Source organism: Alosa alosa, chromosome 24 (assembly GCF_017589495.1).
Source record: "Alosa alosa isolate M-15738 ecotype Scorff River chromosome 24, AALO_Geno_1.1, whole genome shotgun sequence".
In the NCBI taxonomy this organism is placed as follows: Eukaryota; Metazoa; Chordata; class Actinopteri; order Clupeiformes; family Clupeidae; genus Alosa; species Alosa alosa.
This window is the reverse complement of record NC_063212.1, coordinates 7702797-7763744: the sequence shown is the minus strand read 5'-3', so window position 1 is coordinate 7763744 and position 60948 is coordinate 7702797. Positions and strand designations below refer to the sequence as shown.

The 60948-nt window shown below is 40.8% G+C and overlaps 8 protein-coding genes across 8 annotated transcripts; 3 read left to right on the top strand and 5 right to left on the bottom strand.

Annotated features, from left to right (window-relative positions):
• Positions 1 to 3587: 3587 nt before the first annotated feature.
• On the bottom strand, positions 3588 to 6854 carry LOC125289750 (RING-H2 finger protein ATL81-like). Its single transcript, XM_048236726.1, has 3 exons — positions 6824 to 6854; positions 4608 to 4693; positions 3588 to 4445 (listed from the first exon to the last, which is right to left on the bottom strand). The coding sequence occupies exon 3, from the start codon at positions 4422 to 4424 to the stop codon at positions 3621 to 3623; it is 804 nt and encodes a 267-aa protein (XP_048092683.1). The 5' UTR covers positions 4425 to 4445; positions 4608 to 4693; positions 6824 to 6854; the 3' UTR covers positions 3588 to 3620.
• A 129-nt stretch (positions 6855 to 6983) lies between these two features.
• LOC125289554 (kelch repeat-containing protein) lies at positions 6984 to 12763 on the top strand. Its single transcript, XM_048236470.1, is given in 14 exon segments — positions 6984 to 7225; positions 7661 to 7822; positions 7911 to 7992; positions 8082 to 8135; positions 8257 to 8330; positions 8332 to 8531; positions 8942 to 9073; positions 9426 to 9613; positions 10050 to 10246; positions 10502 to 10593; positions 10917 to 10971; positions 11367 to 11464; positions 11827 to 11921; positions 12168 to 12763. Coding segments are annotated over 14 exon segments (1626 nt in total). The 5' UTR covers positions 6984 to 7163; the 3' UTR covers positions 12303 to 12763.
• A 3940-nt stretch (positions 12764 to 16703) lies between these two features.
• dhrs4 (dehydrogenase/reductase (SDR family) member 4) lies at positions 16704 to 20384 on the top strand. The gene is made up of 9 exons (XM_048236244.1): positions 16704 to 16836; positions 17227 to 17345; positions 17635 to 17812; positions 17903 to 18004; positions 18223 to 18293; positions 18460 to 18511; positions 18727 to 18861; positions 19666 to 19721; positions 19818 to 20384. The coding sequence occupies exons 2-9, from the start codon at positions 17230 to 17232 to the stop codon at positions 19930 to 19932; spliced, it is 825 nt and encodes a 274-aa protein (XP_048092201.1). The 5' UTR covers positions 16704 to 16836; positions 17227 to 17229; the 3' UTR covers positions 19933 to 20384.
• A 456-nt stretch (positions 20385 to 20840) lies between these two features.
• Positions 20841 to 23282, bottom strand: LOC125289499. Its single transcript, XM_048236389.1, has 4 exons — positions 22855 to 23282; positions 22148 to 22194; positions 21361 to 21437; positions 20841 to 21185 (listed from the first exon to the last, which is right to left on the bottom strand). Exons 1-4 carry the CDS (start codon positions 23271 to 23273, stop codon positions 21072 to 21074), a joined length of 657 nt encoding a protein of 218 aa, XP_048092346.1. The 5' UTR covers positions 23274 to 23282; the 3' UTR covers positions 20841 to 21071.
• A 40-nt stretch (positions 23283 to 23322) lies between these two features.
• On the bottom strand, positions 23323 to 27530 carry tinf2 (TERF1 (TRF1)-interacting nuclear factor 2). Its single transcript, XM_048237067.1, has 7 exons — positions 27321 to 27530; positions 25861 to 26063; positions 25573 to 25677; positions 25282 to 25377; positions 25075 to 25185; positions 24032 to 24155; positions 23323 to 23774 (listed from the first exon to the last, which is right to left on the bottom strand). Exons 1-7 carry the CDS (start codon positions 27334 to 27336, stop codon positions 23323 to 23325), a joined length of 1107 nt encoding a protein of 368 aa, XP_048093024.1. The 5' UTR covers positions 27337 to 27530.
• A 2600-nt stretch (positions 27531 to 30130) lies between these two features.
• Positions 30131 to 38161, bottom strand: LOC125289645 (cation channel sperm-associated protein 4-like). The gene is made up of 12 exons (XM_048236600.1): positions 38062 to 38161; positions 37472 to 37549; positions 37209 to 37301; positions 35553 to 35702; positions 35348 to 35449; positions 35065 to 35159; positions 34792 to 34921; positions 34416 to 34552; positions 34046 to 34205; positions 32197 to 32408; positions 31191 to 31353; positions 30131 to 30383 (listed from the first exon to the last, which is right to left on the bottom strand). The coding sequence occupies exons 2-12, from the start codon at positions 37502 to 37504 to the stop codon at positions 30201 to 30203; spliced, it is 1458 nt and encodes a 485-aa protein (XP_048092557.1). The 5' UTR covers positions 37505 to 37549; positions 38062 to 38161; the 3' UTR covers positions 30131 to 30200.
• A 2754-nt stretch (positions 38162 to 40915) lies between these two features.
• On the top strand, positions 40916 to 43949 carry cideb (cell death inducing DFFA like effector b). The gene is made up of 5 exons (XM_048236638.1): positions 40916 to 41132; positions 42034 to 42148; positions 42717 to 42866; positions 43343 to 43539; positions 43788 to 43949. Exons 1-5 carry the CDS (start codon positions 41107 to 41109, stop codon positions 43933 to 43935), a joined length of 636 nt encoding a protein of 211 aa, XP_048092595.1. The 5' UTR covers positions 40916 to 41106; the 3' UTR covers positions 43936 to 43949.
• A 3364-nt stretch (positions 43950 to 47313) lies between these two features.
• On the bottom strand, positions 47314 to 50873 carry LOC125289676 (zinc fingers and homeoboxes protein 3-like). Its single transcript, XM_048236637.1, is given in 4 exon segments — positions 47314 to 49266; positions 49268 to 49591; positions 49863 to 50217; positions 50613 to 50873. Coding segments are annotated over 3 exon segments (2196 nt in total). The 5' UTR covers positions 50169 to 50217; positions 50613 to 50873; the 3' UTR covers positions 47314 to 47700.
• Between the last annotated feature and the right edge of the window lie 10075 nt (positions 50874 to 60948).

Here is a 60948-nt window from a genome sequence, read left to right as displayed (position 1 = left end):
TCACATATCACCATGAAAATTACTGAGTTGATTACTTACATCAAGACAAACAAAAAATGTATTATACGTTTTTTTTGAAATTGTTTGTTAAAATGGTCAAACAGGGCATAATGTAATTACATATAGTTAATTTGTATAAATACCACAACGGAGCTAATAGTCCAGGCAAAGGTCTGACCCAAAACTAATTGCAACAGAATTTATTTTCACATTTTTATATTTCAATTGGTGATCTTTACACCATAGTAAAAGACTATGAAAATCCAGTTGGTGGAAATATGTTAAAATGAGGGTTGTTTTATGCATTATTCTTCAGCAAATACTGACAAAACTGTAATTAGAATGTTGTAGAATACACATTCTAAAGAATATCTGACCCCATCTAACTTAACATGGAATTTTAGAATCTTGCATTGTTGAGGAACATTCTTTTATTTTCAAAGAGTGAATTCCTTTGGCTTATTTCAGACTGGTTTGTTGCAAAATTGGTGTCTATTTTTACATTGTGGCCCTTTGAATCAATGGAAATGGTTGTGGAATCTTTAAATAGAGCCAAGTGGGTTTTTGCATGTAAGTGTTCCACAATGTGTAATCTGTACAAACACATAGTTAGGCATTATTCAGCCTAGGAAAGTGGTTTTGGTGTTTACGTAATCTGATTTAGAGGTCATTGAAACATACAGTATATCACACTAAAGTATCAGTCCATCATTTTGCAAGTCTTATAGTAATTGACCTCTTGCCCAGGGGTTGACTGATATACTGTCTGTCCAATCAGAGGGGCCTGTATGATGCCCCTTTACTTTGCACAATTTTTGTCTAAAACAATAATCGGACAGCACAGTATGTTTATGTTAGTGAATGCAGGAAAATTGTGAAGGCAAAGTTGAAGATGGACATGATCATGTCCTAATTCGACAGAAGGGTGCAGATGGGATAACTGCAGTTAGCCTCCAAGTGACTCTTGTTGTGACATCTGGCAAAAATGCTATACTAATAAATATAGTTTAAGATTAATAATTAACAATGCATGCCTATGCATGGGTCATGGTTTTACAAGTCATAGAACAGTCAAAACTATACATATTCTAAAAGTATATGCACTGTACATGAAATATAGCATCAATTAACTTATGTCCCATCTTCCTCCATACCATGCATAGTCAAGTGAACAGCTGATACATTTTGGCCTGCACTATTAAGGGAAACAAATTAAACACCCTGAACTGTATATTTTCTGAAAGCATATACCCTCCGGAGGAGATATAACACCATTTAAGACATTTCCCATCTTCCTCTATGCCATGAACAATACATTGCCCTCTATTCTGTAAAGACGAATCTAGTGTAAAGTGGATACATTTTGGCCTATACTGTCCAGGGAAAACAAATTAAACACCATAAACTATATATTTTCTATAAGCATATACCCTCTAGAGGAGATATAACACCATTTAAGACATTTCCCATCTTCCTCTATGCCATGCACCATACATTGCCCTCTATCTAGTGTAAAGTGGATACATTTTGGCCTATACTGTCCAGGGAAAACAAATTAAACACCATAAACTATATATTTTCTATAAGCATATACCCTCTAGATGATATATAATACCAGTTAAGACATGTATTATCTTCCTCCATGCCTTGGACAATTTGTTTGTCAAATGTTGCAATTAGTTTTGGTCACTAGCTATACATAATTACATTATGCCCTGTTTGCCCATGTTAACAAACAATTTAAAAAAACTTCTAATACATTTTTTGTTTGTCTTGATGTAAGTAATCAACTCAGTAATTTTCATGGTGATATGTGAAGGTTAATTTTTATATTTAGGTCTTTTTCTAAACTTTCCCCTATTGGGATTCTTCGGGGCTTTTTTCCCTTACTCAGGACATACTGAGGATACAAAATCAGTTAAGTTTGCTTGTGTTGCAATTTGTTCAACCCTTTCTCCTAAAATGACTGGACTATTTTAGGGTGATGCACATTGCCATTTCTCCTCCAAGTATGGTGTGTAGTATGACATCCGAAAAGTTACATTTTGCTCTTGCCTGACCAGAATACATTCTCTCAGTATTTCATAGGATTGTCCAAATGTTGTGTAGCAAACTTACAACAAGCTTTGACATGTTTTTCTTCAGCAATAGAGTCATGTGGGATGAGTGCGCATAGAGACCATGTGGAGTGCATTACCTATGATTTTCTCTGTAACAATTGTACCTGCTCCCTCCAAGTCTTTCTGGAGCTTTCTCCGAGTGGTCCTTGGATCTTGGGCAACTTTTTTGACAATCCTTCTGACTTCCTGGTCAGAAATTTTGCAAGGAGATCCTGTGCATGGCCAGTTGATGATGCAGTGATGTTCCTTCCATTTGAGGATAATGGCTCCAATACTGCTTGCTGGATGATTCTGAAGTTTTGAAGTGCATCTGTAACCAGTTCCATTGATATGTTTTGCAACAATAAGGTTACAAAGGACTTGGGAGAGCTCTTTGCTTTTACCCATCATGAAATGTTTCTTGTGTGACACCTTGGTAACAAAAAAACTTTTTATAGCCCACCAGTACGTACTAACCCAGGTTATATCAATTTGCACAGATAGGAGGGATAATTTCTCTAACTACTTATAGATTCCAGTTTGTTCATTGCCATTCCTTGCCTTTGTGTACTGCTTTTTCCTAGTGTGATAAATACTTTTTTTCCCTGTGCAATTCCACTTTTTTACTCATAACTCTACTTTTAGACATTAATGTTTGGATTTTTATATATGTGTGGATTACCTAAGTTAACACTAATGCCCAGTGCAAAAGTTCATGCGAATAGCCTCACTGGAACCATACTTACTGAAACAAATGTTGACATACGGATACTTATTTTCCCTGCTGTATCACATAAAGCATACAAGGAGGTTGTGCTGCCACCATGTGGCCACTGTGAATCTTGCAGTACCTACATTTCTTCTTTTTTTAAATCGAAAATAAAAACAATCATAGGCCTAGATGTGCCTCAAAAATATTTTACTGCTTTGGCTTTGAGAAACAGCTCAAAACTACTGTGGAAACTTTCTTGTTTTCTTCAGGCATTCATGAGTCTCTAAATGTCACGCTCATCCAATCAGCCACAATCCATAATTGCTTCTCTTTAGCCCACTGTAACCAAATGTAAATTAAAAATATAAAGATGACTGCCTGGAGAAAACAAGAAAGTTTGTGAAGAAAGTCACTGATGATATGGGGTTGCATGTCAGTTATTCCCACCAGCTACCCAGGCCAAGCTCTGCTTTACTGTAGGTGTTCCAGGTCCAAAAACCCCACACAAAATGTAAGAACAAGAGGAACATTGATGAATGTGATACTCATCGTGTAGGGTTAGCACAATACTATCATTATATGATACTCATCGTGTAGGGTTAGCACAATACTATCATTATATGATACTCATCGTGTAGGGTTAGCACAATACTATCATTATATGATACCAGCCAAGCTATCAGAATAACTAGGTATAGCTTACTAGTTTACATGAAATTAGACATTACTTACATGAATAAAAAAAGAACAGCAGTGATCTATGTGAGATATTTTATTAAAATAGAAGTAGTCCCTCAGTTTACGGTGCTCTAATTCATTTGTGTTCTGCACATGGGGCAGGTGGGGCTCTGCAGAAGCCATTGATTCACACAGTTGCTGTGGAAATTGTGGCTGCAGGGCAGAATCGTGAGCTCCTCTCCTTCCACATAGTTGCTCAGACAGATCCTACAATCACTTTGTTCATTTGCGTTCTCGGGGTTGAAGATCATGGTGGGAAGGTCATAAGGGACATTCAAAGGGAGGTGGTTGTGGATCTCCCAAAGGGTCACGACTTCGTCCACCAGGTTGAATTCCATCTCAATATAAGGAGTGCCAAGCATGCCAACAAAAAAGATGTCCGGAAGTTCATCTTGATCATCAGAGATATCAGTAATGAAGATCGGTGTGTCTGCCCTTGTCATAGATGGCAATGCAGGATCTTCACTATCACTAATAGTGGCAATGGGTATGTCTGGTGAAGATGGTGACCATGCTCTCTGTTGCAATTCTGAGGGGGCATAGAGGTCTCGTGAGGTCCCTGGTTGTGGGGACCTTCTGCCATTGGTTGGCATGGAGGACCCAACTGGTCTAGACCTCTTGGACCGTCTTGAGTCCTCATCATCCAGAATAAGAACATCACTCCTCAGAAGAAAGAGGGAGTCAGCTCTCAGCTGCTGCTCTAGATCAGTGTGGTAACTGATAGAGGTTGCTGTGGATGTGCCTGGCAGTGAGGGGTCTCCTTCCCGGCTAGAAAGAATGTAGTAGCTGCTGTTTGGCTGAACAGCTCGGCGAGACTGTCGAGAGGACCGTTTCCTCTTCCTGCTCCTGCCATGGTTTCGCATTTCCTCACTCATTTTTAAGAGAGATGTTGGACACTGGAGGGCAACATGTAAAAAAATATATATTTATTCTCAAGTAAAACTGGAGTAATTATATTAAATACATTAGACTAAATCAGCATTGTGTGTGGATAGGTCTAATATTTCACAATATGATTATAATAAGCATGTAATCATAAAATTTAATCATTAAATTACCTTGCTTAACAGAAGTCCTTAGTTCACCAAGAAGGTGTTGTAGTGAAGGTTAAAACCAATATCAAGTACGGTATTTGGATAGGGAACTTGTATCCAGTTGTAGATCACAGTGAATAAGAGACAATTGTTTGAAAATGAGATAACCATAATTTTAGAACCTTGCATGACATGATTACATCACAAAGCTTTTTGTGTTCTAAACCAGTGTCCAGTCCTTATGACCTCTGTGATGTAAGCATGATTGTTGAGAACCAAAATAGGGCTTCTTGGTTCACCTATTTTGTGTAGCCTACCACTTTAAAACACAATAATTGTTATTATCTTTAACCATTACTCACATTATTAACAATGTCATCGCACATTTTAAAGTTCACACAACATATAGTACCTGTATTGTACTGAAGATAATTACAAACTGAAATTGCAAAAGAGGTGCCCTCATGGTTTGCACACAATGCAACACAATGCCAAGTTATGATGTACAATAACATCATACATGATAGGCCTATTCAGATACATTTAGGGGGAGAGAGTTCACTGATACATTTACTTTACACAGAGAGAGAGAGAGAGAGAGCCAGTTGAAACCCTGTCTACATTACCCTGTTAGCTGTTAGGGCTTTGGGCTTGAAACCGAAGGCTTGCAGGTTCAATCCCTGATCAGTAGGAAAAATGTGGTCAGCGGAAGTGGTTGAGCACTGCTCTTCCATGCCCACATCCCCTTACTGCTCCCCGAGGCTACTGTAGCAAGGCAGCTTACTGCTCCGGGTTAGTGTGTGCTTCACCTCAATGTGTGTTCACTGGGTGCTCTGTGTGTTTCACTAATTCATGGAAAAATGCAGAGACCATATTCCTTGCAAGTACACTTTCTTCATAATAGATTCTTCATAAGCAGCATCTAAACAGCAGTCTGTGCCTTATCACTATTTGTGTATAGCTCGTGGGTCTCATTGCCACCTCATTGCCTGTCTCACTGTCCATCTAAGAGCAGGCCACTGGGATGCCTGGAGGCAGGGGGTGAACCCGCTTTAACACTGGACGCATCGCCCAGTGCAACGACTCAGACATTATCCTGAAACCCACCTCCCCTCTGGTGCAGGGAAGAAAAAGACATCAATGCATTGAGCATTGATTTGCATTGAGCTCAAAGAGCATCAAACCAGCTAATAGGCTAACTGAAATACACACCATGCCAATCTCTATGTATGGTGAAGGGTATGTGATGATGTGGGGCTATTTTAATTCCAAAGGCCAAGGGAACTTTATCAGGATGCATATAACTGGCCTTTAAAAATAAAAATCTGCCTGCCTTTATGGGAATTTAACATAGGGGGGTATACATATGCACCCTGTACTTTAATGAAGAACATTTATTTATTTACAATACATTATTCATTCATTCACACAAGAAATTGGTGTCCTTAAAGGTTGTATTTTTCCTCATTTGTTTGATTAGGCATTAAGATCAATATCCAAAAGATGATTGTTTATTCAACTGGATATTTCTTAGCAAAAAGTTGTAGGCTAATATGTTACATATTTTGTACACTCACCTTAAGTGTGAAGGATTAAGTTAATAAGTTTTTTTTTTTACATAAGAATTGGCTGCTATGAGGATTCCCAGTTACATGTCCAATTGCCTGACTTTCCCTATCTAAAAAGCTGAATTTCCTTTGACTACTGCCTGTTCTGAGCAGACAACCAGCCACAACATCTAAACACATCATTTTGTGAACTGCTTTCACTATAATTCTGGCATTTTCAGTCTTTAACTGAAAAGTTTGCACTGCTTAAATTATGATTATTTAGGCCTAATAATGGCCTAATGTTTTGCTATCTTGCCTGAAGTTATTGCAAGTTGTTGACAGATGTATCAGATCAAATGTCTCATGCTTACAGCTACAGTAGCCACCATTACTATACACCAACTGGCCTGTACATGAAATAGTCATTACATTTCAGGTGATACTGAATGCATGCCAAGTTTTGTGTACTTTCGTTCACACCAATCACGACAACGAAATGAAAGCAACAGTTGCTGTCTAATTACTAGTTTTGCGCCATTACTGACTGAAACATTTTTTTTGATTTCTTAAAAGATTGAGCTTGGTCTGATGAAAGCCAGACTAGCCATGGACCTCAGTTAAACTAGTTTTGCGTTATGCAAACTTAGCCTTTGAGGAGCCTTTGAGGAGTTTAATTATGCCTAATCATACCTGGAAGGATCTCACAGACAGTAGGCTAAAAGATGATGTAAGGATCAGGGAGCTTTCGGAGTTTCGAAAGTTCCGCCTAGTTCAGTATACGCTTCCCTGGTTGGCTAAGCCAGCTACGAGTTTTGATTCGTCAAACCAACACCCCTCCTTCCTTGTTAGTGTTGGTCGTGGCGCGCAATTTGTATTTGTGCAGTAAGGTAGTAGACAGACTACTTCAACTGCGTACAGCTTCTTATAAAATAGCAATATTAGCGAGAGTTGACGTACATATAAAAGATTAGCCTGTCAGTCTGGGTTCAATTGGGTTAACACTGCAGATATTTATCGCAGATTACACAACATGGAGGAACTGAGTATCTACGCGGTTTTTGGAGTGGATGAACCACCCCGTGAAATGCTGGGGTAAGATCACTTCGCAACCCGTGTATAAATGTATGGTATTAATCTATGAACATTCTAACGATACTCTAAGGTTGTGTATGCATTCATTTACATTTGCATGTCTGTTTTTACTGAAATAAGCACACTGACTAACCTATTATTGCCAGGCGTCGAGGTCTGTGCAATCTACGCAATAACAATCTATCTACGCGGCATCTCCATACGCTTGCAATGTGAACGTAGACCAAATTATTTTATTATCTAGGGCAGGCGCGAATCTTATTCCTAATTTGTTTAGCGTTGAATAGCCTACATCAAATGTATGGATTGCACTTGTGCCTACGCGAAAAGTATATAATGTAGGCTTTAATTCTTCTATCGCACTTAAAGGTTAACACTGACATAATACGCAGCAATAACTTATCTTTTTTTAAGTAATCTTTTTTGTCTTTTTAGTCCCACAGAACCCGGGCATAAACCTATTGCAATACCCGCATTTGTACAACAGGTGGTGCTGTTCACTAAGGGGCTCTGGGGTAAACACACTAGTGTCACTGTTGAATTAAGTGACACAAAGTCGAATCCCATCATATCTGGCAAACTGACCCCAAAGAATAAGTGAGTTTGTAATGGTTTTTAATTTATATATTTTTCATATAACGACTTTTCATCTGTGAAGGCTAATCAGGGGTTGTTTCTTTGAAAGGTCCCTTTGCTGGGAGTACTGGGAAGATTGCATTTGGTCCAGTGGGGCAACGCTCTCTGTTAAACTTGACAGTGAAATGATGGTGAGTGTGATTAAAGCATACTTTTTGACATAAATTTTTTTTTACGCTGTTTGTGAAACACTGACATCTCCTATTCGTTATTTGTGTAGGCTGTAGGCGATCTGCTGATACCAGACCTGACAAAGAAAGAGTTCACACCAGAGGTAATGTACCTATAGGTGGCACACGTTATTGCGTTAATCTCTGCATTGATTAGTTTAAGCTATGAAGAGATTTTCAAAGAATGGCCCAGATGTTTAATGTGTTTTTAACTTGCCCCCAAAGTGCCCGGTTGCGCCTCCAGTGATGAGAGAGGGCCCTGGGAAGAGGAAAAGAAGTGGGCCAGAGCCAGGAAACGGCCAACCAGGAGAACGCGTGCCCCAACAGCCAGGCCTCGGAGAAGACCACTCCGCACCGGAAGGGCCGGAACGCCCCCCGCAACAACCAGACACGTCTCTTCCCCCAGAAGGACGAGCAGCCGGCTACCACCCAGGCCAGCACCCGCACACCCCCTATCGCCAAGCCCAGGGGTAGACAGGCCAAAACTCTCACCCAATCAGGTGTGCTTTCAGCTTCTCTCTCACATGCATACAGTACACCAACCATGTAAGCTGATTTAATTATTACTTTTTAAGCGTCTGATATTTAAAGCAACATGATACATTTGATATCTGATGTTACTTGTTGTCAATATTCAATGGCATTTAGCACTAAGGCCATACCCAGTTAGTAAAAAAAAGGACTAAAAAGGTCATGATCCTACCTGATCAACAGCGTTGCATAGTGGGTACCTACTGGCAATGGACATCGTTGTCTGTATTATACGTCAGTGCAGCATCAGAATTAGTTTGAAGCCATTATTTTAAGGCAAAGGATCTGCTTTGTGTTTCTGTAATATACTAATGCTTTGGTGCTCAATATTAAAGCAGTATTGTTGCTCAATGTGATGCCATTTTGTGTCTCTGTGCAGCCCCCCTGGACTGTCCTTCAGGTCGCTGGGGTCAGAGTCTCTGCCCCATCGATCCTCAGACAGCCATTCTGATTGGGGGACAAGGTGCAAAGATGCAGTTCTGCAAAGATCCTATGTGGAAGCTATGCACAGGTCAGCTACCCTCTTATTATTGCACTTTGCATGTTTCTATCTCCACTTGTGTTATTTTTCAACATTTGAAGTCTGAACTAGATGTATATTTTTAAGATGATCTTTCGCGATGGTCCTGAGTATGTACACTGCTTGTATTTCGCATCATGTTGGGTAATGTTAAATAGGCTTGGCTGTTGATTGGACACTGTGGGAAACCTCCTACCTGTAGCACAAGGAGTTTTAACACCTGTCCTGTGTTTTTCTGACATTGTTCCTGATGCATAAACTGTGATTTTGAAACAGCACTGCTGGGCAGTGCAGTGCAAGCTAAGCCATCTGACCTAACGCTGGTGTGATCATCTTTCTCCAGAGGACCAGTCCTGGGTGCCCGCTGAGACTCTAGCCGAAGGGCCCACGCCCGAAGCCAGGATCGGCCACACAGCCACATACGACCCCGAGTCCAAGCGCATCTTTGTTTTCGGTGGCTCCAAGAGCAAAAAGTGGTTCAACGACATGCACATCCTGGACACCCAGAGTTGGCGCTGGACTATGGTGGAGGTGAGAGCAAGCAGACTTACCACCACAATGCTCCAGGTTTTAGCGTAGCTGAAGGCACTACAAGTGGAGTGATCTCCAATTTCTTGTTGTTTTACCATTACTTAGGAAAGTAACATAATTCCCTGCATACTTTACTTCAAAATGTTGAATGTCTATAATATTTATAGGAAATATTTTTTCAACACGAAGAGGTAATGAAAAATGTTTATATCCATGTATTTGTTGATGGATGGTGTTATTCTGTATAATTGTATTTAGTCCATTGTTGGTCATTTTATTTAGGCTATAGGACTTTACTGTTAATTTTAATGTTATGTTAACTGTTAATTTTAATGTTAATGTGATATTCATTGATGTCCTTCTAAGTAGCTTTGGACAAAAGCGTCTCCTAAAAACTCTAAACATAAACATGATGAGCTCCATGTCCTTCTCCCAGGCTCAGGGTAAGGTGCCCCCACTAGCCTACCACAGCTGTAGCCTGTTCCGAGGGGAGCTGTTTGTGTTCGGTGGGGTGTTCCCTCGCCCCCACCCTCAGCCAGATGGCTGCAGCGACTCCATCTACATCTTCAACCCCGAGATGGCCATCTGGTACCAGCCCATTGTCAACGGAGACAAGCCCGCGCCTCGATCAGGGTAAGCTGCCACAGGAGGTGATGCCAACACAGGCCCAGTAATTCATGAGTATTTCTATAAGCCAAAAGGATTGATTTAATATAGACAATTCCCTTGAGAAATATCAGTTGTGAGAGGTTGGTTGTAAAGCACAATGCCTAGAAGTTATGATGACTTCATTTGGCCTATGTGTTTAGAAGAACAAAAGATGAAAAAGGGATTGTTACATAAGGAGTATTAGTGATTGGAGTCTCATCTTATGTAATTTCTCTACAGACACTCTGCATGTGTTGTTGAAGGAAAAATCTTCATCTTTGGTGGATGGGACACTCCTGTGTGTTTCAATGACATGTACATGTTGGACCTGGGTAAGATTTCATCATGGTTCTAATATCAGTGAAGAGAAAACAAGGGAAACACTTTGCATTCCTATTCACTTTGGAAAGTTTTCAACTACGCCTTTACATAACTTGTTTCATGGCACTGAAGCTTATTTTCAATTAAATATTCCAGTGGGAAATCGGTTGTAAAGTGCCTCACTTGTAGATTGCTTTGAAAGCAGCCATCTGTCGAATGAATGAATGAATAAATAATCATAAACGTACCATCTTCTCAGCAGAGCATGTTGTGTTTTTGGTGGCCTGGTGATGCATAACATCAAATGTAAAACCTCTGTTTTGCCCAATATCAGGCTTGATGGAGTTTTCTGCTGTGAAAACAAGTGGAACGCCCCCTTCTCCAAGAAGGTAAAAGGCTTTTCTTTCTTTCTTTCTTTCTTTCTTTCTTTCTTTTAATTGCCTATTACCTTAACCAGCAGGTGTGACATCTGCCCAGTCATCAAGTGTACCACTCAAAATAGAGTACCTGCCAATAATATAATACATATTACAAAAAAAGTTGTAAAAAAATTACTGAAAGCGTTCTGTTTTAGCAGGACGTTCTTAATATGATTAGGTCAAAGTATTTGGGTACGGTTTTGTACAGATAACAAAATCAGTAAGTGTGGAGCAAAGGAAGAGCAGCTTGGTCAGGCACCCTTTCTATGCACACAGGCATCTCTTCAAGTAAACTAGAAAAAAAAAGTTAGTTCCACTTGTTTGACCATGTGGCCTGACCTTGCCTGACCCCTGCTGTGTTCCAGCTGGCACGGCTGCGCTCTTCTCTCTGACTCGCGGTTCCTGGTGCACGGAGGCTACAACGGCAACAATGCCCTGAGCGACACCTTCATCTTCAATACAGGTACGGAGCTGTCAAGGCAAACTGAGTACTGATAAAAAAAAAATTAAAAGCGGGTGGCAAGTTGATTAGAACTTACAACTCTTGAAGTTTGTGGGCTGCATCCAAATTGATGATGATGATGATGATGTCTTGGCTTCTACTTCCTACCAAGCATAAACTAGCAACCTAACTGTTGGGCAATATTTGTTGTACAACACTAGCTTAGTGGGGCTAACTGAATAAGTACTGTGTAGTGGCAACTTGAATATTTGTATCCAGTCTATGGATGTCCAAGTGACCAGTGCGGTCATACATCCAACCTTTTGGAAGTGTTTGTGTGTTTCAGTGACATGTCCTAAGTTGGGGTGGTGTTTGTTTTGCAGAGACTAGCAGCTGGACCACTGTAGTTCACCCCCAGCTCACTTCAGTCCCACGGGCTGGACATTCCATCATCAACATGACCACAGCAGGCTCACAGGTATATATATTTCTTTTTCTGGTCTGTTTCGACCATTTGGTAACAGTCTAATTTCCATTGATGTCTTCTTACAGTTGTTAAATAATACCAGAAAATTCTTTGGATGATATTATTAATTCAATAATAATATTAGCAATATTGAAGAGGTCCTTCAAATTCATATCAGGAATTGCCTAATTTATTTGAGTGCTTGATTCTTTCCTGGCAATGTATTAAGGTGTGTGTGTGTGTGTGTGTTTTTTACAGGACTCAATGGATGAGGAACCAATTAAAGATACAGATGAGTCTCCAAAACAGTTGTTCATTTTTGGAGGGGGAGACAATGAGGGGAGTTTCTTTTCTGACATGATAACCCTTTCAATGGAGGATCTGGAAGATTAAACTGGTGGTTTGGGGAATGGTGAACAAAATTGGGTGGATTTCATTGAGGCCTATTGTATCATAATTATGAATTGGATATAATGCCTGTTATCGGAGTATCTTCTCTAATTTTAAATATCTGATTTTCTAAATTACACAGAATTATGAGGCAAGTCATCTGTGGCTAATGGTGTGACTGGTGTATTACTCTTTTCTGGTTATAAGTTTTTAATATATATGATAAGAGGGAAAGGACATTTGTTTTTGCAATGGAAGAAAATCTAGATCTCAGGTCAAGAGTCACATGTGTTTGTAAATGCTTTATTTTGTACAACATTGTTTCTGTTTTTTCCCCCTTTACATAATGATCTTTGACAATTATACAATGTAATTGGTTTCTGTAATCCTGTGTGTGGAATGTATATATTTTGTACTATGATTTTTAAAAAGGTATTTTAATTAAATGCAGCGTGTAACTTTAACTGTGTCGTCAGTTTCCTGTATACATGCCAGTCTGTGTCTGCTAGAGCAGTGTTTCTCAAAGTGTGGTCCAGGCACCACCGGTGGTCCGCAAGCTATCCGCGGGTATGTGGTAAAATATAAATTAGATGAGTTGTTTGCAAAGTTCTGCAACACTGCCTATGTAAGCTATGCCAGGTTAAATGCTATGAATTCTCTGACACAATAAACAATGTGGCTTATTGTATAATATTCTACTGAAGTAGGTCTACTCTTCTTTTCTTGTGGTCCGTGAGTTTTTGTTTTATTGGGGGCCAAGCAGCGAAGGCACCCATTGTGTTTCTAGCTTTTCCTATTATTATTTAACATCTTTCCTCTGCCATTGAAGTCTATGGCAGCCCATAGAACTGTCTGGTAAAAAGTTGTGAAATTTGGCACATTGAATGGGGACAGGCTCATGATTAATTTCACCAAGTTTCATGATGGAGCCTCGAGTGCTCTAGTGCCACCAACAGGCCAAAGTTGGACATGCGTTGACGCACGTAACTTGACCCGATTGTCAAAAATGAGGTATTGTTGGACCAAGCCCAGTTCAACACACCCTATGACGTCATTTTCAGCCATGATGGATTTTCCGCCATTTCATCAAAAACACTTAAGTTTTTGATGGTCGTAAGTTTTGTCCGATCGACACCAAACTTCACAGACATCATCTACAGACCATGCTTCATTAATGCGTTACTTTTTGTCTTCGGAAATATAACCGTTCGCCCGTAACAGGCAATCGAAATTTGCGGCAAAGCCGCCAAACAGGAAGTGAGCTCATATCTCAGCAACCCTTTCATGTATCATAACCAAACGTAGTATATAGACTACGGACCCAATCAGGAGGAAGCTCAAAATGTTGACCTTTGACCTCTAGGAGGCGCTGCAATTAAGAAATATGCTTTTTGGCCTGTAGCTGCTGTTGTGCTTAGAATTAAAATGCACTAGTGGTATCTATACTGTTGGAGTTCTTTAGGCCGACCCAAGCTAACTTGTGATGTCATTGTAATTGATTCGGCCGTCATATTGGATTTAATCAAAAACACTAAAAGTTTTCACAGGTCACAAATTTCATCTGATTTTGACCAAAATTGGCACAGACCATCTTTAGACCATGCCTTATCAGGGCTTAAATTTTCTGGAACGATTGACAAAAGCATTCACCCATAACAACCAATCGAATTTGGTGGCAAAGCCACCAAACAGGAAATGACCTTGTAACTCAAGGCCAATCTTGGGTTGTTTGGCATGGAACTTGCTGTGACTGCTTAATGTTATATATCTGATGCAACCCCATTGTAGCCTGATGAGCCAGACCCACATTAAAATGTAGGGTCTGGGCACTCACCGTTCGCAGTGCTCAGTCCGAGGGGCGGGATAATAAGTTGTCTTTCAAATTCCCTCTGCACGCAATAGGACAGTGGCAGCGCTATGAGTCCCATGCATTTCCCACCAGCGGAGCTAGTTGGCTAGTTCAAACGTTTGCCAACTTAATAAAAGCTTAACTCGTGTCACACTGTTCGCCAGCAGCAACATCCATCTTCTTTGTTTTCAAGTAGCAGGGAATTCAAACCAAACCATTGCAACTCTGCCATCAATCATTATGTTAAGCCCACCTAAGGACTCTATACACGATTTCATTGGCCGTTTCGATTTCTGGAGCTCACAAGCCAACGGAGAGTGGCTAGACTAGCCCTGGCAGCAAATGGGGGGGGTGCTAGATTTCTAGGCTAACCACATTGAGTTACTGGCAAATCTTGCCTGCTGAACTTACTGCTTGGCCCCCTCATTGCTGCTTACAGCTATATTTGGTTAAACACTTTGCTAGGGGACATAGGCAAACTCATTAATCAAAATCATTCAAATAATTTATACAATGACCCTCATCTTATAACGTCTTAAAAAGATTCACTACATCAGTAGGTTGACAAACTATATGTACCGCATAGCGGTACAAAATATGACCGCCGCTCAGTCCTGTACATCCGTTCCGCGAAAATAAATCACACTTCAATTTGTCTCCATCTTTTACTCCATCCCCCACTCTTGAAACTTTTGTGTATGATTGTTTGGCATGCCTGAGTGTGTGTGTGCGGCTACACAGAAAGTAGCCTACTGGTGCTGAAAAGGTGAATAGATTGTAGAATAGCCAAAGAAGATGTAGCATTATGCAGCAAATAACTTCTTTGTATGTCTGGAACATGTGAAGAAATCGACAATAAAGCTGACTTTGAGCATTGTTATGAAACCTTTAAAATCTCTAAACAATCACAAGTAGGGCAGTACATCACATTTCATCCATTGCAACTGGATTGATGAAAGGTCACTTACACCTGTAGGCTACATTGTATTTGGGAAAAGCAAAAGGTATCAGCATAATGTTATTTATTTATTTATTTATTTATTTATAAATAAACAAAATAACATCTGTCAGTTCCATGCCGTTTTCAACAGCTATCAAAAACAAAGGTCATTTTTGGATGGATGGATTTTTTGTGAATGTTTCTTTCTTCTACATAACATTTTAGTCATCTTTAGTTCATGTGATACTTTATTGTATCTAACCTGTGGTGCAAATAACTGACATGTCCAAATGGGCCTTGATGAAATGCGTCGCTAGACTGTTCACATTTTAACGGGCCAAAGTTGAAGAGCTGTTGTCCGTTATTGTTCGTGCAAATATAGACTGATTCATGTTCCCTTGCATTGTGTAAGGTCCATGGCTAGTCTGGCTTTCACCAGACCAAGCTCAATCTTTTAAGAAATCAAAAAATAAATAGCGGGCAGATGCAGTTCACCCAGCCTAGTCCATAGGCACTAGAGATGCGCGGATGGGCTATTATTATGACCGCCGCGCAGCGAAGCTTCTTTGCTTCTTTTTCGCTGGCTCTGTCATGACGAATGTCTGAGAAACTCCATCGCTACCTTTTTCTATCCGGTGCTTGGCATGTGTATTTGAATGCAGTAAAGCAATTCCTTATACTCGTTATACTTCCTGACACTGAGGCCGTCGGCCCGCGTGCCCACAGTTGCAAGGGTGGTTTTTCCGCTCACAGGCGCTAGGTGGAAGCGAGACGGCCACCATTCAACCCGAAAAAAGTCATATAACCATTCCAATGACTCTGAAGCTGTTAAATGAAGATAAATTAAGCTAAAATTGCACATTAAGCTAAAAATCCTACTGAATTTGTAATTATGTATCTATACCTAATGTATAGAATTATGTTCTAATACCGATAGTATGTGGGTGCCTGTGTTTGTGTGCATGTGTATATGTGTGCACCGCCATCTACAGGCCAATGAGTGTACAGTCACTAAATGTAGGCTACACATAACCTAATTTTTTTTAGACCCCCATGGATGAAATTCTACGAAACTTGGCATATTCCCAGAGAATGCTAGGTCAATCATACACATACAATTTGGTGCAGTTCTGAACATCTTACGGGGGTATGAGTGATTATATGGGCCAGGTTGATGCGGGCCCTTGAGACCAACATACCATAAAAGATTCTTCATCCTCGGTGCCACGGTTCAGGTAGTTATTTAGGAAAAACTGCTTTTTTTGCGGTTCGGGGGGCCCAGCACGGGGGAGTGGCCCCCGGGGACGAAACGAAAATTTTCCGTAAAAGTCTAGTGGGGCTACATACCCACCAAATTTCATGTGCACCGGTGTTTCGGTGTCCCGGGTATCGTTGAACAAAAATTCAGGAAGTAGATGACGGGGAAAAAAAAACCTTTGACAATCGTTATATGACCGCTTTGCGGTCATAATAAAGCAATGTGCAGTTGGCCAAAGCAAATGTCCATATTTTACTTGTTCCGATCTTGAATGGTTACGCTGCAGACAGGCATTGCAGATATTTAGTGACTTTTATTCTGACGATATCAAAAAAAAAGGCTGGCTTGTGTCTCGCTTTCAATGTCCGGAGAGTTCGTGTTGTGTACTTGTGTTCAATCAATGCGCTAGTGGCTTGCACCTTGAAAGTTAAGGGTGCACAACCGAATCCCGAGACTGTACGGTACCCGGGCATTGACCGTTTAGAAAGAGGTGAATTTGCAATCTTCCATTTTTCTAAACAGGCTATCATGATTTAGGGACTCAGGATTTAGGGGGCTAGGTGAAAAGTCGCCTGGGTAACGTGTTTAATGAAAACTGGTTGATGCCTGGTAATAACTATAGTCTCTCATTCATAACTAATGTCCACAAGCTAAGGCTATCTAGAATTTCTCTAATAGTTTTGGGGTTTGCAGTTAGCAAGTAAATGTTAAGTGGCTGCAGTGTTAACCTAGGCTTTAACATTTCGCGCATTGTAGTCACCTTTGCCCCAGTAAGTGCTCATACCATTATTCTGTCACTAAGAAACTTGTACTTGGCCAATCATATCTCACGTAGGTAAACTCGATGTATTCGCGTCACTTTGTGTTTGCTTGTCTGCAGGGTATGCTAAGGTCTTTGACCAAGTGCCTGCTGACGAACCCTGTCAGTGTCTGTCGAAGAACCATGTCACACAGCAGCTTAGCAGGAAAAACAGCCATAGTAACTGCATCCACAGATGGGTATACATGTGACCTTGTTTATTAATACTGTTTACTCTGCACATGTACTGTAATCAATCACATACATGCATATACTGTAAATTGATGTCCTATACATGATACATAGTAATATTAGCCTCTACATCGTTTTTTTTTTAAAATTATTATTCTGATTAGTGATAGATATGCTAAATCCATTAAAATGTGGACATTCTGCCCAAGTTGCTATTTGGCAACAAATAATTGCTATTTGTTCAAATAATGTTTTACAGAATCCCTCTCCAACACACCTCTTGTCTTCCCCCATCAGAATCGGTCTGGCTGCAGCAGAGGCCTTGGGTCAAAGGGGAGTGCATGTCGTTGTGAGCAGCCGTCGCCAGGAAAACGTGGACAAGGCAGTGTCCTTACTGCGCAGCAAGAACATCCAGGTCACTGGCACCACATGCAATGCTGGCAAGAGCGAGGAGAGAGAGAAGCTGGTGCAACTGGTAAGGCTTCTCCACTGTCTCAACTAGCATAAGAACAGAGAACTCATACCTAGTGGAAAATATAATGCAAGATGTGCTTTTCTTGACAAGACAGTGGAGCAATGTGGGGGTGTGGACATCTTGGTCAATAACGCAGCCGTCAATCCATTTTTTGGAAATATCATGGACTCAACAGATGCTGTCTGGGATAAGGTATGGATGATGACCCTGACTGATCTCCAGGTTCTGAGTATTTTATTCAAACACACCCTCTACAGTGTACACCGATATACATTGGCTACCACATAAACGGCTGTTCAAGTTTTACCATGAAATGTCTTGAAAAGAAAACCTGGATTTACCTGCAGTTGTGGAATAAAGGGGATAGTGCTGTAAAGACTAATGTATGTCTTTTAATATCTATATAATAGATCCTGGATATAAATGTGAAAGCTGCTTTCCTGATGACCAAACTAGTGGCACCCCACATGGAGAAAAGAGGGTGAGATTGTAGGAAAATATGCAGAGCACAAGCACATATCTATACATAGATAGATAGATAGATACATACATACATACATACTGTACATCTACATACATAGTTGAGTGCTGTACTTTTATATTGTTACCATTTTCATCGCTTTCTGTTATTGGCTCAACACTCATAGGGGAGGATCTGTTGTGTTTGTGTCATCAGTCGCCGGGTACCAGCCAATGCAGGTTAGTGTATTCTGGAAATTATTTTAGGAACAAAGTGCTCAATGCTGTCATTCTACCTGGATTTGAATACCGCTTACATTATTTCTCCACCATGTTGAATCATCCATTAACACCAAGGGGCAAAGAAATGCATGACGATGTGGTTCTCCATAACTACATTCTCAGGGGAAATGGAAAATGAAAGTGAATAATATTTAAAATTTTATTTTGATCAGGGTTTGGGCCCATACAGTGTGAGTAAGACGGCCTTGCTGGGTTTAACACGGGCTTTGGCACCTGAACTGGCACACAGCAACATCCGGGTCAACTGTGTGGCACCAGGCATCATTAAGACACGCTTTAGTTCTGCGGTAAGGATTCCAGTAGCGTTTACCAGCCTTACTCCCTCACATAGTCATTCTTGTTATATCCCGTGTGTCTGCCTACACAATATACCGGTATATATTTTCAGTCACCTAAAAAAACTATTTGCAGGGTTCCCACTCTTAGTCAAATGTAAAATTCCATGACTTTTCCCTGACAAAAAAAAAAAAAAATTCATGACTTACTATACTTACTAATGTATAGCGTTCAAGAATATTGTACTTTTTAAAGTGGGAGATGAATAAATGTGCATTGAATAAACAAAGTTGGAATACTCAAGGAAGCAGTAAAGCAAATAACCAGATGTACACCAATTCTCCATGGAAATATTTGTATTAATGTATTTTGGCTAGTAAATTTCAAACTGCTACAACAAAATTCCCTGATATTCCATGACTTTGCCCCAAAAATGATAAAATTCAGTGACTTTCCATGTCTGGAATAGACTTTCCAAAATTCCATGATATTCCAGAAATTTCATGACCAGTGGGAACCCTGACTTTATAGTCTAGGCGACAAGTGTCACTCAACAAAATATGACGTAAAAAGCTGCTGGGGTGTCGCGAAGCTTGTCGCATACATCAAAAAAATTGAAATGGCGCAGACGCCGTCGCATTCTCTTATCGGCTATCAAGTTCTAATGGAGTTTGAGTTTGTTCTATTGTGTGTTGCTATGGCCATGGTGTGTGTCTGTTTACTTTCGGATCGTGGTAACATTAATGTCCAGAACTGGACTATAAACTGGCCTTAAAGATTCATAACCCATCATACCCTTTTTCAATATGTTCTAGCTGTGGCAGAGTGAAGACCTCGTGGATGAATTCAAAAAGCAACTGGCCATTAAAAGGTGAATTATCAAAATGGCACAGCCATCGGTCATTCTTCAGGTCAAAGTGGTGTTTTGATTGTACTGTGTGACTGTTCGCCTGTTTTGTACCTACAGACTAGGGGAGCCAAAAGACATTGGTGGAGTCATCGCCTTCCTCTGTTCCGATGACGCTGCCTATATCACTGGGGAAACCATAACAGTCACTGGAGGAATGGGCTGTAGACTCTAAAAGTGTGTGTGTGTGTGTGTGTGCATGTGTGATGAAAAACAGCGCAAATTATTTCTGATCAGATTAATCTAGTACAGTCCCCAAGTGTAGCTTTGTGTTACCAAGGGGGTGGTCTACAGATTTGGGATACTGCATACTGCCTTATTAGTGGTGACCACTCCACCAGGTGGACGTGGAGCCACTGGAGACAAGATTACGATGGCTATCTAGAGCATTTCAGGGAAATGTTTTTCCACACACTGGGTCTATGTGGTTGATCACTTTTCACTCGAATTGATTTTTGAATTCAAAACATTTCTGAAAGTTAACAAATCAACCTGAGTATGATTCTGCCTGTGATATTATCAATAATCGTACTGTTTGTAACAGTCTGTTCAAAAAACAAATCTGTCCTCTGCACAGAAAATGACAAACTAATAAACTGCTCCACTTGTTTTGTTGACTTGAAATAATGTAAATGCTTAACGAGGAAGTAAGATTCATGTGGACCAAATTCCACAATGTAGCACAAGGTATTCCTGTACTTCAACGCAGTTGAATGTGTTAAAAATTAGATTAATTAGATTAAAATTAGATTAATCTGAACAATGAACAATGCAAATCAAAAAAATAAATAAATAAGGAAAGACTTTATTTACTCATTATTATATTAAAGTAATTTAGGTAGTTTAGGAATTCAAAAGTAGGGATTTGTAGGAAGTCAAATACATAGTATGTAGATGCAAGAAGATAGTCGTATCAGTAAAAAAATACAAGTTAGGTAGGAGGTAACATAGCTAAAGAAGTGCGGAAGTGACGAGGTTTGAAAGCTACGGAGCCGTCAAAGGACCATGGTGGAAATAGATATATTTTTTTAATGGGGTGGGTATTTATTCTTTCGAGCTTCTATTGTGTTCCCTCGCAATCAGCAAAAGGAGCTCTAAAAATAAACTTTAACCTCTAATATATAATTCCCACCATGGTCCTTCAAGGGCTCCGTAAAAAGCATAATAGCATAATGCATATATAAAAAACAGCCAGCCATCAGTTCTTAGCCATGAGAGCCCTGAGATTCAGCTCTCCAGATTAATGCTGATAAGTGAGAGAGCTTAATCATCGGAGTCCATCTGCAGAGGAAATTGTTACCCTTTCAGTATGGGTCACTGCCTTTGTCCTGTGCCAGGAGACAGATCACGTCGACGCGGCATCACAAACTCCTCTAGCGTTGGTACAAAGGTGTTGTGCTTTGTCCTGTAGTAACGTTTCAGGAACAGCTGAAAACAAGACACATGAAAACAAACTTAGGAAGTAACAATTATCAGGTTGATGGACTAGTTGTCAGGTAATACGCGGTAAACCTGTACTGTGTGTAGCACTGTATCTGAGTCACTGAGGTAATGTTCACCATTGCACTTATGGTAGGTCACATCTGCTTTGTTTTGCCATTACCCTGAAACTGTTTGGGGATTCATCCTCTGAATCGGCGACCATTTCCTCTCCAGATTCAGCAGCTGCCAGTGCCCTAACTAGGAAAAGGGAGGGAGGGATTCAGTTGAGGTTGGTGGGCCAGTGTAAGGCATTACTTAGATCTGGATTGATTGTCCTTCTACAGAAGACATATTTGCCTCTGTATGTAGCTGCATTGGCTACTTAGCTTAGCTAAACAACAGTTCTAAATAACCTTACAAACAATCTTGCAAAAACACCTGCTGAGCAGATCCCCAACAGATGACCTGGGGAACCCTGAGAGTATTACATGCTACTAAAAAAACAACTACAAAAGCAACCTGAGGAAAGAGGAACCCTGAGAGTATTACATGAAACCAAAAAAACAACTACAAAAACAACCTGAAGAAAGAGGAAGCTTTACTTAAAAAAAACTGAAGCCCAAATGGTGGTGAACCCACCAGGGCCTTGAGTACTCATACTGAAATGACACCTTACTTATGCAGCAAGATGCTTCAAATACAGAGGTGCATTCAAATTTGGCAAACAGTGGCGAACATGGCAAACATGTTTTCTTAGAACAGTTACATCTGAACGATTTCATGAAACATTCCATTGGAAGAGTAGCACTTCGCCCAGCTCCACTGTGTGTTTGCAGAGAGCTACCTCCTCAGACTGTTAGCAAGTGTTCGTCAGAAACCTGCTTGCAAACCTTCGCCCTATGTTTGCGATCTGAAACGCACACCAGATGTCAGAAAGGAACAAATGTAACTGCAGAGTGAATGGTCACCTGGGCTATTTGTCCTTTGGGAAATGATTTGGAGTCCTTCAATGTTCCTGAGGATTACAAAATAACCCATTTATTGGCATATTTTAAATCACTTCAAGCAAGTTATATAAATTACATTAAAAGGCTTTTAGAACATGAAGATATTAAAACATATACGTTTAAAACATTGGTGTCTACCTAACTATATATGTAAAAAATCAATAACATCTCCGAAACAGTTGGTTCAGTGGTTCCACATCACATGGATTTAGTATTATACTGTATGTCTTCATCCTACACCTGGTAACCCACAGCAATGCCCGTTTTTGGTCAAAACATGTACAAATACAGCATTTATACCCTACCATGATTAATTTACTGTAATAGATTAGTCTGTATGTGATTAGTCTGATTTTTAACACAGAAACCATAATTTCTCTAATATATTTTATAATCATTTTCACTATTGGTGTCCTGGTAAACCTCATGATCTGTTTGTTTACATATGTGTATTGACTTAAAGGCATTTTCTGAAGTGTAATTTGGAAACTTCGTTACAAAACATTAGAAATGATTTTGGATTTACTCTCCTCAATGTAAATCTTAGTTATTTAGGTCATAAATAAGCCAAACCCTAGTGTCATCTAACAAGACAAGCAGGAGCAGGATTTGAAAATACTACGTGCTCACTGCCAAAGCCTTATGTTAAGACACAACTTCAGCCTTACTCTTTATTTTCTGAGCCCAGCAATGTCTTTTCGGGAGATGACCGGCGGCCCACTCTCTTCATCTTTCTCTTGCTCTTGTTCACAGTCACATGTCCTTTTGTTTTTGTGGAAGGACTCTGCGTTTGGCATTCAGGCACGGCTACTAGAGGTCGTTTTAAGAGTGCCTGAATGGCAGGAGACGACATGTCTAGCCGCCGGATGACCACCCTCAGCTGGCGTCTCGTGCAGGAGGTCAACATCGAGATGTCCCTTTTCTGTGTGATGTCTGCGATCCCACCATCTCTCTGCTTCGTGACCTTTGTCTCGTCCACTCGCCGGAGGACCACTCTCGGCTGACGTTTCAAACAGGAGGGCAGTAGAGACGTCCTGTCCTCTTCTTGGGTCATCGCGCTAGTGACCATTTTCTCAGCCTGGTCCATCAGTGCCCTGTCAGCCTGGTCTATCAGCTTCATTCCGACCACTCTACAGTCATCCCCTCTTCTGATGGACCACTCTACAGTCATGGACTCTGATGCGGTCATTCTCGCTCCGGACATGGTCATTCTCGCTCCGGACATGTCCCTCCTCTTCCCCAGCAGCCTCGGCAGGTCTTGAATGAGTTCTCTGTCTGATGTTGGTGAAGCCTTGGGCTGGTGCGTCAGGTTCCACATCACAATGTGAGGTGAGCTCAGGGTGACAACCCTTCTCTCTGAGCCCGGCACATGCTACAGCTGACTGGATGTCCATCAACGATATGGAGCCAATCACAGGGTCGATGGGTGAACTGGTTTGCCTCTGTTGTTGTTGATAGGACTTTGGTGGCGATGGAACTGAGCGGCCGGCAGTTTGGTCAGATCCTGGCTGATGAGTTTCTTGGATATGGCCAGAGGGAGGGAGGGACGTTGAGTAGACATCATCTCCTGAGCGGGGAGGTATGGATACTAACAACAACAACAACAACAAGTTTGTCATTTACAGAAAAGGTGAGGCAAACCCAAAAGCTAATAAGTAAGACAAGTTGAAAACAAATCATAAACCATTTCATAGTTTTTCAAGTTACTCATTTAATACCGTAATTATCACATACTGTATAATATTATTTCTCAACACAGCCATATCCACAGACTAAACATCCTAGATAATGGTGAAGCACTGGTGCATAGTGGTGTTGTGCTGACACAGGCATAGCTGCACCTACCCCCTGGGCCAGTATGACCGAGGACAAGCTCATGCTGCAGGAGGTTTCTGAGGAGCTGAGGCGGAGTAGCGGACTTGGCACACTCGTCGAGGACCGCCGGGGCATTCGCCAGCCACGACACCGTCTGAGACACACAACACAGAGCAGCCTCTGAGGCAGGCAGTTTCCTAAAGCTTATAGGGTGAGCTGACACAAAGGCCCTTTAATGGAAGAATTTTAAAGCGACAACAAAGCGAAACACACTACACAATGCTTCAAATACAGAGGTGCATTCAAATTTGAAACTTTAGATCATTTTTGCACAGGGATGCATGATATTATCAGTAGGACATAAGTATCGGCAGATAACTGCTTAAAATTTGTATTATCAGCATCAGCAGATATGAGAACTTCTGCCGATATTCCTTATATATTGGCACAACCTATTAGGGTTTCAGATGAAGCATCATACAAATCTGAAATGAGATCTACATTTCTATTTGAAAATGTCATATATATATATATTTTTTTAAAGTATATTTTTTGGGGGCTTCTATGCCCCTATTGCGGATAGGACAGTGGGGAACGACAGGAAGCGAATGGGAGAGAGCCGGGGTGGGATCTGGACCACAGGGCGGGAACCGAACCCGGGTCGCCGGCGCACGGTGCAGGCGCCACGGCTGTCGCATATTTTACAAGGATACAAGGAAGTTTATGGTCACATGCATATAGTTACTGGATGTAAGAAATGCAGTGAAATTATGTTTGGTGTCAGCCTATTTGCATTTATGGGGGGGAATATTTATGCCCATATCTGTGACTACTAGTCCATCAAAATAAGAGTATAAGGCTAATTATAGTACACGAAAGACCCTTAAAGGTTTTTTACAAATTAAATTAAAGGATTATTTTGTTTAATTTGTATCGGCCAAAATAAGTTTGAAAATATCGGCGTATGGAATATTTTCAGAAATCCAATAATATGCATCTTTGTTTTGTGAGCTGCTCTTTGAATGACAGATGACAAAAGCTCCTTATAAACCTCTGCTGAGTATGCATCATACCTGTGCCAAATCTGGAACTGGTAATAGTTGGTCCAGTCTGCTCAAGAACTCCCACATAAGTTTCTCCAGGGCTCGGTCATATTGTGCGCCATACTGTTTGGGAAACTCTTCCTACAGTTGCAAGAATTGATGCAAAAAAAAAAAAAACTGTTGGCATGTCACAGTGGGAAGTCAATTATTTTCACTGGTAGAGATTCCTTGTCTCACCTGGTAAAATAGCTCTCTCTCTTCAGGGTCATCAAGGAGGGTCTGGACTAAATTCTCGAAGTTGCTTAATGTCATTTCAACTTTCAAATCCCTTTTCTAAAAGGAGGCACAAACAAATCTCTTTCAGAATATTTACATGAACATAAATGTTTTGGCCTCAGTGTATTGATTTAAAAACTGATAGGAAAATAAACACTTGTTAAATTAACCTGGTTAAATTAACAATCAAAGCTGTATGTATAGTCCCAAAGCATGCAACCAGCAATGCTACCAGCCAAGCATACAACTCACCGGCCTGTTAGGGGCAGACTGGACTAGCGCTGGTAGCCTTTCTAGATGTGTGAGGATGGCTGTTGTGGCAAGCGCTTCAGGGTCCCGGCACAACTCTAAAATCAACTAGAGACAGAAAGAAAATATTTTAGAGACCGACTCTGCTACCTATTGCACCCTGACGAGAGATGCATTGGTCATTATGACAGATGATATTCCTACAATAAAACAATACTACAGCACTGCATTATAAACTCACATCCTTGCCACTAGCCAAAACCACACACCCACACACACAAAGTGCCTTACCCGAGACCTCAGGCCCAGTACTAGCTTGACATAGTGTCTATAGTCCAGCAGCCCGGGAACACTGTGACAGATAGAGGTTATACACTCCTCCAGCCTCCCATACTGGCTCACGTCCTGCTGTAACATCGCCTTCCACATCGCAGCCGACATCAGGCGTAGAGGCGGGGCCAGAAGACAAAGGGAGAAGACGGGGACAGATGAACCTATGAGGAGGTACATCCATCAGGGAACTGGGCCGGTAAAAGGAAAAGTGATCGGTCCAGTGGACTGTAGCCACCACAACACTGAGGATTTGGACAATGGGACGATCGATGTACAGCTGACAACATATCATAGTCAAAACTGCAATGGATGATTAGAGTTAGGCTACCACTAACAAGTTGCAGACCTACCATTCAATTAGGGATGTAACGATTACCGGTATAATGGTAAACCCAGAGCCATATAAAGGTACCGACTCCGAATTTCCTCAAAGTTTGCCTACACAATGTTTAAGTTCCATAACTAAAAACCTGCAAAATATTTTTGTTCAATTCTATTGTTTTCAGTCTTTTTGCCTTTGATTGTAAACACTCTCTAAAAGGCCTTATCTTGGAGGCCATGTTTTGACATTCATATCTTAAATGGTATTATTCCTAGCCTGACCAAACTTTGTAGAATGGAAAACAAACATGTTCTCCGTACTATTCAATCGTTAAAAGTTTGTACCACAGTCTCAATGGTTTTATAGAAGTCCCTAGTTTCAGAAAAAATCGAGGGTCTCAAAACCCCTTTATTGTGACACGCCTGCCATCAATCAGTATTTTCTTTAGAAATATAATAATTTGTTAATGTAAAGTCTCCACATCAAATGACCATGACAATAATAATGATAAAACAAGGCGTGTTTGTATTTGTGTGTCATTTTCAAGCAACTGAAATGGTATGTGGGGTAGCTAGTAGGACCATAAAAATCTATGTGGAACTAGAATAGATGCTATGGATAGTTAAGCTTAATGTGTAAAGTACCAATATTGTACCAAGTCCCATTCACAGAATAAATGCATGTAGTTGCAGGTGTTTTGAGAACAACAAAATAAGGGAAAACATTAATAAACTGATGTATTTTAAGAGGAAATACTGACTGATACCAAATGGATTTTTTTTTTAATACCCTTAATATCACAATTAATGCAGATTTTTCCGAAATCTAGGGCCTTTCGAAAGTCAGGAGACATTTAGTACAGACTTTAAATTGTTTAACGTTATCGTACACGTTGTTGATTTAGTTGGGTCTCAACTGAGACAGTGGCAAACAAACGTAGGCTACAGTATGCTAGCTAGTCAGTGCTAAGTTTAAGTCATTGCATGAACGTCACGTCAATTTAATGTTATCCTATCACGCGTAACAAAGAATCCTAGCAAAGCTGTTTGCTTATTTACAACAAAATATGGAAATGTTGATAGTGTAGGCTAATTACCCTCGATATCCATCATCGGTCCTGGGTTGTTCTCGTCTGGATACTCCAAAACAAATAACCTTTTATATAGCTATCTATACCAAGCTATCATGAGCCAAAAATAGAATAACATTAGCTCGGTCGTTTACAGTTGCTGGTTTTGGAACTTGTACTTTTGTTTATCAACAACTTTTTCAGGGGAACCTAAAGAGTTCCTGCTACCTTTGCGCGCTTAGTCCAAATTTACCGGGAAACATCAGTTCCGGTCATTTAGACTTCCGGCAAATCTTTTGAACATTTCAAGATAAAAGTCCTGTCGGTGACAGTCAGGTGTCCTGGTAAAAAAGTGAAATCCACAATATTGTCTTCATGGCCATACTATCATTTCAGTTCTGTATCCATCCATTAATTCATAGTTAACTGATTTTCACTGTAAAATATGGCATGCTTATCTCAATTAATTTTCTCCAACAGAGTGAAATTGACGTGTCTTGATCCCATGATTCCTCACTAGAAAACACCATCAGTCATCAAAAGGTAGTGTCAGTGGATCATGTTTTTAAAACATTTCCAAATTGCTAGGAGAATAATAATAATAATAATAATAATAATAATAATAATAATTAGATAGTTAGAAGTTAATAATATAATTAGATAGTTAGGTTAGAGTGGGGGGTCTGACATCTGACTCATCTAACCATCAGCACTGGTGCTCCCCAAGGCTGTGTTTTGAGTCCACTGCTGTACAACATCTACACACATGACTGCAAAGCCAACAGTAGTCATACCTCCATCATCAAGTTTGCAGATGACACAGTAATCTTGGGCCTGATTAGTAACAACAATGAACAGCTCTACATGGATCAGGTTGATGAGGTGGCACAGTGGTGTCAATCTAACAGCTTGACACTGAATATCAATAAAACCAAAATGGTAGTGGATTACAGAAGGCAGCAGCAGAACTACAGTTACACCCACTAATGATCAGCGGGCAACCTGTAGAGAGTCACAAGTTTTAAATACCTTGGTGTCCACATTACTGAAGACTTAACATGGACTGTTAACACTCATGTTCTGAAGAAGTCCAGATAACGACTCTACTTCAGCTAAGAAATTCAAAGTTTCTACATCCATCATGAAGGCCTTCTACACTTCAGCGGTTGAGAGTGTTCTAACTGGTAGCACCTGGAATGGGAACTCCACAGTTAGAGATTGTAGTACTCTGCAGAGAGTGATGCGCTCAGCTGAGCGATACTATAAGAACTCAACTCCCTGCTCTACAAGATATCTATTCCAGAAGAGTACTCCTAAGAGCCCAAAAGATTCTGAAGGACTCTTCTCATCCTAACAATGGATTATTCCCTGCGCTGAAATCAAGAAGGCGTCTATGTAGTCACAAAGCCAGAACTGAGAGACTCAGGAGGGTTTTATCCCAAAAGGCCATCGAACTCTGAACTCACACTATACTGACTTTGCACACATTCACTCCTCAGCACTCTCAAACATTTCCCAACTCTGAACTCACACTATACTGACTTTTCACTCATTTCACTCCCTCAGCACTCATGACCCCCACACACACACACACACCACAACACTTTACTTTTACATCCCTCTCCATATGCTACAGACCTTTTATTTTATTTTTCTTATTTCATCCTGCGTCAAAACACACACACACACACACACACATATCTGACTTTCTCCAGCGTTTGCACATCTCCATAGAACTTTTTATTTATTATTTCTCCTCCATCTACCCATGTCCTTGATTGCCTAGCCTTTCACCCACCCCATCCCCAACACACACACAAAAACACACACACCCCCATCATCACTGTCATCACCTCACATACATACAGCACACTGCTTGCTACAGTATGCCTCCTCTACATACTTGCACACTGCCCTCCCCCCTTCCCTACATACACAGCACATTGTCTTCAGGATCTTCTCCAACACACATCCTCTACATGCTTTTACAGCACACTGCCCCACCTACCCCACACACACACTACACACACACAGTCACTGCTCCACTCCCACTCCCCTCCTGCCCACACACACATCTTCACTGTCATCACTCACATACATCATACATACAGTACTCTGCTTGCAATAGTAAGTCCCTGCACCATACTTGCAGTACACTGCCCCCCCAATACACAGCACACTGTCTCATGAGGAAGCTTCTCCAACACACATATTGCACACTGCCCTCTCCCTACATACACAGCAGATTGCACATATACACACAGATTACATATTGCACACTATCCCATCTCCCCTGTCATCCCCCAACACACACACCAAGACCCCTGGCAGTTGGGTTAGCCCCTTGAGCTGTGGATCTGCCCAAGGTTTCTACCTTGGTAAGGGAGTTTTTCTTTGCCCCTGTTGCTCTTGGGTGCTCCTTGTTGGTGCCCCCCGCCCAATCCCAATCCTCCCCCACCTTTCTTATGTGGCAGCCCTTGCCACTTAATCTACTAAACCCCTCTTCTACTGCACTTAAATGCACAAATAGGCTGACACCAGACATAATTTCACTGCATTCTTCTACATTCACTGCAAACTTCCTTGTATCCTTGTAATAATATAATAATAATAATAATAATAATTTGGCTATTATTATTATTATTTGGAAACCATGATAAGGCCCTGACACAGTGTTTGACAAGGCCAACAGAGACAGATTGTAATGTTAGTTTAGTTTGGCCCCTCAACCCTGATCAATCAATTATGACAATCAAACAATATAACATTACATTTACATTAACATCTTCGAGGATTGTATTTAGTTTCTCACCATTTAATGTAATTACAGATGTGTCTTGTTAACCCTAGTAGATATATCTAGCTACAGTATTTATTTAGTGAAGAAGTACATATTGCAGCAATGCCTTATTTGTGCTTGGTGCTGCTTTCAGCTGTTTCTTCTTTTGGTTGAGGGGTTTTTGAGGAGGCATCACTTTTAGCTTGTGGTGGCTTGTTATCTTGGGCTACAGACATTCTCCGCATAGCTTCATGGCGCAGACCTTTCTGGAACATAGCCGGGGAGTCCGTGCCAGAGTTAATAACGTGAGCCTGTGAATACAGAGCACACAAAACCAGATCATGTGGACATTGGAAAGCAACATCAGGAATAAGAATAGTGGAGAGTGTAGTATATTTGTTGTTATGTTTTGTCCAGATAGATAAACACCAAAACTGTGATTTCCTAATGTAATAGTCACACACACTTGATATTAATTAATCTTTTTTCATTCAAATATTTAATTGGATCCATGTGTTTAATATACACCAGGTAATCTCAGGCCTGCCTGCACACAGAAAGTTGCTAGGTCGGTAATCGCCTATAAAGGGCCACTTATACTTATACCAAGTATAAGTATATATACTCTTTTGATCCCGTGAGGGAACTTTGGTCTCTGCATTTATCCCAATCTGTGAATTAGTGAAACACACTCAGCACACAGTGAACAACACACAGTGAGGTGAAGCACACACTAATCCCGGCACAGTGAGCTGCTTGCAACAACAGCGGCGCTCGGGGAGCAGTGAGGGGTTACAGTAGTTGCCTTGCTCAAGGGCACTCCAGCCGCGCCTACTGGTCGGGGCTCGAACCGGCAACCCTCCAGTTACAAGTCCGAAGCGCTAACCAGTAGGCCACGGCTGCCCCTAAATGTTATGAGGTTATGTGCCATCAAAATGATTTTGGAAATGTTCTGTTAAGGTAAATAAAAAAAGTGTCAAGGGTGTCTTTAACAGATGAATCAGTTATGAAAATAATCGTTGGTTGCAGCCCTGTTATACACTGTACAAATGATTCCCACAGTCTCTCCAAAAGATTCTAGAGCGGAGCTCTGTTCTAGAATCTTTGGTCTCTCCTACCTTCTCCAGGGTCATCAGTGTGGACAGCATGTCTCCAGTGCGTCCCATGGCAATGTCATCCTTCAGGATGGTGTTTTTCAGTACTGCAGCTCTTTGGTCACGCATGATCACAGCGTTTTCCTGTTCCCTGTTGAAGGGGAGGCTGTGCACCTCCTCCACAATCCTACAGCCAGTGGCCAGGAATTAGTCATTCAAATAGTATAAGTAGTAATAAATAGTATAAATAGTCATGACTAGGCTGTGCAAACATAGCCTTCAGACATATAGTACAGTACTGTGAAAAAGTATTTGCCCCTTTTCCAAATTTCTTCTATTTTTGTCTATATTTGTCACACTTAAATGTTTCAGATCATCCAAATATTTGAGTAAACACAAAATGCAGCTTTTAAATTATCATTTCATTTATGGAACATAGCAAGTTATTAAAAAACTATATATCCTGATATGCTTGCCATATCTATGCGTTCACGGGTTCGCAAGTAATTCAAACGAGAGTAATGGGTGCGCAGGTGAACGCAGAGAAGTATAGACTGTAAATATGATGCAATTTGATTTAATTTCATGATTTTTTTTTTATTTTCATACTTTAACGTACAGACAAGTGCGTGGTCTCGTTGGAAAACCCCACTTTTGCTCTGTCACGCAATAAAGGTTTAATCTCGCTGCGATGAACAGTTGTGGAACAATGTAACAGAGAAGAAAGGGTGTGTTTTTTGTCGCACTTTGCGTCAATCGGGTTCTAAGGGTTAAGGTCATACCACCAGAGCATTTCAATCAGATCTAATTGATTCGAATTTTCCAAACCAAGAAACAGATCACTACATTCAACACACATGAGACTGCATTAATTTTGAATAATTTTGAATAATTTTAATTAATAATTTATTTTTATTTTTTTAATTTTGATGTGGAAACTATCCTACCTACAGTATACCACAAGGTTGTAACACTTTTCCTTTGTATGTCTGAAAATAAAAATGCTAAATCACATGCAGGATCAACCTACTTATCCAGCTTCTGGCGAATCGACTTGTACTCCATCATGTTGGTCTGCATGGTGGACAAGACAAGGAGAAGCTCCTCGAATGTCTCCATCCTCAGGCTCTCCACAAAGGTGCCTTTCCACGGCTTCTGCCTCTTGGTCATTTTGGTCTTGGTCACCACCTTCTCCACATGGACCATGGTGTCCATCTGTAGGGTATTCTCCTCAGGCAAGATCTGTTTTAGAAGTGGCATGGGTGAAATAGGTTAAGGCAGAAAGAGAACAAAACATAATGGATCTTTTTCCATCCATGGATTAAGTCCTGTCCTAGACTAAAGGAAAACATCAGTGAAAATATCTGCAGAATTTATATATATATATTAGGGATGTAACGGTATGAAAATTTAACCTCACGGTTATAGTGACCAAAATTATCACAGTTTTCGGTATTATCACGGTATTTCTAAAAGTGTGTTCAACATGTTCAGAAAGAACTGATAGGCCTACACAAGCTGAAATAGTTTCTAAAAGTGTCCCATTCACTTTTTCTTAATGTTTAATTGGCTATGTGCTTATAGCTTAACTTGCCCTACCATAACTTGGAGTTTGCTATTTCTGTTATTTGGATGCAATGAGTGAGACCAATAAGCGTTCAAAATAAAACTTTAGGCTACTGTATTCTCCTGATAACGTGAGTGGAATGGATTTAATGTGGACGTGAACATAAAAAGACGCAGAGTGGCAACATGATACAGTGCACGTTTTGCGGTGAAAAAGTTCCGCCTTTTAAAATCAGGTGTAGCCTAATCAAAATCGTAGTTAAAACCATCAATTAGACAACAGAATCAGTAGGGTACCAGTTTTGTTCCATTGTACCAGGCCTACTGTATGTCAAAAGCAGGCTCTGATGAAGCTGGGAAGGATTAAACACACGGTTTCCACACCGCGGTAATCAACAGTGATAATCATGATGTTTGAAATGAAAACGGTACTTATTATCGTCAACATTTTTATCGCGGTTTACCATTATACCGGTAATCGTTACATTCCTAATATATATATAATGTTTCTTCTAAATGTTTTTGTAACATCTCAATTTACATTCAGACCTCACGGTTTGTTTGTTAATTTGAAAAACAATAAACAGAAGTCATATGGCCTTATACTGCCCTAACTTTGCAGTCAGCTTTGTAGACACACTTCATCCAGGCCTGTGCAAAATTCCGAATTTTAGAATTGGCCTTCATTCAATTCATGAGTTGGAATTTGAATTGAATTGGCTCTGCTCCACAGGAAGTTGAATTTGAATTGGAATTGGAATGACAGGATGTGGAATTAAATTCACGGCAATACCACAGTCACACAACAGAAAGAATGTGTTGAATCTCACATACATTCAGTTTTGGGAAGACTACTTTGGAAATGTAATTGGTTACTGTTTTAATTTATAAGTTGTATGTTTGATGCAATCATATCTGACATATACTGTGAAGCTTCATTGTTAAGCACTACCCTTAAATTATGTTTATGAATTTCTTTGAATTTCATTGAATTTCAATTCTACTTCCTTTAATTCAAATTCAAATTGTAATTATACATCCTATTTTGGACCTCAATTCAAATTCAATTCAAATTCAAGAATTGAATTGGAATTTAGGAGTCATTCTCAATTCAATTCTGAATTTTGCACAAGCCTGACTTCATCCATGTACAGGAACCTAGCTAAAAATATGATATCTCTCAGAGCTAATTTTTTTAATTTGTTGCATTACAATGCACTGTATTACATGTAATATGGTCTTGTTGTCATGTTAAATCCTGATCCAGATATCAAATATAAGGCCTGATGTTGGGCTCGGGATGTGTGACTCACCATCAATGGGTTCTCGCCACTTTTTTCATCCATGTCAGTCATGGACATCTCTAAGTTGATGGTTACCACGGCACCAAAGAGGTTGCCAAAGATGAAGGCGCCGATGGTGAGGAAGATGAAGAAGTACACTGAAGCGCCGTACAGCTGTGATTGTCCAACCCTGGAAATGCAATCAAAGGTAAATACAGAATTCCAACACATTCAAATCAGTGGTCAAAAATAATGAATGGCCGCTGTCATAAAACAACTTTTTTTTTTGTGGAAATTCGTACGTAATGGTGTGTTTTTAAAGGTTTACACATAAATGCCTCTGATTAATGCTATCAGTATCTTGTGAAAACACAAATGCTTTTGTTTTGCTGATACTCACTCTTTGAATCTGTTATAAATGTCCATCCATCCGTCTTGAGTGATGCAGACAAATAGGGTGTAGAGGGATGACGTGAGGTCGCCAAACGCCGACGGCACAGCAGTGCTGAACAAAGTGACTCCAAACACAGCAAAGACCTGCACCACAGGCCAACACAGCAAAGGCAAGTACATAACACCGCACCAAACACACTACAGCCTAAAACGTCAAAGGCAAGTACATAACAACGCACCAAACACACCACAGCCTAAAACAGCAAAGGCAAGTACATAACACCGCACCAAACATAGAAATAATGTGGCCATGTGAGGTAGAATGGATGGCTTTACAGAGGGATGGGTGGATGGGCATGGTTTAGCAGATAGATGATGTGTACCAGCATGATAACGATGAGGAGCAGGAAGATGTTTGCCAAGTCGGGGATAGATTGCCAGATGACCTGCATCATCCTGGCCACGCCGCGCATGCTGGCGAAGTTGCTGACGCTTCGAATCACACGGAGCACCCTGGAAAGCAACGTAGCTTGGGTAGCCTACTTAGAATATCAAACAACTTCCCCCATTATTTTACAATCTGGTCATGCTGAGAATCTGCATATCCTTCTGCATAGAGTGGACGACAGTCAGAAACACTGTTTGATGATTATTACCTCATGACCTTGAAGACACTTCTCCCCTGCGGAAAGATCATAGGTCCCAGTAACAGAGCTGCTGTTACTACGCAATCCAGTATGTTCCACCCATTCTGAAATGACAGAGGTTTTTTATTGGGGTGGTTCAATTTAGACTACCACTCTTTGCAAAGGCATATTTCAAGCAGCGTAATTGTTCATGACTGACATGTTTTATAAGAAATGAAAATCAAATAAGATATTCTCATTGTGTATGTCATGCATTCAGCGGCAGTGATTTGAACATAAGCATGTACAGTACCCTCCAGAAAACTGCAAAGCCATAGAACCACTTGACCAGGATCTCCCAGGTGAAAGCACTGAGAATTATGTGTTCGCATACACTGAATGGAATTTCATATTTCTGCAACAAAAGTTGTGAAAAGCAAAAGGTATCTTTTTACAAATATAATGAAGATGTATTCCGGTACGTCTTGCTGTACAGAAAAGGCCTCTTTGACACTAACCTTGGTGAAAACTGGATTGGACGTCTGGATTGAGATGATGATGGCGTTGCTGATGATGACTAAGAGGATGAGGCACTTAAACAGGAAATGCTCCAGCACGGCTCCCACAAGCACCTCAGAGACAAAGTTCTCTGTGTCGATGTCATCTTCCTGGGAGGATGGAGAGAGGAACAGAGATAGTGACCTTCACATAATACGGTGTGACCTTCACATAATACGTCTTTGAAAGGATGCCAAGTTACCGATGAGGATCAGGCCCACCCAATACAGCATCACACTGATGTGTGCTGTATTGCTCACTCTCTTCAACACTGGTGCTGTGGTGGAGAGAGTGAGCAGCACCAAATTCCTGGGTGTGCACATTAGTGAAGACCTCTCCTGGACCACCAACACTGCATCACTGGCGAAGAAAGCTCAGCGCCGCCTCTACTTCCTGCGGAAACTCAGGCGAGCAAGTGCTCCACCAGCCATCATGACCACATTCTACCGAGGCACCATTGAGAGCATCCTCTCCAGCTGTATCGCTGTGTGGGGCGGAAGCTGCACTGAATTCAACAGGAAAGCCCTGCAGCGCATAGTGAACACAGCTGGAGGGATTATTGGTGCTTCACTCCCCTCCCTGAAGAACATTTACACCTCCCACCTCACCCGCAAGGCGACCAAAATTGTGAGTGATGCAAGTCACCCCGCTCACAATTTGTTTGATCTACTGCCCTCTGGGAAGAGGTACAGAAGCCTGCTCTCCCGCACCACCACACTCACCATCAGCTTCATACACCAGGCTGTTAGGATGCTGAACTCTCTCCCCCCTCTCCCCCCTCCACCCTCAGCTACATAATATCCTGGACTTTGGACCCACAATGGCTGCCTTGCACTACTCCACTTGCACTACTCCACTTGTACACTTGCACACTTTGCAACTTGTTGTTGTCCTGTTGTCCTGAAAACACTTCTGAACACACTTCTGCTGCTCTTACATAACTTGCACCACTATGCCACTTGCATACTTCAAGGTCAAACAGAACCACCTCAGCCATTTATTGGCCTGACTTTTGCACTATTATATTGACTGTCTACTGTATGCACAATTGCACAATTTCAACCCAAATTTTGGTGCTCTTATTTCTTCATTGTATGTGCCTTATTATTTACTTTTTATATTGTTTACTTGAATTTTATGTTTGTCTGTGGACTTAATTGGTAAAATATGTCTTGTCTCCACCGTGGGATATTGGGAAACATAATTTCGATCGCTTTGTATGTCTTGACATGTGAAGAAATTGACAATAAAGCAGGCTTTGACTTTGACTTTTGTATGGACAGTGGTAGTTACTTTGACCTTGCAAAAGGATGATTTCCCCCCTGTCTACAAGTTAGCTGTCAACTGTAACAAGAGGTAGTAGATTGAGAAAATCCTTTTCCACTTGATTATAGCTGTTTCAAATTTCCCCTCCAAGTCTGCAATCGAAACCAGTCAAGCAGAAGCATTGGATAGATTTAAATTCGCCTGATGTAGGCACTTTATAAGGTCAGAGCAGATGTAGTCTCTTAAAAAGACTGTTTGGTGTGACAGTGACATAACATTTAGTCAATGTTACATATTGCATCTGTTAAGTACACAATTAATGAACCTCACCAGCAAAGCATTAGGCCTACCTCACACAGAGTGATCTCCTTCATGCATATTGTGTACCCACTATCTTCATTTCCTAAGATATCCCACCGTCTGTCTGAGTCCTCATACTTTTTCTGCAGGAATGAGAGGAGATTTGTCATGCATCATTATTGTTTCAGGAGCAAATTATCAATAGGCTAGCTACATTAGTCTACTGGATGCTAATGAAAATAGGCCAGGGCAGTTACACTAACTGCGTTCACTGTATACTACTTGGATCAAATTAAATGTTGTGCAGACATACCTTTGAAAGTATCGAACGTCTTCTTACTGACATCTTAAATCCCGTTTGTTTACAGAATTAATCGGTTAGGCTACCAAGCTATTGAAAGAGAAAGAAGGAGGGGGTTAAATGGAATGAATGACCAAATCTACAGGGACCAATGTCGGGATTTAAAAAACCCAACATAAAATAACATAGACAAGTGGCCTTAACCTCTACGCCAATAATTAACAATGTTTAAAAAAAAGACGCGCACAGAATATATGATTATGATATTTTCAGAAGCTTTTGTCCTTTTTGTTGTTTAGCCTACCCTACAGAATATGAACATTTAAACTGTTTTTTTGTTTTGTTTTTTTACCATGTTGTTAGTCGCTTTGGCTAAAAAATGCGTCAGCCAAACAAATGTAATGAACATCACATAGTTAGTCAAAAATGTTTTTGAAGTTGAAAAAGCCAACATTAAGCATTCTAATAATTTGAGTAATTTAACATCTTTCCTGTGTAGCCCTATTTGAAATAAAACCCCATCAATATCAAATATCAACAATGAAAATAATAAGTTTAAAAAAAAAAAAAAACATTATTTGCAGGGGGAACGAAGGGCCTACCTATTTACATATTGTTGTTGGATTTGAACGTTTTCGATAGTTTAGCCAAAGATACTTGGCTAGCTGGTTTAGCCTACACAGGCCTACTTCATCACGCATGACAAGAACCAAAGAACTAAGCTAAGTGATTTTCCTTTGTAACTATGGAATTCTTCTATGATTACGTCACAAAGATGTCTCGCGACCTTCTTGACCTTCTACGTTTGTTGCCCTCAGCTCTGACCAAAGATTCTAGAACAGAGCTGAGGTGCATTGGAATATTACCTATTGACCAAATTGATCTTGCAATATAACTACTGGTTGTTTCAGAATACATTTTATATACAAAAGCGTGGGGTACCCATGGGTAGTTCTTTTTATCCTTTTTTCAATTTATACATGGCTATTTGAAGAGCAACATATTTATTCAAACCATAGTTTTAAAAGTAACCTGATGTTATGGAAAATATATTTGGATGACGTCTTCTGCCTGTTTAAGGGATCTTTGAATGAACTGGAAATGTTCTTCTCATATTTAAATACATGTTCAGAATACTTACAATACATATACAATGGACAATGGATAAAAAAATAGCTTTCCTGACCTGTGAATTGTCCGTTACGGCACTCATACATACACAGATCTGTATCGTAAACTGACAGCAAGAAACACCTTACTAAAGGCAGACTCGGACCATCCTCGACACTTGAAGAACAGCCTTACCTTTAGTCAATTATGCAGGGTAAAGCGCATTTGCCAAAAACCAGAGGACTTTAGATGGAATAGCATAGAAATTATGAATAATTTCACAAAAAGAGGTTATAATCAATCAGTTCTAAATGATGCTGCTACTAAAATAGATGCAATACCAAGATCTGATTTACTTCAAAACAAAAATAAAAGGAAATCCAACAGTAAGATAATATTTTCCACAGAATATTGTAAAATTTCAGTAAAATTAAAGAAAATTATAAACAAACACTGGTATATACTGAAATCAGATAATGAATTGCAAGGGAAATTTATTGAACAGCCGTTAATGGTATACAGGAGAAGAAACCTCAGAGATCAACTAGTACACTCCTATATATCTCCCAATTGCTCTACATCTCAAACACTCTCGCTCCTATTCCTGATGGGAACCGTAGGTGTGGTACTTGTAGTCAATGCAATTATATTATATTTGTTAAAGTTGAATCTAATCTAATCTATATTTATCGATGTCATGTAATACGAAAGCAGTCATATACTTACTACAAGTCCCTGTGGTAAATCTCATGTGGGAAAAACCACCAGAGCTCTAAAAATACGCATTGCTGAGCACAGAAGTACTATTAGATGTAAAAATATGAATTATCCTGTAGCAGCATATTTTGTTGAGTTTAACCATCCAGTATCTTCTTTGAAATATATAGGCATGGGGGGGGGGCGACGACTTAGATTTATTTTTGTTTCCTGTGACCCTTTGAAATAGATAAATTAGACTGACAAATAATGTTCATAGAGAAATGATGTTGTAATATTGTTTGTTAATCTACAGAATTTATGAATTTCATATGTATGACTATTATCTAAACAATTTTATGATGACAATATGTAGACCTACATTTATTGGATTTGCAAATAATGTTATTTATGATGTTTATACAGAACTGATATTTTAATGATGTTTGTTAATCCATTTGATACATGAATTTCTGTAATATGTTTGATTTATGTAATAATATTTAGGATAACAATATGTATATTTAGATTAAGATTGTACTCTGACACTTGATGTCTATTAATGCCCCCACACCAGTTTGATGGGAAGCTGACTGGATTGATGTCAGGTGTATGAAGTAGGTTTAATTATCTTCTGTAAGACTAAGGGTTGAATCTGAGCGTTACTATGCGATCTGAGGAAGGCCAAACTGGCCGAAACGTTATCGCCTCAATAAAGAATCTAGCTATCAACTCAGAGTGTGCGGCACGGTTTCACTCATACACACATAGGCCTATGCACACCTACCCACCTCACTTCCTTTTAATTTCTCTGCCAAAAATAGAGAGGGGGTTGTAGTTCAAACAGGCCATGCTTGCAATAGCACTTTTTCAATATCTGACATTGTGGACTCTGTGACTGATCTCCATAGTCAACTCAGTGCCTCAGCCATGGCCTCCGTGACTGGTCTACGCATCCGGCGCCTTGCACTAACTGTTAGAGAGCGCCAGAGTCTGCTCTGTGCCTGGTCCATGCTACCACTAATTAGTACTAACTTCAGCAGCAGCAACATTACTTTTACAATATTGTTTAGTTCAACGTATTATTATGGATTTATAATCAGTTGAGGCAGTCATTTTTGACCAGGAACATAAAACCGATGAACATAAAATAAACACAAGGAGGGTATAAGGCATAGACGTATACATAAGGGTTTACCCATAGAGATACATAGATATTGTATATATATCTATGTGTTTACCTATAAGTATAAATGAATAAACAAGTCAAACATATTGTAATATCATAGCAAAGCCAATCTGTGAGAAAGCACTATAGAGTGGGGCAAAGAGTTTGATGTTGGCCTATTGTGAGAGATGCTCTATGAGTAGCTCTCTCAGCCTCTGTCAGGGTCAGTTACCTTTCATCCTGGCAGGCTTTGCCTTTAGGTTGAAAGTTAAGTTCACTTCTATACATCTTGGTATATCATGGTGTCAATTGGTTTCAAAACACTCAGACATTGGCTAATTGACTTACCTGGCCATCTTATGTACAAAGTGGTCTATTTTAATTCACCACCTATGAAATCTCCCCCCACACACACACACACTCACACACACTCATACTTTGTCGTTGGCATTCCACACTACTGGACTTCACCCGCTGACATCTCTCTTTGTGTTATCACCCATGGTTATCACCCCAGCTCTTCCAAAGTACAATCAGTACAATAGTCCAAAAATCTCTGATCAGCTTAAAGACATACTCGCGGTTCAAAAACAATCTACTTTAAAGAGAAACAGCGTGGAAAAGTAGCAACAGAAAGACTAAATAACCAAGGAAAGTTTTGACCAACAGAAACATGGAAACGACATCATCACTATTTAAGTGAGTATCTTACAGAGAATAAACAAAGAGGTTTGTATGTAGGGATTATGTATAGGGGTTACAACAACAAACATTGTCATACGGCATTGCCTTTAAATTTCATTTTACCACATTCAACTAGGGCAATTCCATGGAAAATTACGTTTTTTGTAACATCCATAACGCCAATAAAATGTGATGGTATGGTAGGCTATGATGTGAATGATTACATGAGATTTGAGCATTTGCTATTTTTGACTGAAGAATGTACATGAGAAAAAATGCACAAACAATGAATGTTATCATTCACATCATACAAATGCCAAGGCCTTTCACTGGCGTTATGGATGTGACAAAAATCAATTTTCTGTGGAATTGCCCTATTCTACTACTACCAACTCTAGAAATAATACTGCTCCTCACACCAGAACACTTTCAATCAACCAATCAGATCTATTTCAATTTGTTGCCTAATAATATTTTTATTGTATGTAGTTCATGTACTCATTCCAGGTATGATGGCTGTCTTACTGCCTTCATAGTGTGTTTTCATTATGGTTTTTGTCTGGATAATCTTAGGTTCTCATTTCTCAGTATACTGTCTTGCGTAACAACTCATACCATATCAGACTCTGATGGCGTAACAGCAATATAATGTACCGGTACTAGTCTATTGCGAAATTCCTAAACATTACACTAAAAAAAACAACTTTATTTATCAATTCAAAAAACGTCATAAGACGATAATCCCAGCCACTGTTTAGTCTGGAAGTCTTTGTGGATTGGCTATTAGTATTGCTGTGTAGTTTATTCAGGAATGACTCTGCCACTTGAAGACATTGACACTCACACAGGCTCTCTTTCTCTCTCTCTCCTTCCGGATTCAGTGATTCAGTCTGACGTTGGGTTCTGTCTCCTTCAGGTCCGTCTCTCGTATGGTGTACTCGCCCCCACAGCGGCCATTCAAGGTGACCACCCATGACCGGGGAATTAGGAAGGGCATCACCGCGACAACGTTGCAGGAGCTGAGGGAGAAGGTGAGAAACCAGAAGGGGAAGAACTGTATGTCTGTTGGACATCTGTAGGTCAGATTGGTATGTAAGTTCAGGTCAGTAATGCTGAACTACCAGACATCTGAGGAGAAGCCTTCACTAGCACTACACTGTAAAGACACTAATGAGCTCACATTCATTGCTACTGTCCATACATCCACTGGCATAGACACAGTCCCACATGCACACACACACGCACACACACACGTTATTGTTCTGGTTCTTAGCAGACGCTTTTATCCAAAACGACATACAATAATAACAATAAAAATTATCATTGAAAAGTAACATGTTATATAGTCATAGGCTACATGAAAAATTATAGTAATAATGAAAAAGTATAGTAAATTATAGTAATAATTTTAACAGAATAATAGCAAATCATCATAATAACAATAATCATTGATATAAACTGTGATTTAAGGATTTTTTTGTTAAATACATAAACAGATCTTTAAACGCTTTTTGAAAAACTCAAAACTATCACAAGAACGAAGAATATAAGAGAAATCATTATCATTTGATGACAGGCCTTTTCGACTCCGTCTTACAGGTGGCAGAGGTGCTGGCGCTGTCCTCTCTCTTCTTGCTAGTGTGTGAGGAGGATGGAACCGAGGTGGACTCGGAGGAGTTCCTGACCGTCCTGCCGGACAACACCGTGTTCATGGGCCTAGAGCCTGGGCAGACTTGGACAGCCCACATTGTACGTGTCTGCAATGCATGTGTATCACATTTACATACAAACCACTGTGCAATATGTGAAGCAACAGTATAAATACTAGATATATGCTTACTGACTATGGCAATGGTGCTTGCTCTCCTACAAAGGCATCAAGGTATTGAGAAATCTGAGTCACTTGCTCCATAAACCTGTGTAATCATGTGTTAAACCACGTGTATTATCAAGTAATGAATTTTAAGCAGACGATACTCATCCGCCACATAGGTGGATTCCTCAATAATTACAGTATAATCATCATGTGACTGTAATTGGGATAATCTGTCCATCTTGATGCAGTGCACATTTAAGTCCCTTGCTCCACATCCATATTATGTGTTATACCACATAATGGAATCAGACAGAGGATATGCACACAAGCACCGATTACAGTATAATTATGACATTGTAATTGGGGTCATCTTGATGTAGTGCTAACACAAAGCAACGCCACTTTTCAGACTCTTCCAAGGAGCAACGGCATCAAACCATCCGAGAGCAAACCCAGGAAGGGCCAGGACATCGCTCGCGTAGTCCTGGACTTCTACCGCCTCAGCCCACAGGATGTGTTCGGCTCGCTCAGCGTCATGGCCACGTTCCAAGGCCTGTACTCGGTCGGAGCGGACTTCCAGTTCCTAGGTCCCAAAAAACTTCTGAGGTGAGTCAATGGCGGAGTGGGCATAGGAATAGAATCAGAAATTGGCAAATACCAATATAAGCTTTATATGGTATTTCACCGGTTGACGGTTACACTTCCTTACAACAAAATCTGTGTTAATGCAAAACAAAAGCTTAGAATGGTATATTACTGGTTGTAGTTCCACACACCCATGCAATACACACAACCCAACATGATTATAGAGTCTGAGTTTGATGAAGTGGTCTGACTGGGTGGTCATTTTTCAGGGAGACCCTTCGGATGGGCTCCATGCTTCTCCAGGCCGCCGGCCACATGCTCATCACGTGTGCCTCCATGATGAAGCGAATCATTGAGGGCGCCGACCTGATTCAGAACCAGCATGAGCCTGTCACCTACAAAGCGCAGTGGAACTGATGCCCCCACCTCTACCACAGGGCATCAGTCACTGGCACAGCGCCAACATGACTGTGTGTGGATGTAGACACAATAGGTGGCATTTTTTTTTTTTAGTCTGACGCTGTGGGTAAACTTCACAATCGGTGATGAAAAAGACTAACAGGCAGGCCCTTTTATTATTATTTCATTATATTAACACTTGCTTAAAAAAAGAGGAATGTTCTAGATGTTAGAGATACTTCTGGGTGTGTTCTTTTTCAAGGTCACCAATTAAACCCACTAGTAAGCACAACACTATATTATTTTGATGTATAGCCCAACATGCTGCTTGTTGTATTTATAATCAGGTTTCTAAGCTTATGTAACTAGATTACTAGAAACTTGTTTTCTTTAATATTAGGGTAACATGATGACAACATTCAAAGTTTCATTTGGATGCCAAGTCATGCTAACATAAATGAAAAACATGAAGTAAAAAACTTTTTTTCAACTACAAGTTGTCAGTCCTCCTGGGTATTTTTGTTGATGTACATACATTATGTAAAAAAAAGATCTGTAGGAGTGTTGAGTCCTTGAAATGACTAATGATTACAGACAGATATGCTCTCCCTTTTGCATTTGTAATTTAATATTGTTAAATAAGGACAATACAATACTATTATTAAAACTAAATATAACAGTTAAGACACACTATGAATATATGGTGTTTATTTTGAAGACGTGGACCAAATCAACCGAGATATAAAAAGATTCACCTTGGCTTGTTCTGTTTACAGTCATGGGGGGTAATTCTGATATTACAGATGGTGCCCTTATCTTACACAACTGAGAGAGACAAACAGAAAATGGAACTCTCAGTGTGCACACAATAAGAGACTTTCCCAAAATCAGGTACCTCAGAACAATGCTACATCACACAAATGAACGCAAAATGATTTCACACGTAAAATAAGGTAATGCTGTGAATTCAAAACAACACCAGGCCAGACGAAGAGGATTGCCCAGTCAGAAATGGTTTAACATGACCTGTTTCAGAAGAGGGCCAGCACACAAAGAGCACACACAAAATGAATCAACTAAAAAAACAAGGGTCTCTCAGGACTGAGGAAGTTCTCGGCTGAAAATTGCTATACGTTTGGGGCGGGGAAGAGTGGAAAGAGTTATAGCTGGGAGAATATTTCTGTAAGTTCAATCGGAGATGGAGGTGCAATAAAATGTATACTCCCAAACACACTCCAGAAGGACATGGCTTAGACAGGACATCCTACGCTCTGAAATAATCGTTTGTGATTGGATGGCAATCAAAGACCAGCGTTATTAGTGTTTACGTAGTCCTGGCTTTAAAGAGTTTTCCAGAGCGAGACCCAGCAGAAAACGAAAAGGTTTCAAAACTGTATCCTTTGTTTTCTGAGAGTGAAAGGCCCGACACAAAGCAATAACAATACAAGGATCCTCTCTCAAAATATGGTTATGGTTATAGTATTTTGCAGACGCATTTGTCCAAAATGACTTAAAATATTTTCTTTTAACCCGTTCTTTACCTGTCAATTGTTCTGGCCAGACAAATGGATCCAGAGCAAAGTTGCTTTCCCAATGTTTGGGCTTAAAAAGTTTTCAGTAGGCTATTCGTAAAGCAGCTTGTAGCAGAGGTCTGGAATTTTACCTTGAGAGTTATATTCAAGTAAACAGTGACCCAGATGAACTGGAAAGTAACAGAGCTAACAATACTGGAGTGAGGCAATAGATGACATGGGGATCCACACACAATTCATAACATTCACTTCAGACACTAAAAATAGATTATTCTTCAACCACAACCCAAAAAAAAAAAAAAAAACACAAGAACACATGTTATGCATATTAAATTTGCTCTAAACCTAAACTCCTGCAATTTAGCCTTCTCCTTTGAATCCTGCCTTAAGCAGGTGTTTGGACTGGTTTAGCCATTTTAAATTATTTTAATGCCACTAATGCATCAACATCATTAATAATTGCCACAGACACTCAGGCATTTTAGCATGGTTGTGGCATATCTTAATAAACACCTTGCTAAGAAAGACTAATGACGGAATTTGTACATGCCACATTATAAAGAACTTCAGCAATTTACTCATAAACTTAATAGGCAAAAATGGTTTTGAGATGGCTGTCTATAAAGCCAGTATTTCTGTGTAGAAACATAAAGCCATCAAAGAACTGAAGCTATCTGGAACACTCCAACCTTGGCTCATCAGCTACATGAAGCCTCTGTCTGACCACATGGTTTGAGTGCAGGATGACAAAATATGCAGGGTAGAATGCTTAACTCGTAATGAAAGCATCTCATTAACAAAAGAATCTTAGGAACTAAATGTGGGTCATTCCGTATCTCATCAGACATAATTCAGGAAAATGGTTCCTGCACCGTCTCAGACCTTTCCAGATAATGTGTTTTCCAGGATATCATACTTAAATAATACCGGGGGCTTAAAAACATGAAGACAGGTTTTGACCAGAAATATTTTACAGCCCTTGGTTTTACGGACCCATTCATGACATAGACAAGGTTTGAACACAATCTCAGACGGTGCAGCAAAATCCTTATCTGATTTGTTACAGAATGACCCACTGAGAAGAATCCTTTGTTCATGGGCACTTCACCATACTGACCTTAAGGACGAATACTTGAGGGACTGAAGGTCTAAAATTCTAATCCAATACACTTTTTGTCAAATTCAGCAAATTGCTCCTCACACAGCCCTTTAGCGGTCCAGGCAAAATGGTCCCGGACCAAGCAACACACTAATATAAACAATCAATGTTTCAGGAGTACAAAGGGAGAACTATCTTTTCATAGCTGATGAGTACCAATCTGAATGATCGGACGGTACCATTAAGCAAATAATTGTGCCTGACCTAGAGGCTATGTATAAACGTAATCCTAAAAAATAGCAGCGGTTTCCACTTTCAGACCAAATGATGGTGAGTCAGTATGTGCCAGGGTTATTTGTGTTTCCTTAGGGATAACCCTTTGGGCCAAAGTGGGACGACCTGAGCTCCAGGTGGCTCAGGATTAGCGGGGTCCAAATCAGCCGTATCAGGTCAGTGCCGTGAAACACACTCTACCAACTAACATAACACTATAATGAAAAATGGAAATGTTTGCAAAATATTTGAGCTGAAGAAAATGTGCAATGATAGATCCATCAGGTAGGGGATGAGAACTGGCTGTTGCAGTGCATTCCATGATTGTAACACCACTTATATTTTGAACCTTGCAATAGTATAATAATTATAGTTCTCTTTAGCAAGCTCATATATTTATATATATATATATATATATTTATATATATATATATATATTGGAGCATCAGCTGTGTTGTAACTGCCTTTTTGTGTTTTTTTGGACACTGAATATCTTGTTTATGCCCAACAGGGCAACTCTTTATTCAATTTTGACACACACATAAATCCTTCAGCATCTGTGTAAACAGGCAACGTTACACTACAAAAATAGCCACCACAACACACCTGAGGCTCCACCAGAAATATATGAGCTGGCTAATGAACCTTGGTGCATAAATCGAATTGCCTCATGGACCGCACAGGCTCACACGGGTCTGATAGTGGAAATGCCACTGTCAATCAGAAACCAAAGCTCCAACAACAGGGCAGTTAAAAATCTAGTCTGAAATTATAAGGTGATCCCACATGAAAAAAGTAATTTTTTTGAAAAGGTCAAAAAAAAGAAGAAGAGTTAAGGGAAAAAAGACGGTGTCTTGCATTTTGGGTCAGTGTGATGCATCAGAGTCCACCACCTGCAGCGCCCCCACCCTGCCCCTGAACAGCTCCGTCCCACAGGTCATACCACCGGTCAAAGTCCCCTCCGGCCATCCCGTCCAGCGTCTGAACGGAGCTGGTGGAGCTGTTGCTGGCGTCCATCCAGTTGCCGGGGCTGGGCTGCGGAGGTCCGTCGGTGCCCAGGCCGGGCCACTGCTTGTGCCAGCGCACCTGCCAGGCGCGGCTGGCGTCCATCTCCAGGCGCGTGGCGATGTCGCGCCGCTCGTCCGGCCCGATCCAGCGCAGGCGCGCGTGCTTGAAGGAGTAGCGCGTGTCGCCGAACCAGTGGATGATCTGCGTGCGCGGCAGCCCCGTCAGCTGCTCCAGCCGGCTGTAGTCCTCGGCCGTGGGCCACTGGCAGCGCAGGAAGGCCTGACGCAGGACCTCCGTCTGCTCCGACGTCTTCTTACGCAGCCGCTGGTGCCGTTCGGGCACGGGAAGGCCCGGCACGCCCCCTGGGTAGCCGGGCAGCAGGTACGATGACAGGGTGGGCGCCGAGGAGGCGGACGAGGCTTCCGAGTGTCCGTTGAGGCTGGGGACGGCCTCTACCCCAGAGGCTATTTTGGCGTGGCTCTCTTTGGTCCGGATGAAGGTTCGTAAGGCGTCTCTGTGGTCCTCCTGCTTGATGACCACCTCCACCTCGCCGCCGGGGCCAGAGGCGCCGGGTGGCTGGCCGTCACCGAGGGAGGTCCTGGGAAGAACGTCTGGGGGTGCCGCCACTTTCCATTCGTGCGCTGCCCCGGGCGCGTGACTGCTCCTCTGGGGGGTCTTGTGTTCGCCGCCGCTCCGGCGTAGCTGGTAGCGGCTGTCGGCAAACCACTTGCGGATCTCGTGGCGGCTGAGCGCCGTGACACCCTGCAGCCGCTGCAACTCGCCCTCCGACGGCCAGTTGCTGATGACAAAGCTCCGTCGGAGTACCATCAGCTGCGCGCGCGACTTCTTGGAGCGCATGCGCAACGGCTGGCCGGTCAGCACAAACGGAGGGCAGGCCAACAGGTGACCGATGCTGGGAACCCCTGGCGGGGGAGGCTGGTGCAGGGGAGGCTGGTGCAGGGGGAAATGGTGCAACTCCACCGCCGCGGTCCTCTGGAGGCTGCCGGCGTCCGGAGGAGGTTCCAGCTGAGTGAGAGGCGGCGCTGACCAGAGGGCCGCAGGCAAATATTGCCGTTTGCGTTCGGCGATCATGCCCTCGCTCGCTCCGAACGCGCGCATCATCTCCTCCTCCTCGCCGTCGTCGTCCTCATCATAATAATCGTACTGGTCATCTTCGTCCACAGTCATCATCATCTCCTCCTCGCTGGGCCTCACTGCCGGCGTGACCGTCCCTGGGGAGGCCGCTTCCACTTCCTTGCTCTGCTCTGGCTCGCCGCGGAGCGTGTGCAGCTTGTGGCGCGTCTCGCGGATGTCCTCCTCGGCCCAGCTGATGCCGTAGCGCACGCGCTGCATCATGAACCAGGTCTTGACGTCGTCCACGGGAAGGGCGCACTGGCGGGCCAGGGCCCCGGTCTCCTGAGACGTGGGGTAGGGGAAAGGCGTTGAAGGCCTCCACCAGGGCCCGCTGGCCATCCAGCTCATGCACAGGGTCCGACCGCTGCCACGCCAGCTTGAGCCGCTCGGCCACCTGAGGCAGGCAGACCACGTGTGGACGGTTGAGGCCGCTGGTGGCCGTGACGGGGGTGGCGGGAGAACTGGGCAGTGGCCCCACCTGGGTCCTCTCGGGTACAAAAGGCGGAGTTGTTCTTTGGGATGATGTTGTTGCAGACCTGAGAGATGCCTGTTGTTGTTGAGCTTTGGTGACTCCATTAAGTGGGGTGGGTTCTGCAGATTCTCTGCTCCTGGTATGATCTTCAAAACCCTGGCAACAGAGAAGACTTTTATTAGGATCATACACGTCATCAAGGAAAAGGGTCAGATGACATTAAACCCACTAGGAAACAATGCACAATGCCTGTCAGATTAATCATTATACTGGTGGAGAAGATTATGTTTCTTAACAGAAATTAAGCCCAACACACAAGTTAAGTCTAACACATGCTGTGTTTTTTCCAAATGTTCACTTCCTCACTTAAATATTCCTCGACATGGTAAATAAGTGAATATTCAACAGACATGCACACAGCTCGAACCTCTCCAGTTGCATCCAGTCCTCTAGGAGTCTTCGGATTCCTCTCTCCAGACAAACATGCTGACAACGGTTTCCTCTCCTCCACTTCTTCCTCTTGTCTTTGGCCATGCTCCACATTGCTTGTATACCTGCTCGGGTGAGGTTGAACTGTGGTGGGATGCGCTGAACTGAGGTGAACACTGAGACTACCAACATCACCTGCGGTGAAGCCACAGATGTGGCAACGGTGCACGTCCACCACATCCTTCCACTCATCCCTCATCCTTTCCGTATCAGCGTACCTTCTCGGCTGCATGTGACCCTCCATTTCCCCCGTGTCCTCTGCACTCTCCAGTCGCCCCACGTCACTGGAGGTACTATTTAGAAGGCACGTTAATTTTGACAGATTACCTTTTTTAAACAACAGGGAATGGACTAAGTGCATAATATGCTAGCTACAGTATAAGGTTCCTTGCGACGCCATCATGCTAGACAAACACAAAGGATAGCCGGAGAAAGAAGGCAAACGCTGAAAAAGAGAGTGAGGGCAGAAACCATTTTCTCAATGCCCGTTGTTTTCGTTAGAAACTTCCCTTACACAAAAGCAACTCGCAAAAAAACCCTGGCAAACCAGGTTCGGGAGGACTATGCTAGCTAACTGTAAAACTGGCAAGCTAGCTGGTTGATGTTCAAACAGGAACGTATGACAGTGACATTTAAATCACAAAACCACTGCTGTTTTGGTCTGCATTTAATCCAAAGAGTAGCCTACCACGTAGTCGATACCTGCTTAAAGGCTGTTCAACGATGTCGATGCATGCTACGTTATTATCCACTGGCTTGCTTGTTTGCTACAACAAATTGGTTGTTTTTAACGTCATTGTACTCTCTCAAAAGAGTCACGGAAGACTTTTCTTGAATGCATTCGTTTCTTATTCGTCTCTTATTCTGTGGTCTGTCACTGCCCCCAAAGACTAAAGTTTTGAACGTTTCCATACAAACACTGACAATGCTGTTAATTTGATCAACAACAAATCTGGCTACTACGATAAGAGTTTTGCGACGGTGTCGTAAACAAAAACTCACATGGCCCGCCCACTAAGTAGGCTAGTGACTATGGCCCCACATTTTTGAGATACCCCTGCCGGAGGTAGAACTAGACGCAACAATGTTTTTCCTTATCTCTAAGGTCTCCTATATATTCTTAGCTAAAAATATTTTACTGCTAATATTGTTAAATGAACAGATATTGTTATACACCCCAAAACCAAAAAAGGACTAAAATATAGCCTGTCCGTATGAGAGTTAAGGCATATAAACTAGTGCAGATCAATCACACAAGCTCTGAGAGCTTTGAAACTTGGCATGTTTATAGTCAGGAAGTTGCTTTACCTACTATAAAAGACTGGATGTGAATATCTTGATGTATGGAATGAATACAGACATGTAAACATATACCTAAAATAAGCAGACATGCAAAAAATGGATATCTATGCAGAATGTTTTCATTTACTTTGTAGCTGCTTTACCAGGGATTATCATAGAAATACATATGATGGCTTATGGGAAAGGTGGGGTTGTACTGAATCCAACAATACCAAATATGTAAATATAGTATGACAAGTTAGGGTGTTCTGTCACTCAATGTATGAGGTGTCCAAAATGAAAGAAAACAGAAAACTAGCTAAATAAGTCCAAATTACATTATCATTATTCATCACAGTGAGAAGAATGTTGATAAATTCATTGTTACTGCAAGGAAAGTGCTGATCTATATTTACATTTAATAATGATACATTTCATATGAAACACCGATCCAATTGAATCAGGTTAACACTGGAATGGAACACCTTTATTGAAATATTTACATTCACTTGAATTTTGTTTTGGTCAAGTCATTACTGAATAATGGAAATAAATATTGTTAGCTTTTGTCTGTCCAGACCAGCAGTGGACAGTAGAGCCTACACTGCTTACTTCACCCCTAAGTAGCTAAACAGTTAGTTGTAGAAACTACTTTCCCTAGCTAAGAAAGTACTTAGCCCTCTGACTAATGTTCCATGTGTAATTCAACTTGATTTGCATTTCAATGAAAATGCTGACATTTTTCCTTTTCACTAGTCTTATGAATTATAAGGCCTTTTCACAGAGATTACACTGAGAATGTCTTACAGCCATTGGATCCAAAGCTTGTGGGAAACATTTTGCAAAGGGCAAGAAAAAAGATCCCCATGTCCAAAACCCCACAGTAGAAGGCCTCCAACGCATACTTACCCTTGCTCAGCAGAGAGAGAGATGGTGATGTCCATAAAACTCTGCCGCCATATACAGATGATATTTTTTCCAAAATCAAAGTTTCATATCATGTATAGCGAACTACTGCAGTAAGACAAAAATCAGTGAGCAGCAGCAAGTTGCAAATGTTGAGTGTGAGAGCACATCTGCACCAAGAAGGCCGAGTAGAGCTGATACAACATAATTTCAAATGTGGAGAGATTTTCATTTGTGGGAAGGCCAGCTCTAAACCAGAACCTCTGACAGCAATTTCAACTGGAACAGTCGCAAGCACCAGAGACAAGGTCCTTCAGGCAGCTTCTGAAAGGCTTGTAGATGTACATCTTCGAATTCTTTTATGCCCAGATCTTTTTGCATGATACCAAATACCATAAAATGCCTTGCACACTACATCTCTAAATGAAATATAGCAGAAGCCATAGAGCATATTGCTGAGCAAGAAGGTGTCTCAACACAAGAAATATAGATCAAGGACAGTGGTGTCTACATCCCAACTGTTCTCACTTGAGTTGCTGAACATGGAATTGTTGATGCAGCCATCGACAACTTTTACCAAAAAGAAGACACCCTGGATGGGAAGAGTACAACTCATGCTATGACGTCTGTTGTGTTCCGAAGAGGCCAAGTCTCCACAGCAGATAAGTGCCTAGCACAGGTTCCCTCAGGTTCAGAGGTCCCTCACCACCTTAAACACGATTGATATGAATGGATGGAGATGAACTTTACAGGTACATTTTGTCCATTCTTTTACGCTTCACATCCAGGGTGTCTTCATTTTGGTCAAAGTTGCTGATGGCTGCATCACAAATTCCATGTTCAGCAACTCCAGTGGGGCCAGTTGGGATGTAGACACCACTCTGTCCTTGATATCTGGTCTGCTGCAACAGATGTGAGAAGTGCCTAACTTCTGTATAGGAAACAGTGTCCCATTGCACTGAGCTCATTGATGACAGTCTTACTACCAAACTCATGATGTATCAAAATGGGAAGTCTGTGTGATTGGCGTATGGATGTGACCGCTCTGTTCAATCATGACAAATTAACACAGATTCTCCTTTGAAGCTGGGTCATCACCACATGTTTGGTAATTTCTGTGGGCATGTTAAACACACCAGTTCACAAAGTCATACAGGATGTTGGGTACATACTGTACTTTCTGCATTGGAAACAGACAGTCACTGCTGACATAATACTCACCATCATGCTCTACCTGATCCATGCTTTTCCTCAATATGTCTGCAGCCCTGTGTAATATTTGGATTTTGGAAAGACTGACTCAGTCTGTGGTTTTGAGCACAGACGCAGAGGCAGAGAGTTATCAGAAATAGTCTCTTTAATTCCACAGAGGTGCAAGACAAAAGGCTAAATCCCACCAAAATAATCACCAGAGCACACAGTTCACAAGAGGCAAGTCCAAGCTTCAGGATACAGTTCAGTTCACAGGTAAGTATCCACAACAAAGCAAAGTCCACTTACAAAAGTAATCCAAATGTCCACAGAGAAGTTCAGAGAAGAAAGTCACAAGAAAACTGTCCATGAGAGTTACATCCACAATCCAAGAAAGAAGTCCAAATCCAGAGAATAATCCAACGTAAATATCCAGTAAGAAGTTCAGCTACGCCGAGTCCACCTTGTGCGCTTGCTCAGTCACAAGTTCATGTCGCAGCACTGCAGTCATTTTCAGCTCAGCTTATATACTCTGTCAATTAGTCATGTGACCACCAGGTGAATCCACTCATTAATTCACAGGTAGCTGAGAAGGCCAGGTAACATGTTCTTGCAAATAATGTCTCCACCTAGTGGTGGCTACGAGGAACTGTGTGCAGTCTGACACAGTCTACTGTTATTTCTGTGAGTTTAGCAGCTTCCCTCAGTGCACAATATGGTCATACTATCTGAGCAGATCAGATCTGACTGTCTTGGACGTGGAACAAATGCAAGCCTGTCTTTGTAATGCTGTATCAGCTTTTCCTTTAGTTTCCAGGATCTATATTTCTTCTGTTGAACTATAGACACACCTTCTTGCTCAGCAATGGTCATTAGTATGTTTTCATAACTATCAGTCAAAGAATTGAGATCTCACTTTTATATCTTTGGACAATACTGTTTTATCAATGTCTTCAGTGAGCTTAATAAACGCTTTGTTATAGACATTGGTCTGCTTTTTTGATTCTTTTCTATGGCTGCTGTTATATTTCATTTAGAGATGTAGTGTGCAAGGCACATTTTATGGTATTTGGCATCATATGCAAAGAGATCTGGGCATGAAAGAATTTGAATGTACATCTTCATCAAGCCTTTCAGAAGCTGCCCGAAGGACCTTGTCTCTGGTACTGGGGACAGCCGTGGGCCTTCTACTGTGGGGTTTTGGACATAGGGATCTTTTTTCTTGCCCTTTTCAAAATGTTTCCCACAAATGATACAAAGCTTTGGATCCAATGCCTGTAAGACATTCTCCATAATTCATAAGACTAGTGAAAAGGAAAAATGATATACATTTCAGAAATTTCATCGAAATGCAAATCAAGTTGAATTACACATGAAACATTGGTCAGAGGGCTAAGTACTTTCTTAGCTAGGGAAAGTAGTTTCTACAACTAACTGTTTAGCTACTTAGGGGTGAAGTAAGCAGTGTAGGCTCTACTGTTCACTGCTGGTCTGGACAGACAAAAGCTAACAATATTATTTTCCATTATTCAGTAATGACTTGACCAAAACAAAATTCAAGTGAATATAAATATTTTAATAAAGGTGTTCCATTCCAATGTTAACCTGATTCAATTGGATCTGTGTTTCATATGAATTGTTTAATACTGGGACATATGAAATGTATCATTATTAAATGTAAATATAGATCAGCACTTGCCTTGCAGTAACAATGAATTTATGCATGACAGTAGCCTATCAGGTTAAGACTTCCTATGTGATTTGTTTAGAGAGCTAGTTTAGCCTAGGCCTAATTAGATACACATCAGTTGGTCAAGGGAATCCAAATAGCCTATGCACAAAGAAGTTGGCCTACGATTTTTGGAAATGGGTTTGCTTTAAAGAAATCCTCTCAATAGTTGGGGCAGGGGTGTAGTGGTAAAATGGTATGTAAACTATGAATTCTGTGATCACGGTGGTTCTCTACAGTGATATGCAGTCAATGAACATCTCCTGATTGGTTGTGGAAAGAAAAGACCACAGAAACTATACAGATTAGATTAACACAGTAATACTGTTAAACCATGTGAAAGTCATTCTCTCCATTGGAGCAGAGGGGAAAGAACAAGAGAGAATCAGGAGATTTCAAGAAGCCCAACAACACAATAGATAGATAGATTCAACTTTATTGTCATTGTGCAGAGAACAAGTACAAAGACTTGAAGACTGTACATCTAAAATGCTAATGTTACACAAAAAGAAATAGGCCTACTGTAGGGCCTACCAGCTCTGTGAAATTAGGCAATTTAGATCAAACTTTTTTAAAACTAGACTAAACATCAGGTTCATTGTCATCAGTAACATTTGGTTTAGAACCTGACCTAACATCCTTATGCCGTAGAATTTGAAAGAAAATGTGAAATAGGCTAATCTACTGCTTTCTTTGTAATTTCAACCATTAGCTTTTGCAAACTGCACTTATATCCTGGTTAGAAAGAAAAGACCACAGAAACTATTACTATATAACTATAACTATATATATATATATATATATATATATATATATATATAAAAACTATACAGTAGGCTAATAATGATGTGCACACTATGTGAAAGCCATCCTCGCCACATTGGAGCAGAGGGCAAATGTAACCCAGGTGAAAAAAGCATACTTAGCAACTGTTGTGAGATAGAGATTGAATTTTCCTATTGGTTCAAAAATGCTCACCCACCCACAGGGAGAGTCTAGCGTCTTAGAGTAGACCACGTCAAGAAAAGCAGTAACCTAGGCTAGGCTACGCGCAGATTACAGCGAATGTTATGCTGCAGTATATTGCATTTTGCTACGTTAGTGGATTTCTGCGTGTTGAGAGTGAGCCTTTGATGTGCAAATTCCCTCGGATGATTTGATTTGTCTAAAGTCAAATCAAGTCTCGGCGAGTTTAACTTTTCAGCCTAGCTGACTTATGCAGCATAGTGTCGCAAGGAAGAAGACTGCATTATATCTCATCGGGAAATAAAAGGATCAAAAGGCAGCTAATAACACCCACACTGACCAGTATGTATACTGCAGGAAAGATCAAGGAGGAACCCAAGCAGGAGTTCCAACCGGTCCTTTGCGACATGTGTGTGGACACCCAGGTGCCCGCTCTGAAGACTTGCCTCAAGTGTGAGATCTCCATGTGTGCTCAGCACCTCCAGGCCCACCTCACCACGCCGGTCCTGCTGCAGACTCACCCCCTGACCAAGCCCACAACGCCCGGGGGTCTGAGCTCTGGAGCCGTCCGCTGCCCTGAGCACGGCAAACTCCTCGAGTACTATTGCTTGGACGACCGCACCTGCGTGTGCGTGTCCTGCTCCATCGAGGACCAGCACCGACTGCACAACATGAAGAGCCTTCCCAATGCTCACAAGGTGCTGGTGGAGAAGCTGAGGGAGGAGCTGAAGGCGCTGGCCGAGCGAGAGAAACAGGGCAAGGCGCTGAAGAGCTGGGAGACGAAGCAAACAAAGGCCCTGGAGGTATCTACCGAGTATCTGGTGAAGAGCGTGTCAGCGCTGCGTGATATCGGCCTGAACAAAGTGCAAAGCTCGGTCACAGCTCGTCTTGGAGCCATCCAAACAGCCCGACAGAACATAGAAGAGGCCCTGTCAGAAGAAGATGCCCATATGTTTCTGCAGAGGTTTGCAGGGGTGCACGAGGCTGTGGAGAAAGCCTGCGCTGTAGACTTCATCCATGGATTAGAAGAGGAGGCGGAGCCTACAGAGGTCAGGTCTGACATTCTCAATAATGGCCATCAGGTCATGGAGAAGGTGAGAAAGCTGCAGAGACACCTCCTGGTCCTGGTCGACCCAAATAACCATACCTGGGTCAGAAAGGAATCTACAGATGTTAGCTTTGACCCTCAGACCATAGGGCAACATTTTTTTCTGTCTTCAGATTTTAAGATGCTGTCATGTCGCTCACCCATAGGAGATTTCTCTCAAAGAGTTTACCTCCAGAATGGCACAAATGGTGATCTTTACTGGACAATTCAGTTTTCTGACAAATATGACTGGAGTGTTGGCATTGATGATAAAAATTTTCCCAGCAAGGCATCCATTGGGGTCAGGCTGAATGGTCCACTTTATGGTTTGGAATGGAAAAACAAACAGTATTCAGAACTAACCAGCCAGTTAGATAAGCAAGGGCAGTTTCATCTCATTTGCAAAGTTCTGACCCACTCACCAAAATTCAACTCTCCACAAGTTAAGGACTTTCAAGGTAAACTAGAGGTCCTGTGGGATTCCTCTACTCGATCACTATCCTTTTTCACAAGGGATAAATATGATGAGATGATTTGTCTGCACAGTGTAGACATTGACAGCAGTCTGTCACAGGAGCTATTCCCCTTTGTCACTCTGGAGAAAAGAGAGAAAGGTCAACCAAATCATTCTGGATACGGAGACAGTCATTCTGGATACGGAGACAGTCATTTTGGATACGGAGACAGTCATTTTGGATACGGAGACAGTCATTTTGGATACGGAGGCTCACCACAATATGTAGATTTTCTGTGTGCACTTGGAAGACCAGAGATTGGATCGGAGCCGCCCCACAAAGAAATGAAAAGTAAAATAAAACATTTTTAAAAGTATGACAAACTTTTTGTTGTTGCTGGAAAAAAAACTATACTCTTGCATATATCACACCTTTAAAAGGGACTATTATTCTTTTTATAACAGAAAATAATCACAGAGAAAATCAAAACCATATGAAACCATGCCATTTATAGTTAAGATTTGGGATAAAGAGCATGAAATGAATATATAAATCACAGATCTGTGTGTCCTGTTGGTGTCTGTGGTGACTTAAACTATTGGGGCTGTATTGTCTTGGTCACTGGGAGTTATACTGTTTCTTGGTGTATTTAAGTGTTTCAAATGTTTCGGAGTTCAAAGCCAGGATCTTGTGTTGAGTCTGTCTGATCTTACTTTTAATCACAATTAGTGTGTTTGGACACTGAATTGGACTGTGAACCCCACTTTTCCTGTTTCACTATCACCATTGTTATCAGCACACTTACATAGCATATTTACACTATAGCTTTTTTATACTATATGAAGATATGATTAATGGAATATGTCTTGATTTTCTTGTTGAGAACGGACCTAGATATTGAACTGACCTAGAAATAAAATTTAAATCAACTGATCTGCAACTGTTTTTTTTTTCTGGATTGGACCAAAACATATGCAAATGATGGAAAGAAGTGTAATACAATAAAACAAAAGAAAACTGATCAAATAAAATCTTATTGGTGTGCGACTAAGAAGTACAACATCAGCATACTCTGAATACATATATTTTATTGTAAAAAAAATGAACACTGTGTTATTCAAGGTCCAAGCAATCATTTTTGCATTTCTATTTTAAAGTTGGAAAATCCACATGAAAACAAGTGACAGAACTGGCTGGATGGATAGGCTACAGATGCCAAATGTCATAATTTTTCACTGTAAAGATTTAGTCTTAGGCCTACTAAGCTACTTAGTATCTCATAAAATATGACATGGTTATAACATGTATTTATCAACATGCAGAGAAAAAAAGAATACAACACTGTATGAAAAGATGGTGATATTTGAGGCTTGTGCCTGTCAAGTTAAGACAAAAGCTCTGTGATGGCTTGAAGCACTGGCTGGTTGAAGTCAGTTCTAAGTAAGAGTCAAGGTATTGCCAGAAAATAAAACATCAAAAACCCTTAATAAAACAGTGTCAATGAGAGAGACAGGAGGAAATGTGATAATGGGTGTTATGAAACAGTTTGTTATCGAGATAACACGAGTCTTAGCTCGTCTTAGCTCCTTAACTAAACTCCAATTCAAACATACCTTTCTAAAACCTGTCCTCTACTCTGGTTGACTTTGACCAATGTTCAGTTACAGATGACATGGAGACCCATATCAATGTTACGGAGGACCGAGATATGGTGACCTTCAAAAGTCAAGTCATTTGCAGTAAATTGGACAGGTAGTTTGTAAGTTTTGTGATCGGAGACACACACAGGCACACAGATGGAAAGATTTGAATACACCCCACCCCTCTGTTAGAGATACAGGTACAGTAAGTGTGTAATTTCCAAGTCTTTTTAAAGAATGCTCCTGTGCATTTTCGATGAAAAAAATATTATTCATGATAAACTGCTCTGACATAGTACTAAGTTAGTAATGACAGGCCTGTGAAAAGGTAGCCACTCCTTTTCACTACTCACCTGACCCCGCCTGCAACATTTGAAACTGACTGGTTTTCTCCTGCACACACACAAAGCAAACAAAGGCCCTGGAGGTATCTGGTGGAGACCATATGTGGATTTTGTGTACATGATGACCAGAATGAAACTGATCCACCTACAAAGCATGAAGAAAATAAGAAACCAATCCCTCCACACAGAAAATAAAAGTTCTGAGAATAAGAAAAAACTGCTAAAAAAAGAAAATAAAAAAGTGATAGACTTGCATATACTGCACATTTATGAGGGATTGTTAAACTGGATTATTGTTATTTTTACAACAGAGAGTCACTCATGAATGAAAAATCGAAGCCAAACATTTATAGTTAAGATTTGGGGAAAAGAGATCTGGACATTAAATGAATATACAAATCACATATTTGTATATCCTGTTGGCATTTAGTGCCTTACTATTGGAGCTGTATTGTATTGGTCACTTGCTGGGAGTTAATGCTTCTTTGTGTATTATATGTCTTTCAGTTCATCTGTTCAAAGCCAGGATCTTATGATTACTTGGTAACACTTCATAATAACTACACACAATTCATCATTTATTAAGCCTTTGTTACTTATTAGTTAATGGTTTGGTCATCATTAGTAATTTCTTGTTCATACATAATTTATCATCAGTAAAGCATTTGTTCACACAATTATAAATGGTTTGTTCATAGTAAATAAGCCTATCCAAAAAATATGTTTGTAAGTACATGATTTATACTTAATAAGTAATGAAACAACCACTTATAATAAAATCATTTTATTATTATAAACCAGTTGCAAACTATTACAAAATGCTTTGTTCATCATTTGTAAAGCATTGTTCCTATGTTAATTCTCATAAATAAAGTATTTGTACACACAGTTATAAATTGTTTGTTCATAGTAAATAAGCCTATATCTAAAATATGTTTATGAATTATTATTAATATTTAATACATTATGCAATATACACATGCACTAATGATTAGTTAGGGTGAGGATACATATTTTATAAACCACTTCCTAATACTATAATTCATGATTAACTCAGGGGTTACAAGTGGTTAGTTAATGATATTTTGTGAGCTTATTTAAAGTGAGGACTTTCTATGCCTTGCAACACATTTTCAAATGAGTTGTAAAGATTACATTCACATTCATTAATTTAGCAGACAAGCGACGTACACATGTCAATTAAATTGAAGGCCATTGACATAACTGTGAAAGCCAGGAATCGAACCCCCAACTTTTCAGGCTATTGCATGCTAGTCCAGCTCCTTATCCACTACACTACCTTGGCCCAGATAGAAACCCCTACAACTATGCAAGAGTTTCTGTTTTCTTTTACTACACACTGTTATTACACATCTGTAAACTATTATTATAAAGCATTATTCCTACATTAATTCACTGTGTGTA

What these genes read in the sequence shown, in the direction of transcription:
- dhrs4 (XM_048236244.1), top strand. Translation starts at nt 17,230, where the DNA reads ATGCTAAGGTCTTTGACCAAGTGCCTGCTGACGAACCCTGTCAGTGTC. An exon ending in CCCCACATGGAGAAAAGAGG is followed by an intron (nt 18,294 to 18,459) that starts GTGAGATTGTAG and finishes CAACACTCATAG; the next exon opens with GGGAGGATCTGTTGTGTTTG. An exon ending in AGACACGCTTTAGTTCTGCG is followed by an intron (nt 18,862 to 19,665) that starts GTAAGGATTCCA and finishes AATATGTTCTAG; the next exon opens with CTGTGGCAGAGTGAAGACCT.
- LOC125289750 (XM_048236726.1), bottom strand. Translation starts at nt 4,424, where the DNA reads ATGAGTGAGGAAATGCGAAACCATGGCAGGAGCAGGAAGAGGAAACGG.
- LOC125289499 (XM_048236389.1), bottom strand. Translation starts at nt 23,273, where the DNA reads ATGGACCAGGCTGAGAAAATGGTCACTAGCGCGATGACCCAAGAAGAG. An exon ending in CTGGGCTCAGAAAATAAAGA is followed by an intron (nt 22,195 to 22,854) that starts GTAAGGCTGAAG and finishes TGTAATCCTCAG; the next exon opens with GAACATTGAAGGACTCCAAA. An exon ending in CCAAAGGACAAATAGCCCAG is followed by an intron (nt 21,438 to 22,147) that starts GTGACCATTCAC and finishes CCCTTTTCCTAG; the next exon opens with TTAGGGCACTGGCAGCTGCT.
- tinf2 (XM_048237067.1), bottom strand. An exon ending in TACTGGGCCTGAGGTCTCGG is followed by an intron (nt 25,678 to 25,860) that starts GTAAGGCACTTT and finishes TTCTGTCTCTAG; the next exon opens with TTGATTTTAGAGTTGTGCCG. An exon ending in AGAGAGAGCTATTTTACCAG is followed by an intron (nt 25,186 to 25,281) that starts GTGAGACAAGGA and finishes TTGCAACTGTAG; the next exon opens with GAAGAGTTTCCCAAACAGTA.
- cideb (XM_048236638.1), top strand. Translation starts at nt 41,107, where the DNA reads ATGGAAACGACATCATCACTATTTAA. An exon ending in ACGACATCATCACTATTTAA is followed by an intron (nt 41,133 to 42,033) that starts GTGAGTATCTTA and finishes TGTCTCCTTCAG; the next exon opens with GTCCGTCTCTCGTATGGTGT. An exon ending in TGCAGGAGCTGAGGGAGAAG is followed by an intron (nt 42,149 to 42,716) that starts GTGAGAAACCAG and finishes TCCGTCTTACAG; the next exon opens with GTGGCAGAGGTGCTGGCGCT.
- LOC125289645 (XM_048236600.1), bottom strand. Translation starts at nt 37,504, where the DNA reads ATGTCAGTAAGAAGACGTTCGATACTTTCAAAG. An exon ending in GACGTTCGATACTTTCAAAG is followed by an intron (nt 37,302 to 37,471) that starts GTATGTCTGCAC and finishes TCATTCCTGCAG; the next exon opens with AAAAAGTATGAGGACTCAGA. An exon ending in GCTTTGCAGTTTTCTGGAGG is followed by an intron (nt 35,160 to 35,347) that starts GTACTGTACATG and finishes CTGTCATTTCAG; the next exon opens with AATGGGTGGAACATACTGGA.